This window comes from Hermetia illucens, chromosome 1 (assembly GCF_905115235.1).
Source record: "Hermetia illucens chromosome 1, iHerIll2.2.curated.20191125, whole genome shotgun sequence".
NCBI lineage: Eukaryota > Metazoa > Arthropoda > Insecta > Diptera > Stratiomyidae > Hermetia > Hermetia illucens.
Genome location: NC_051849.1, coordinates 131,858,638 through 131,930,726, shown reverse-complemented (window position 1 = coordinate 131,930,726; position 72,089 = coordinate 131,858,638). Strand labels below are relative to the sequence as shown.

Genomic DNA, 72,089 nt, shown 5'->3' with positions numbered 1-72,089 from the left:
TTACCGTCCGATCCGGTTCCTTTCCCATACCATGAAGATTTTTGAAAGCATTCTTGACAACCGTATTCGCGAAATCGTTGAAATAACCGCGAATCCAGCCGGGCTTGTCAAGAACTGTGGAACCACAGACGCAATACCCACTGCGCGGTTACTCATGGAGAAACACCGTCAGAAGCATCGCCCTCTTTACTTTGCATTTCTGGATGTAGAGAAAGCGTTTGACCGTGTGCCACACGAACTCATCGGGTATGCTTTACGACAACACTTAGCGCCAGGAGAACTCGTGCGCTGGGTTCAATTGCTCTACCACGATCCGAAAAGTAAAGTTCGAAGTATGGCGGGAGTGTCAAAACCGCTTCGTGTCTCTGTTGGTGTTCATCAAGGAAGCGCCCTCTCACCAGTCCTCTTTGTTCTTGTTATGGACACCGTCACACGGGATATCCAACGTCCAGCGCCATATACACTGCTTTATGCAGATGATGTTTTCCTAGCAAAAATGATCTCAAGCAACTTGTCCAAAAATTGAATGATCGCCTCATGCAACACGGTCTCAGATTGAATTTAAACAAAACTGAATTTTTCACGACCGATTCCCATGAAACAGGCACAATCACTGTCAGCGGTAGTGATTTGCTCAAAACTGAGTAATTCAAATACCTTGGGTCAACGCAATCAGCCAAACTGCGTTATGAAATTGCTTCACGCATTAACGCAACCTGGATGAAATGGCGTTCCATAACTGGTGTTCTTTGTGATCGACGTATCAACGAACGTCCCTAATCTAAAATTTACCACAATATCGTCCGTTATGTCGCTCTCTATGGTTCTGAGTGTTGGCCAACTATAAAAGACAATGAACGGTGTCTTGCGGTGATGGAGATGAAGATGTTACGTTGGAAAATGAGAATATCCGCGGTCGTTATAGGGTTGCACCGATCGTGGAAAAGTTGCGAGAGAGACGTCTTCGATGGTATGGTCACGCAATTCGTGCTAACGAGAATTCACTTGCTAAGATTGGTCTCAACATCGAAGTCGATGGTAAGGGACCAAAAGGCAGGCCGAAACAACGGTAGCTTGATATGATGAATGGGAATTTGAAAGCCTCGAGATTGCACGCAGATCAGGCATTCGATAGAGCCAAATGGCGAAACCGATCACGACGAGCCGACGCCGGTTGGGAACGGGACAAAGACTGAAGAAAAAGAAGAAGATTAGCGTGCATTTATTAGCTGAAAATAATTTTCTATTTGTTTACATGAACAAGTGGAATGAATTATTTTTTTTAAAGGAAATGAATTCCTACGCAAACCCTTTAATTAGGGAATATCATCTATCATAAGATGGCAGGGAAGGAAAATGAACATCTACTTAACATCATCATAATTTCAGTTCCATATTGGCATTTTTCCGTCACTTTCTCGCTTCATTGCCTATTCTACCACATTCTTTGTGTCAGGTTAAATTTCAATTGTCATCTTAGATACTGAATTTTAGGTTGCTCCTGATAAGACAAAATGAGAAATTTGATCTATATCGTCCAATATTTATTATCGTGATAAAAGTATTGTTATAAGTTACATTTGCAAAAATAAAGCTTAGAAGTTAAAAAATATCCTTTTTTTTAATTTTATTAATCGTTTCTGGCATTTCTTTTTGTTAAGCTCTGGTTTTATTTCTAGTTTTAGTGTTTATATTTGGTCATCGTTTCTTCGTTTACCTCCCTTTTCTCATTATCTCCGGAAGGATAGAACATATTTGAGAATAATTGTAAGAAATTTCATTCCGTTTTGGGCAGTCTTAAAAAGAAACACTTAATTCCTAAATAAAATCACTCTGGACAGGAAATGCAAAGAAAAATATTGAACGCAAACAGAGAAAATAAAGCATGAACTCATGATGAATTCAAAGTTGGGAAAAATAAACGAATTACAAACACATTTGTTCGTATCTGTCTTAACAGTTAAAGTTATTGTTTTTGTTCGTTTTGAAACTGACCTGTAGCGCCAGATTTTTTCTCTGAATATATTATAGATGCAGCCAGTCCTGAGTTTGATCCGGGTTAAACGTCAGCCCAGCACAATGGAGTCGCCATAACAACATTTTTCTCTATGGGTGAAACAAGTTAAACATGTCGGGAAACCGGAAGCTGTGCGCTCCAGTTATGAACGGTTTTGTTTGTTTCTTCTGTGAGTATATTTGAGTGTAGAACTACCTCATGTGTACGTAGCCCGTTATGTATATGCATTTAGCATGTCTGACTACCCACTTTAGTGTGATATTGATATTTAGTTGCAGTAAATTTACAGGGTAAAGTCAACTTTGAGCTACTGTAACTTTGTTAGTAATAGTATGATTTCGATCAAACTTGGCCATAATATGCTTCACATTATATTTTATACTATTGCCAACTTTTATAGCTTTAGGATAAACTTAAGGGGGGTTTTACTCAATTTCCCCAAAAATACGGAAATATACTATTATTAACTTAATTTGAACAAATATCGATATGGAGAGTATTTTGAGGCCTGGACACCATACAGAGGCAGCTTCATGAATTTTTCAAGATTTTTCGGTTGAGTAGTTTCTGAGATAATTTTTGACGAGGAGATTTTCGAAGAAGTTCTGCAGCAAAATACAGGGCTTGAAGAAACGCAGAAAATAAAGCTTTACAGATTGGCGAAAAGTTGCGACGAGTATATGACGCATCCATGCCAAGGTATGTTGTATCCCAGAAGCGAATTTCGAACTTTTGGTGGAATTCTGAAATCGAAGAATGCCACAAGGCCTGCTTCAAGGCCAGAAGGCGCAGTCAGCGAAATAAATACAAACCGATCTGGATGCGAGCAATTACATGAAGAATACAAAAACGCTCAGAAGAAATTACATGTGGCCATAATAAAAAGTAAAAGTGAACACTTTAAGCGACTGTGTAATGAAACTGACACGAACCTATGGAAGTGTACACTTCCACCAGTTTCCGCAATGACCTCAAGTCGAACACGCTCCCTGATAATGGCCGCGATTGTGTGGTTTATTTTATTCATATTCTATTATTTTATCTATAATTTCAGTTCTTTTTACTTAATTGTTATTTATTTTGCTGCATTTTATGCATTGTTTCAAACTGAATAGAGAGTCATGTTTTTTAGTTAATTCCTTTTAATTTGAGGACTTCCTTTTCCTTCTTCCTCTTTGTTCTACGGAACTCTTTTTAGAAAGGGGCATACTCCAATATAATGGCCTAAAGATGCCAAGGCAGAGAGAGAACCTTGAAAGCCACGCCTCACAATACATCTGAGGTAAGGAAAACATCGATCGAGGATGCAATCCATAGTGGATCCTACTTTTCGTTCGCGACACTCGGGTCCAGAGATTTACGGCTCCATACGCACGGTCGAGCCAGTATTTTTTTTGTTTTTAAATTTCCAGTTTGACTCACATGATCGATAGATCGCGTGAATTCCCTTTTTTTATTTTTCCGGATTCGGTGCGGACCTACGTATCGGAAGTGCTCAAAGGACCCACCCCCCCAGTTGTAGCCCCAACAGGCTGCTGACGAATTGTAATATCATTATTTTTAAATCATAATTTTATTGATTTGGGAGTATATTTAGATTGTTTGCTTTGCTTTAAGATAATGTCCTCCACTCCTCCACTCAAACTTTTATGAATATTCCGGGAGTTCGACTCTCAATATCAATACATGATTTTGCAGCCCTCTTTTCGAGGATTCCGTGAAGTGTCCAACGCCTTTGGACATCATACATCCCCACATCATGATGAAACTTCCGCCAAATTTAAGGCTTGGCTTTCCATACCGTGGTTCCCATTTCCCACTGGCAGTTTTCCACACCCATTCGTGACCATTCGTTGCAAACAATTGATTTTGGACGTGTCGGACAACAACACCTTACCTCAATCCTCATTAGTCCACTGCGAATACTTTCTTATGAAATCTAGAAGTGGTTTCATATGTCTTGTTTTTTGACTTTGCCCCTAAGCAAATGCCTCGCAGCGTTCCGTGATTTTCAGTTGATATGGTTCTATTTAAGGGGACGTGACGGGTTCAAATTTAGATTTTTTTACTTTTTTTCAAACGGTTTATTTTCTGAGAAAAAATAGATACTTTGATTAAATTTTGCATATATAATATCATAATATTAAAGTTTAAAAAAAGAGTTTAATGAAATTTTCCACTCGGTTTTTTGTTTGGTACAGATTTTTTAATAAAACGTCAAAAATTGACGGTGTGGTTGATTTCGGGTCATTGAGAACTCTAAAAAAAACAAACGAGTCGGAATGCCGGAAGCTGGCGGCTCGGGAATAAAGATTTTGTGTTCATCTTATGTGAGAAGTTTTCTACGCACATTTTTCCATTCGTATATGACTAAAAACCCAAAATATTCCTTCAATTTTTTTTTAAACTACAAGAAAAGAAATACGTACATATTACCGACTTAGATATTATGCTCGCCTTAAACAAACAAACACTGCTTATTATCGAATACTATGCTTATACATACATATATATAAATTGATCGTACGCCTATTTTCGGCTTCGTACATAAAAGTATACATATGTACATATAAAGTACGTATATTGAATACCGCTTCTTCAATGTACAAATATATCTATCTGAATTAGGCACTACCGCATTCATTTACATATACATATAAATATATACATCTGACCTCGTATTCACGTGAGCTCACTTTGTCGTGGTATTCACGATATATTATGATGACGTCATACGCGTTTTAAAATGCACGAAATTCATACAAAATGTAAAAGTTTCACCTTCTTTAACTTTGTTAATAATAGTTGGATTTCCTTCAAACTTCCCAAAGTTATACCTTATGTTACCACTTATGTAAGTGCCAACTTTGTAGTTCTAACATGAACTTCAGGGGGTTTTCGGCAAAATTTCTAAAATATGGTAATATACTGTTATTAACTTTATTTGTGCAGATTTCGGAACGGGATGTATTTTGGGAGCTAGATTTCGTTTAGATACACCACTATGATTTTTTTTCAGATTTTTCGGTTGGATAGTTACTGAGAACGAAATCTGTTACACTTTTTGGGGGTCATACTTTGAGCCCTCACTCCCCTACGTTTCACCGGATATAGAATATGGGACCAGTTTCAAAAAGTACTATTGTGAAAAAAAAAATCGCATCCTCATAGACTTAACAGAAAATGATGCCACTTGCTGTTTGTAAAGCGATCAACAGACCACACCCTCTCATTAATTTTCATGACAATCGGTCCAGCGGTTTCCCAATAAATTGGGTGTGACAGGCAGGTAGACCTTGAGGAGTTGCCAGATCTCCCATCAGGCGCGAGCGCAGTTGGCGGATAGGGACATACTTATTGATGTGTAAATATTTGTTCATGTACTTTTTTTGCTGACTGTGCATGTGTTTGCTAATTTCTGGAGCGTGGACGAAAATGGCAATGGGAAGGAAACCCAGAACATCAAACCACAATGGAAGACGAGAGAAGGAGGAAACTTACGGTGCAGGGGCTCGGAACCCCATTACCGGCGGCTTTTGGGAGTGACCAAGCGGGCTCCCGGTCGTCGATATCCCTCGACCGCAGTGCCTCGGTGGTAGACAACTTGGCCACCTTGGCATATAATGCTACAAGTGATTTGTATCTGGACAAAGAGGTGTTTAAGCGAAGTACCACCTTATCGAGAATACTGGTAACAATACCAAACAAAGATGAACTGAAGGCACATCGTTGGACGACAAAAACCGTGATAGCACTCACCGCATATGTTCAAGATGCGCAGGAGGTACTCCAGAACCAGAAGAGAAGGCAAAGTCAATAAACATCAAAAGTAAAGGAACGAAGCATACAGCGAATGTAGGAGAGTCGGTCAGCGTTGCGGTAGAATAGGAGACAATAAAGCGACGGGCCTGGACGAAGTACCGAATAAGGAAGGCCCTTAAGCTTGCCGTGAAATCCAGACCAGACATGTTCGCTGAGTTGTTCGAAGCGTGCATGTCCGAGGGGATATTTCCAGCGGCATGGAAGCGGCGGGTTGGTACTTCTGCCTAACCCTGGGGAACCTCCAGGTGAACGATCCTCATACAGATCCGTATGTTTTTTGGACACTGTGGGGAAAATGTTATAGATCGGCAGTATGGGCTCCGTAAAGTCAGATCAACCATTGATGCCATCAAATTGGTTATTGGCTTGGCCGACGATGGAATTCACGGAGCGCTCCGTATTGGGCTCATTACTGTGGAAATCATGTACAATGATGTACTTAACCTTCCCCTTCCGGAGGGAGCCACGGTGGTGGGTTACGCCGACGACATAGTACTAGTTGTTGTCGTATTTCGAAGATGCTGAGGTATATTAAGGCGATGCAAACAGTGCTGTAAAGGGTTGGAGAGCTCTGGCCTGACACTTGCGGAGGAAAAAACGGAAGCGATCCTTACAACAAAGCCCAGCAAGAGAAATTACGCCTATATTAGAATCGGAAATCATATCATCACTTCCAAGCGGACAATCAAATACTTGGGAGTGGTGATAGACAGAAAGCTCAGTTATAGGAAACACGTGCAGTATGTTTGCGATAAATCATCCACTGCAGGTAGGGTCTTGGCAAGGACGATGCCGAACGTGGGAGGGCCACAGTATTGTGGCGCAGCAGGGTTCATCGAAATAAATTTCGAATGTTGTTAATGCGAGCGGATAGATGACGCCGCCGCCGCTCTCCGTGGCTTATTCAAACTCGCCATGAGAGGGGAAGGCCAGCGGTAAAAAGTTCCATTGGTTGGGGACAAAGGGACCGCATGAAAAACCAAACGGTCTCTTTTGATCCAACCACGGTGAAACGAACCCGCTGTTCGATAACTTGAAAAACCAAAAAAAAAAAATAAAGTTTTTCCTTACCGTTTTACTCGAAATAGGGGATTTCTTCCGCACGTGTTTTTGTTTGTGCTTATAATAACTAAAATAAAGTAAAAATCAAAGCAGTATTTTTCTATAATTTCGATAAAAATTCGATCACATCGACCAATGCCAATTCGACATAGAAGCAGCAGAAACTGTTACTTCAGCAACGCTGCTAAGTTTCATCGACGTGAGCGCCGGCGTTGTTGTCGAGGATTATCGAGGCGACTTAGGAGCTGTCCTGTTCAATCATTCCGATAAGGGTTTCGAGTAGCGGCAATTCGCCTCCGTGAGAGATTTGCAGCGGAAACATCAAAAATATTTGTGAAAAGTTTACAGTATACCTCTAAGTTGCTTATAACTAGGTTGGTGACCTCAATCATATTCTATGCGACTCCAGTTTGGAGGGAAGCGTTGCCGATGTCAGCTGATGCTAATAAACTGAGTGTAGTCTACAGGAGGACAGCCCTGAGGGTATGGTCTGCTTTCAGGACTGTTTCAGATGACGCAGCATTCGTCATCTCTGAAATGATGCCGATTGACATCTTGGCGGATAAGATGGCGAACACATTAAATGCGAAGCCAACGTCTTACTCATGGCGGACGAAGAAGACTGAGAGGGAGAGATTGATAAATAGATGGCAAGAGCGGTAGGAACGCTCGGGAAAGGGTCAGTGGACTCACAGGCTCATTCCTGCCATCAAGGAGTGGTTGGAGAGACAACACGGTGAGATTAATTATAATTTCACCCAGTTTCTCACGGGGCATAGAGGATATCTCCAACACCTTCCCAGGTTTAAATAGGAGACCTCACCCGACTGTTCAAATTGCGATGGAGTCCGAGAGTATCCAGAGCATGTATTCTTTCACTGTCCGACGTTTGTGGAAGAAAGGAGGAATCTAGAGGAGACTCTAGCAGAGGTGCTGGTACCAGAAAATCTGGTGCCGAAAATGCTAGCACATCGGGAGAATTGGGATGCGGTCAACTGCCTGATCGCATCTATCCAAAATAAACTGCGAAAAGCAGAGGAGAAGAGAAAAACGCGGTCACGTGCGCCGCGTGTAGAAGAAAGGTGACTAGGCTAGAGTGAGCTGACTCCGCCCCGTGATATAACAGCTAATGGTGGTTCCGCGGTGCAGGGAGGGAGTTGGGGGTGGTTTTAGTGAGTAAAAATCCCACACGCTGATATGTCCAGGCCAGTGTCTTTTTAAGATTTCCACCTCCTTAAAAAAACAGACGGACTGACGGACAGATAGACATCGACTTGATTCTAATAACACAGGGTTTTAATCGGTATGAAATTCTCTTTAGAAATTTTCAATATTTGGCGGCAACAAACCTGATGTAAATCAAAATATTTAGTACCTATCTCCGTCTCCATTCAAAGCGAATGGTGTTTTTTTAATCTTCCACGCTAACTCAAAAAACTTTCTTTTGAGAAAAATCCGGTTAAAAATTTATTACAGTATTGACAGTAGTAACTTTTCAGTACACAAGCTGAATCATAACCAATAAAATCACTTTCCAAAGTGTTCCCTTCTATATATACAGAATGCTAACAATAATGGAGGGGGTAATATACCCCTCTCCAAAAAGAATTTTTGGAGAGAAAGACACGATACAAGAAGTAAGAGGCTTAAAATGGTGTTTTTAAAATCAAATATGACTTTCATATTTTTACGACCGTATTTTCAATCGGTTTTTAAACCAAAATCAAAAAAAAAAAATGTTTACAAAAATTGAACCCCCCACGTCCTCTTAAGTCTGAATTGATAGAGAGGTTTCGCAAAATTCTTCTTTCATTGCTTTCAAAAACAGTTTTTATCCGAACTACTTTATTTGTGGGTGGATGGATATGGATTATCCATATCGTCGATGAGGCACATTTCCTTAAAAGTCTTTAATTTTTCGCAGATTTTGGTGATCTATTGATTTGATTCATCATCATCATCATCAACGGCGCAACAACCCTGCCTGCCTTAATAAGGAACTCCAGACATCCCGGTTTTGCGCCGAGGTCCACCAATTCGATATTCGATTGGTTTGATTGTTCGCCCCTATTTCATCCCTAAAGAAATGTTACTTGACTTATCCATTTCAACTGTGATTTACTTTCTTTTTGTTTTCCATATAACTCTTCTTATTAATTACTCCTTTAAGTTACCAGAAATTAATATTACTCAAACTTTTTTTGTTCACTTCGCGCGAAAATCACAAAATCGATCAGGCCTGCTGTTAACACAAATCAGAAATGCAAAAACGAACTTATTGACAGAATTTCATGATGCGCTATTTGCTTAGTTCGACACCATTAAAACCCGATAACATACATTTTGAGTGATTCCAGCCATACATTTACATATAATGCAGGTAGAATTCTACACTCGGCAAAAGTGTGATCGGTTTTTAGAGTTACTGTAACTGCACTTACTTGAAAATTTCCCCTGTGATTCTAAATGATACCTCTTCCGGTGAAATCCTATATCTAATTGACGAAATTTAAGAAGTAAAATGTGGCAGTCATGAAGTTACTCAACTCAATTTTGGCGCTTTTACTTGAATTGACCTCCTCAAGAAGCAATATTGACGAAGGCTCGTGTTCCCCTTCTGGTCTTCTGCGTAAATCGAACACTTTGGATGGGAACAGTCTTTTTTGTACGTTTCCATAAAATAGTATTTTAATGGATGCTGGTTTTATTTATTTCATTTGCTCATTGCTCATGTATTGCTTTGATTAGACCCTTTTATAAAATATAAGCGTAGCCAACATAATTCAAAACATATCAACTGGAAACCTGATATATCATTTCGGCGGCGCCTGCAAACAACCCTTTTTGTGGCAATGAGTTCACGAGGCCACAACATGGGAGAAATATTACTTATACTAATTATGTAACGATTTAAACACGCCTAATGCGCCATTATCATTCACTTAGCCCTTATCACTTCTTCTTAAGTATTTTGAACGATTTTAATTGGAAAGCGGACATGCCCAGCATGGCGATAGTCTGCTGAAATAAATAACTTGATTTTCGTTTCCACTATCACAAGTTATTATCGCCAAGAAAGTAGAGACATGAAAAAATCTGTATTTTTTATGCGTCTTTTCTCGAAAAGTTATCTTCGAACGGAATTGCTGGGACGGATATGATGATAACAATTCGAATTCAATGCACTATCCACGGGTTCCAAAAGAAATGAATGCAGATGCAGTGGCCTTATCACCCACGCGCAGTGGGATTGTTGCTGATTGAGGAATGTATTGATTAGGCTTATCCTTGCTCCTAGGATGAATACCAAAGCGAACCTTCGTTCACATATTTTGGTGAAAAATAATGCAGATCCCCAATCAGAACCCATGCACTTTTGAGTTCCAGCTTGTGCAAAAAGAAAGTCTTCATTTCTCAAAAGTTGATATATATGGTAGTGCTCAATATGCAGACATGGTTGAGCAGCATGACCTAATGCTTACTACATGCATAGCGGCATAAGTAAATGTCCTTTGAATGCGTAATCGCAGTTTATCTCGTTTGCTTATCGGCAGATGGTCAGATAAAGTGTCATTACGTATTTTGTGGACTTAATAAATGAAATCGAAAGTAATGGCGAAATCCAGCAGCAAACGACACTGACAATCAATAGAACTGAATGTTTCGGATGCACTAATATCCCAAAAAGTGAATTTGAATTGCGTAATCCGGGTTTTATCTTTATTTGCATCCCCGATATTGTCTGACTCGTTGAGGTGTGTCACAAAAAACGCGTATCGCGATAATAATTGCTGTCTTGTATCAATTAATCATGAAAAATGATTGGATCAGTTGGTAACGAAATAGGTATATGAGCAGAATTGAATTATACATATAAAAAATTTTGTTTAGGAATTGAGGGATACCCAAGTCCGCCATCCACTTAATGGCACACCGGACTAGTTAGAAAGCAACATGCTTTCGCGATTATGGTCCACGGAACTCTCGTTCTTGGGCAAGCACCCAAGATGCACAATACAAGACTTGCGGATTTGTCCAGGGCAGAGAGAAACTCATCAGACACTTCCTCACCTCTGCCCTGGAAGCAGCGTGACCGAAGTGGTCACAAGATGGTGTTTGCTCCCTTTTATTAATTCAAAAACATGTTATGTGTAACGAACAGAAATCCGCCTTGTAAAATTTTTTCGGCCTAAGCCGGCCAAAATGCAAATCCATATATGAGAAGAAGAAGAAATTTAAGGTCCAGTACGGATAACCGGCGGGAGACGTCTGACTTGGTGACTGGGTCGGGCTCCCGTAATGGACAGCACGGCGTCGAAACCGCTAGTCGTGGGGCGGTTCGACGTCTAGACGCCACGACGACTAGGAGCATTGCTTCGCCTGCTGCAGCTATAATAATAATAATAATAATCGTTGGCGCAATAATCCATATTGTATCAGGGCCTTGAAGTGTGTTAGAGCACTTCATTCAAGACCGTAACGGTACACTACAGTACACTTTAGGAGACAATGTGATCAGCATTGCGCTCGCCCGAGATTATTACCCTGATTTGACTTAAGTACTCATTCACAGCTGAGTCGACTGGTAACCGACATCAAATCACGATACAAATCCCGCTGTCAACAATGAGATTTGAACCGCGACCTTCCGTACGACAGCCTTGTGCTCTAACCACTCAGCTATCCGGACACACCTGCAGCTGTTTCGCCACAATCTGTGGCGACCACTTCAGCAGGTTTGCGTAGGCAGCGGATGAAATGGACTGAAGAAATGAACATCTTCATCATCTGCCCCTACTACAAAATAACGGCGGGGTCGGGTACAACATCTTACCGCCCCTTGTTGTATCAGGGAGCGTGTTCGACTTGAGGTCATCGGGGAAACTGGTGGTCAAGAGTCGATGGGGGCAGCGGTAGCGGCATCAACAACACCACGCCGCAGTGCAGTCAACAGTTTCAGCACTCGCCGAAACACACTTCTCCACCGTCCAGCTGACGTTTCCGCTGAGGTTCGGGACGAATTCCAAAGAGCGTGTATAGAATTCTCGGATATGGATCCTTTGCATAGACCAGGTATTCCCAGGCTCTATGCATCTCCAGCAACTCCGGGAATTCTATCTCAAATCAATGATGAGCTTGCATTTCGTATATGTATTGTGCTGCAGTTGCGGCTATCAGATTGCACGGTTAAAAGATTCACTTTCGTGTTATTGGTTTGAGTGACCAAAGAGATCCACCATGGAAAATTCGTCTCAAACGTCGGCGGGACTCACTAAGGCAGGACATTGGTAGACTGATTCAGATTAGTACTGGCAATGTCAGCAGACGGATGAGAAATAAAGTGCAGACGGTTTACCGGAACTATAGCATCCCCATTGAGACACTCGTAGTTGAAATTCTGGACACACTAAAGCAGAAACTTTATGTTATATGCAGTCGGTTACGACGGTATGTCGAAAGTCATTCCAGACGTATCCAGAATGCAACATACGCTAGGAACCAGCGGAGCTTTTTCAGATCTCTCAACGAATCCCAACAGAGCGTCCAGACAGTACAGTTTTCGGTGACGGAAGCGAAAGAGCATTGTGGTAGACTTTGGGGGTTACCCGCCCAGCATGTTGAGTGGATCACCGCCAAAGGCACCCGCCATGACAATTATTATTATTCTGTTAAGGGAAAGTCGCACCACGTCCTTGAAGAACTATTGTGCCCCTTTTACTGGTTATAGTGTACCTATTGATCATAGTATCTCAAGCAGGCCTATAACCGTTAGGAACTTTAGAATGGTTCCCTACTTCCAGATGTTTCAGCTTTGCATCTGGTATTAGGTGTTCTCCCAGATGTCTCGACATACTTTGCACGAGTGCCGGAGACTGTCCCTGGACGTGTATAGAGGTTTCGTCCTCCTCCTCACAAAACCTGCAGGCAGTGTCCGTAAATATCCCTAGCTTCCCTAGGTGATAGTTCAGCCGACAATGACCAGTGAGAATTTCCACTATGATTCGGAGGTTCTTTTTGGTAAGGTTAAACAATCCTTTGTGCGCATGGGTTCGTATCCCCCAATAAGCACCTTGGACTGCTCCATCCCTGGTAGGCCCGCCCAATATAGTTCCCTCAACCGTTTCTCGTCATTTCTTATATTCATAGCCATGAAACCGTTTCCGATTCCACAGAATGGTTCTGGCCCGTGTAAAGGTGTCCCTGCTCCCTTCTTGGCTAGTTCGTCCGCCTTCCAACCCAGCATGGCCTGGAACCCAAAGTATCCAGACCTTATTGGACGAGCCGAGTGTATTCAGTCTCTCAAGGCATTCCGATACCAGTTTAGAGTTCACCTGGTTGGACCTAAGTGCCTTGATCGCCGCTTGGCTATCGGTGAGAATAGCTATGTTCTGCCTTCTGTAGTTCCTTTGCAGATTAAAGGAGGCACATTTGTCTATGGCGTATATTTCCGCCGGGAATATGCTAGTGAGGGATCCGTCAGTGTACCAAGTAATCAGTTGCTGATTTAAGCCGTATGTCGCAGCCACGCTCTCCCGGTTTGCCTTGTTACTCCAACGTGTTTCAAACTTCTTATCGAAGTGAAACCTCGTTGTCATGTTATCCCTCGGTATCAGTAATTCGGGATACCCCCTAGAAAGAATATCAATCTTCCTTCGATTTAGGCAGCTCCCCGCCTCACTCATACTACCGGCCATCCTGAATATTGATCTCCTTGCCTGCACCTGTATGTGCAGATGGAGAGGGGTTAATCCCAGATGGACCGCCAGGGGTGCCGTTGGGCATGTCCTCATTGCCCTACTGATACACACGCAAGTCAGCTTTTGGAGCTTAGGTAATTCCCTGGCTTGTGTGCTGAGTTGGGTTCTTTTTGCGCAGATTACCGCTCCATAGGTAATCATTGGCCTTACTATTGCAGTATATATCCAAAGTAGTATCTTCGGGCTGCAACCCCATTTTTTTCCTGCTATGGATCTGCAAGTCATCAGAGCCCTCGTGGCTTTCCGACATGTGTCTTCCAGAGTAATTTTGGGTCTAGCGTAATTCCCAAATATTCTTCATATTCTTTCTTCATATTTGCCCCGACAGATTAAAACAATGTCGTCCGCGTAGCCCTGGACTTGTATTCCAGTATTTGTTAACACGTCCAGGAGTTCATTCACTACCATACTCCACATCAGCGGCAATAGTACTCCACCCTGTGGACAGCCTTGAGTGGTGTTCATGATAATAGAATTTGTACCTGTTTGTACCTCTATTTGTCTGCTTTCTAGCATTTTGCCCATCCAGAGTGCCAGGGTGTTTCCCACTCCTTTGCGGCTCAGGGCATCCTGTATCTCTGTGTGCGATGTGTTGTCGAATGCTCCTTCGATATCCACCGTTTTGAGTACGAACGATGTTAAGCAGATTGGTCTGAAAGATTTAGGGTGAAAAGGATCTTTTTACCCGCTTTCGGAGTAAAGACCACTTTTGCTCGTCTCCATGCCCTTGGTATGTAACCCAGTGCTATGATCCCCCTTACGACCCTCATAAGAGACTCTAAGATAATTCCTAGGCCTCTCTGGATGAGTGCTGAGAAAATGCCATCTATTCCGGGAGATTTCATTGGTTTAAAAGTTCCCACTGCCCATCTAAGCCTAGCTTCTGGGGGGAAGGGGGTTGTCTTTGGCTACAGCCTCGTACAGCCTGGTTGCTTCTGTGATCTGTTCAATCCCTTCACAGAATTCCCTGAAGATGTTCCGTTTCGCTTCCCTGATCGCGTTACTATACGCAGTCAGTGCATTTTTATACCTCTGCCAGTCTCCGGTTAAAGAGTTTTCGTGCCTCTGTTCTCATTCTGGCTAGGTTCTTGTTCCACCATGGTACATCCCTTGATGACTTGACTGTCTTAGCCGGACAGCTGGCCTCATATGCATCAATGATGATTGTGTTGAGGTTTTCCACCACCGTTTCTAATTCCAGTTCGCTCCTCATGTCACGGCCCCCTTGAAGCTGGGCAATGTTGTTGCTCAAGTGCGTTGTGTAGGATTCCCAATCCGTTCTCTTGGGATTCCTCATTATTCTTTTTATTTCGGAGTTACCCTCAATGTCGAATCTGATTATCCTGTAATCAGACATTGAAGGTTCATCCGACACTCTCCAATTCCTGACCATTCCGTTCATTAGGGTATTTCTTAGAGTTATATCTAGTACCTCCTGTCTGGTGCTGGTCACAAATGTTGGAGTGTTCCCTACGTTTTATATTTCTAACTTTTGCTAAGAATAAATTCGAGAAGGTACTCACCTCTACGATTGGTGTCGCTGCTTCCCTAGACTTGGTGGTGGGCGTTGACATCGCAGCCGAGAAGAAATTGTAACGCCCTCTCCTCGCAATACTTCGTCAGTTTTGCGACTTGTTCCAGTGGAGTCTGGCTCTCGTCTCCTGGGAAGTATCCCGATGCTACAACTGCCTCTCGAGTGCTCCTCCTGGCTTCCAATGAGATTTGGATAGCCACAAGGTCCCCGGTTAAGAACTCTGAAAGACATATGTATTTTAAATTACGTTTAAGAATTATGCAAGGTCTTGGGTTTTCACAAGAGGAGTCCCAAATTACCTGTATGCTTCCTCCTTGCAGACCGCGAATCTGCCCCCGGTACACCCATGGCTCCTGAGACTTCTTTAGGGATCTCGGTAAGTTTTCCACCCGATGCCTCCTCCGAGGTCTCTTTCCTCGGCTTCTCCCTGTGCACATGCGCGAGTATGTTGCCAAATCGGTAGTTGATATGACAACACCGACGTTTAATTGCCTCCAGGGATCGGTCATCTACCAGGATCGTGAGGAGTTTGCCCTTGCCCTCTACCTTGCTTCTGAAGACTCTCCATGGTCGAGTATGGAGATCTTCATTCTGAGCAGTTAGGAGTCTTATAAGGTCTTCCGTTTCTATTGCCGCGGCCTTTGGCAGAAAAACTGTCATCATGTGGACTCCTGGTATATCCCCAGCACATATTGACAGTTCCACCCCTTCCCAGCCTGGCAATCTAGGAGCTATGGTTCTAACCCATTCTGCGGTGTCTTCCATCGCGCAGTCCACCAGTATAAGGCCTGGTCGAAAGCGTATCCCGGTGAACAGCAGTTTCGACGTCCAACCCTTGATCATCTGCTTGACGACAAGTTCCTCAATGATTTCCTGCTCCTCTCGAGTGAGTATTTGCTCGGGAAACCTTTTTAGCAGTATGGCCAGTCGAATGCCCTTGACCGCACTAGCATAGCTAATGGCGGGCTTCCTGGGTCCTGCCTTCACTCCTGACCTGCCCGGGTTTTCTCCCCCCTTGGGTTCAGGTTTGGATTTTTTGGGAGCATTCCCTTCATGCGGGCTGATCTCTGCTGATCCCCGCTTTCTCGGCTCCGGTAAAGATGGCTTAGGTCTGTCCTGAGCCTTCTTAAGGGCCTCTTCTGGTTTCAGGCCTTCCTTCAGATAGCGCAGGTACCATTTAACACCGGCGCCACTGAGACCTGTCTCCTTCCTGACGTCTGTTATATTTAACTCAGACGTGCTTTTGCTGGTCCCTGCTCTTTGAGCAGTGGTGTTCGTTGGCTGTTATCCACGCAGTATACTGTAAAATACTGTAAACTTATTCACTTTATCATTGCCTACTATGTAATATTTTCTCTAAAAATACTGTAAACTTATTCACTTTATCATTGCCTACTATGTAATATTTTCTCTAAAAATACTGTAAACTTATTCACTTTATCATTGCCTACTATGTAATATTTTTCCTAAAATACTGTAAATTGATATGTACCGGCCTACTAAGTATAGGTAAAAATTGTATAAAAAAGGAAATATAAATTAAAAATACGTAGTTCGTTGGAACTATCAAACTCAAGCTAAACGTGTTTTATTCTGTGGAGTCCAGGCAATTCGCTGCTCCCATAATTTACACTGCTTGATTAGGTCATTGTGGAGTTCAGGCAATTGCTGCTCCCATAGCTGGTTAGTCTGGAGTTTTGGCATTTAGCTGCTCCGACTAACCATAATCTAATCTAGAAAGAAAGAAGAGTAAGGTATTGCCAAGTGGACTGGCAACAATCACATAAGGTGGCACATCACAGGGATTGCCAAGTGGACTGGCAACAACCACATAAGGTGACACATCACATGGCGACCGTGACAGTCTAAAGACTTCATACATAAGTAACAGTCTAAAGACTTCTGCTTACTAGCGTTTCTACTTACTATCGTGAAAATTTGGAAATCAAGGTCGTGTAAATGAACGACATTGGGGAAAAGTTCGACCAGCTTTACCAGAAAATCTGGCAATTGCTCAAAAAACCAGAGCAAAACAATGGAGGCATAACACTATATAAAATTGGAGAGCAACCACCACGCTGGAAGCCGTCAGAATCAACACCGACAACTACGGTTGATGATAAACTTGCGGGACCTCGACGCCTTACGATAGAAGAATATAAGAAACGTACGAAACGACTATCCAATAACGAATCTGTCAGCGCTAAAGGAGGACGAAGAAGAGAACTCCAGCGGCAGTTCATAAAATATAAACGGTTAGAGGAAATCGCAGCTACACCAGAAGAGACCAACAAGTATAAATATTTAATAACCAAAGTTAAAAAAGAAATAAATTATTTAAAAAAAATGCAAAAAAAAAAATAATAAAGTTAATCAGTAAAATAATATAAAAAAAAAATGTTTGTTCCAAATTAGAATTATGATAGTTTAATAAATGTAATAGTAATAAATAATAAATGATTTTTTTGTTTGTTCCAAATAATGTTAGTATTTATATCACATGATTGAAAGCACGACAATATAACAATATAAAAGTAGATGTCTGAAAATGTTATTCTTTGCTTTTTCTAAATGGACAAATTAGAATCTCTAAAAGAGAAACTTCAAATTACACTAATAAATCTACGGAAAAGTGTAAATCGTCCTTACAGTGAAAAAACTATACGCGAAAAACGCGAATTAATTGAACAAACACTAATAGACGCAAAGTCGACTGAACAAAATATACGAACAGACGTTAAAACAGCAACTCTAATTAAGGGAGTTTGCAAGGAAATACAGCAACTATCTGCTGAAATACTTTCAATATTAGACAAACAACAGTTAGGGAACATGGCTTTCGACATTAAAACAGCCACAGCTTTAGTCAAATACTTTGATGGAAACCCAGAGGAAACAGAATCCTTCATTGAGTCAGTTTCACTATTGAAAGAACTCACACCAGTAGAACACAAAGGTATTCTACTTAAATTTGTGAAAACCCGGATAACCGGCAAAGCCAAATACACGGTATCCGAGGAATTAAACACAATAACTAAATTAACCGATAAACTGAGAGTAAAATTCTCTATAAAAATATCGTCTGATGCCGTTCTGGCACAACTTAAAAGTTGTAAACAGGGAAATACCAAATTAACTGATTTTACAAATAAAATAGAGGACTTGTCAAGGCAATTGACAAGAGCCTTTATATCAGAAAAAGTCGCAGAGGGCGAAACTGCAGAGAAATTAGCCGAAAAATTTGCAATGCAAACAATAGCGGAAAATGTTTCGAACAGCGAAACCTCATTAATTTTGCGTGCCGGTAATCTTACAAATCTATCCGACACAATTGCAAAGGCAATTGCAGTCGATAAACCAATTCCCAAAAATGTCTATCATTACAAAACAAACAGAAGAGGTAACAATCACAATAATAACTTCAATAACCAAAACCGACGTAATAATCAAAGTTTTAATAATACCGCAAATAGAAATTCATATGAAAATTTTAACAGAAACAATACTCCAAATAGAAACCACAATTATAACCGCAACCAAAATAACAGGTTCAGAAATAATAACAACAATTACCGAAGACCCTTCTGGAACAACAGTAACAACCGACAAAATATAAACCATTTGAGTTCGGGGGAATCCCAACCCCCTCAGTCGGTGCTAGAAACCAACCAAAATCGGTTGGGGGGAAATCAATAAGAAAGGTCACATTCCATACTATAAATCCATCGCTCACAAGCTTTGTACGAGCTTTCGTTGACATGTGCAACACAACATGTACCTTTATAATAGACACAGGAGCTGACATTTCTATATTTAAACGGGGAAAAATTGACAATAATCAAATATACTATCCAAATAACACATGCACAATACAGGGCATTACTGGGGTACAAAAAGAATCAATTGGTGCAACAAAAACCCATATAAAATTCGATAGTACTCTTTCAATTGAGCACACATTCCAAATAGTTGCTAATGACTTTCCACTAGACGCAGATGCGATTCTAGGTTTAGACTTCCTTACTAAACATAGGGCAATAATCGACTATGACACCTGGATATTGACAATTAATATCAATAATATTCTTCATGAAATTCCAATTCTAGATGGTCCTACACGGAACACAATCTTAATCCCGCCCAGATGCGAAGTAATACGCAAACTAAACAATCAATTCTTAAACGACATAGTTATACCCGGACAAGAAATACAACCCGGAATATTCTTAGCAGGATCAATTATTTCTCCTCAAAACCCACTAGTTAAAATCCTAAACACCACTTCAAGTACAGTAAAAATCAAAAACCTCAACCCTCAATGGGAACACCTTTCGGATTATTCTGTATACAACAATACCGATAAACTGCATAACACACAAAGAATGCAAAAATTGTTAAATACATTGAACGTAGAACACGTACCAGAATATGCAATAAAAGACCTTAAAACACTATGCCGAGAATTCGCGGATATTTTTAATATGGAAAATGAGCCATTAACCACCAACAACTTTTATAGCCAACATATCCAGTTGAGTGATAACTCAGCGGTATACACAAAAAATTACCGTATACCTGAAGCCCACAAAACAGAAATAAATAGTCAAGTCAAACAAATGTTGGACGACGATATCATTGAGCACTCAACATCGCATTTCAACTCACCTATACTACTAGTCCCTAAAAAGTCATCAACAGGAGATAAGAAATGGCGTTTGGTAGTTGATTTTCGTAATCTTAACAAAAAAGTGGTAGCAGATAAATTCCCACTTCCCAGAATAGATGAAATTCTTGACCAAATGGGTCGAGCCAAATATTTTTCCACTTTAGATTTACTATCTGGATTTCATCAAATACCTCTAAAACAATCATCGCGAAAATACACAGCTTTTTCTACAAACCAGGGACATTACCAATTTACCCGCCTACCCTTCGGACTAAATATTAGTCCCAATAGCTTTCAGAGAATGATGACCATAGCATTATCAGGTTTATCACCCGACACAGCTTTCTTATACATTGACGACATAATAGTCACTGGATGTTCGAAAAACCATCACTTAAAAAATCTAACGTCAGTATTTCAGTGCTTACGAGCCAAAAATTTAAAGTTAAACCCTGATAAGTGTAAATTCTTTCAATCAGAAGTAACATATCTTGGACATCAGATCTCTGCCGAAGGAATACAACCTGATCCTTCAAAATTCGAAGTCATTAAACAATTTCCAGTACCAAAAAACCCAGACGAAGTAAGACGATTCGTCGCATTCTGTAATTATTACAGACGTTTTGTCCCAAATTTCGCTGAAATTGCCCTACCTTTAAATCAATTGTTGCGTAAAAATGTGAAATTCGAATGGACACCACTGTGTAGCACTGCATTCGACATCCTTAAAACAATATTAATGTCCCCACCCATACTTCAGTACCCTGATTTTAAACAACAGTTTACAATATCCACAGATGCATCCGAAAATGCATGTGGAGCAATACTATCACAGACAATAGATGGAACTGAATTGCCAATAGCTTTCGCTAGCAAAACATTCACTAAAGGTGAAAAAAATAAATCTACCATAGAAAAAGAACTAACAGCAATTCATTGGGCAATAATGTATTTCAAACCATATGTTTATGGAAGACATTTTATAGTAAGAACAGATCATAGGCCACTTATTTACTTATTTGGGATGAAAAACCCATCATCGAAACTAACACGGATGAGGCTTGATCTAGAAGAATATCAATTTGACATACAGTACATTAAAGGTAAAGAGAACATTGGCCCAGATACATTATCTAGAATAGAACTAGATATAACAGACCTGACAAACCTGAAAAATGTCTTGCAAATACAAACAAGAGCAATGACCAAAAACACAAATCAATCAAAACTCATTCACAATACTTCAGAAAACCACATTACTAACAAAAACATGCAGCCTGATCAACTGCACGTTTTCGAGGTTTTATCACCTAATGAAGTAATGCATTTACCGGAACTGAAATTTAATATTGCGCAATATAAAAATAAAAATACTGATATAGAGATAAACATAATACATAAAAATAAAGTCCAAATAAAGCGGTATATAAATCTAAATAATAACCAATCAATTGAACCCGCATTAGTGCAGGAACTCACAGAGTTGGAAAAATATCTAAATAATAGGTTTCAGATCAAGACTCTGAAACTATCGGCCGAAAGTGAATTATTCACTATATTAAATACAACCGCATTTAAAACGCTAGCGAATCATACTTTGAAAAATATGGATATCCAAATATACAAACCACTAATTACGATAACGGACAAATCGAAAATAATAGAAATATTGCATAATAATCACTCTACTCCAACAGCAGGACACATTGGACAGAATAGAATGTATAAAAAACTTCGTGAAATATACAAATGGAAAAACATGAAAAAAACAATCGCTAATTATATTAAAAACTGTAGTTCATGTACAAAAAATAAATATCAAAAACAAAATAGGGAATTACTAGAGATAACAACAACACCAACCAAAGTATTCGATACCATGTCCATAGACACAGTTGGACCGTTTACCAAAACCAACCAAGGTAATAAATACGCTGTAACTATGCAGTGTGATCTGAGCAAATATGTGATAATAATACCTATTCCAAACAAAGAAGCGAACACTGTTGCAAGAGCAATTGTCCATGGATTCATATTAAACTACGGACCCATGAACAAAATAAAAACAGATCTCGGTACTGAATACAAAAATCAAGTATTCTCAGAGATATGTAAATTGCTAAAAATTGAACAAATATTTGCAACACCAGCTCATCCTGAAACCATAGGAGCTCTAGAACGTAACCATAAGTGTCTAAACGAATACCTACGAAGTTTCGTTAACGAAAACAAAGACGATTGGGATGATTGGGTACAATACTACTCTTTCTGTTACAACACGTCACCCAATTCCATACATAGTTACACACCATTCGAGTTAGTGTTTGGAAAAAAAGTAAATATACCCTCAGAACTCTCTAAAACAAAACCAGAACCAATATATAATTACGATTTGTACAATAATGAACTAAAATACAGATTACAAAATTCCATTAGCAAAGCCAAACAACTTCTAGAAAAAGCAAAGAAAAAGACAAAAAACCAAAATGACCCAAAATGTAACCCATTATCATTGAAAATAGGAGATCAAGTTTTGTTATCCGTCGAAAACAGACGAAAACTAGACCCATTGTATGAAGGTCCTTATAGCATAATATCAATTGACAATGTAAATTGCCTGATAAAAGACCAGGACAATAAAATATCTAAAATTCACAAAAATAGATTAAGACGAATAAATAAATAAATAAAATAAACAAAATTGCTTTGAAATTGCCTATACTGTTATAAATATAAATATACCACCTAATTAATGAATACCAATACAATATATTACAATAAGTAGACTTTAAAAATATTACTCATTATTGTTAAAAAAAAAGAAAAAAAAAAAAAACTTCTGACTATACATAATATAAACAATAAAGAAAAAACGAATTGTCTACCGTTCCTAAAGACAATTCATTTTTTTCAAAAGGGGTAAGGTGTAAAATACTGTAAACTTATTCACTTTATCATTGCCTACTATGTAATATTTTCTCTAAAAATACTGTAAACTTATTCACTTTATCATTGCCTACTATGTAATATTTTCTCTAAAAATACTGTAAACTTATTCACTTTATCATTGCCTACTATCTAATATTTTTCCTAAAATACTGTAAATTGATATGTACCGGCCTACTAAGTATAGGTAAAAATTGTATAAAAAAGGAAATATAAATTAAAAATACGTAGTTCGTTGGAACTATCAAACTCAAGCTAAACGTGTTTTATTCTGTGGAGTCCAGGCAATTCGCTGCTCCCATAATTTACACTGCTTGATTAGGTCATTGTGGAGTTCAGGCAATTGCTGCTCCCATAGCTGGTTAGTCTGGAGTTTTGGCATTTAGCTGCTCCGACTAACCATAATCTAATCTAGAAAGAAAGAAGAGTAAGGTATTGCCAAGTGGACTGGCAACAATCACATAAGGTGGCACATCACAGGGATTGCCAAGTGGACTGGCAACAACTTGACGTCCCAACTTCTCCCTTCTTGGGTGTAGTCACCAGGCTCTCAGTAATTCGGAGACGTACCTCCGCCTGATTAACCAGTTTTGGTGCGGTACGGGGCCCCGCTTGTTTGGTTTTCGTTTTCTTTTCTTGTTTTGTACTCATTTGATTTCCACGAGTATGAGGGTTAAGAGGTCCGCCGTGCCATAACCCCCCGCAGCACGGTAAGGTCTAACTTACTCACTGAGGCGACCAGGTATGAGTGAGGCTCCGTTCGAATACAGTCAGTTACCCCCGACTGCAAACTATCCAATGGGCACGGTTCGCATGACACCCTGGATTGGGGAGATGTTTTTCGACTCCCCAGTGTAGATCCGTAGCGTTTTGTTAATAGTAGGATCACCTCGTACAGGGTGTGGCTATCACCACTCACAAACGGTCTTGGTAGACGAGAGGCGTGGCCGCACGCCGTCCCAGAGGAGAGACAGCTCGTCCTCAGAGAGAGATAGGTTGGCCCCAGGGAGCTATGTTCCGCATCAGTCTATCATCCAGTGCACTGCTTAGCCCCCGCCATGCCAATGCGACTGGCATGAATTTTGCGGATGTTACCGAAGAGGAAGTTTGACGAGCCACAAATAGCTCGAAGAACTGGAGGGGCCCAAGTCTGGATTGGGTGCAGAATTTCTGGTATAAGAAATTTACTAGCGTACACAGTCAGTTGGCACGCAGTATAAATGAGGCCATGAGTCGGCCGGAAGAATTTCCACCCTTCCTCACTGCGAGGATTACTTACCTTATCCCTAAGAAGGACACGGTGCAGGACCCCGCAGACACAAGACCGATTACTTGCTTACCAACCCTCTACATTCCATAACGTCCATTATTAGTGGATGGGTCAATGAGACCAACAACATTCTGCCCGAGGAGCAGAAGGGCTGCCGAGTCGGGTCAAGGGGTTGCAAGGAGCAACTCATTATCGACTCGGTAGTTGTAAGACAAAGAACTAGAAGTCAAAGAAACCTCTTTAGTTGCTATATCGATTATGCCAAGGCTTTTGATAGCGTTCCGCATACCTGGCTAATCGACATCCTACATCTGTATCGCATTGATCCGAAACTAATAAGTTTTTGGCGACAGTCATAGAAGGGTGGCATACCACCTTATCGTTGCGTACATCTGAGGGTGCTAATACCTCAGAGCCCATCCGTATAAGGAAGGGCATCTTCCAGGGGATCCATTGAGTCCGCTTGGGTTTTGTATGGCATTGAACCCCCTTTCATGGCTTCTGAATGATGCTAGAGGGCATGGTTTTGCAATAATGATGGAATGATGATGTACTTAGATGACATCAAGTTGCATGCTGGTACCGACGACCAACTTTGTGTCTGTTGCGAATAGTTGATCTGTTCAGTCGTGATATTGGATTAGACAAATGTCAAATCCAAGCTATCCGCAAACATAGCATTGGTGACCTCCACATCAAAGCTATGACCGAGGCAGATTTCTAGTAGTACTAGGAATTCTGCAAGGAACCCATGCTCGAGTTGCTGATCTGAAGGATGCTCTGCTGTCTGAATTCCTGTGACGTGTAAAGCTACTGCTGAAATCACATCTCTCGGGGAAGAAAAAAAAGCGCGTTGAATGTATTCGCTATCCCTTCACTGGTTTCTGCATTCGAAATATTGCCGTGGACGAAAACCGATCTGGAAAACGTCCAGCGGCGGATACGGACTACTATGTTCAAATTCCGAATTCATCATCCAAAATCTGCCGTAGAGCGGATGAACCTGTCTCGTCACATCGTGGGGTGAAGTCGGACCAAGAGCGGATCGATGAATGGAAGTCGAAGGCAATGCACGGTAAACACGTTAATTGTCTGGCATCCGTTTGTCGATTTGCATTTGTCGAACACATGGCTATGTGCTGGGGAGCTCTTTGCTGAAACGGAGGGGTTCATGTGTGCCATTCAGGACGGCGTGGTCGCCACCCAAGCTTTTTATAAGCTCGGGTGGTGCTCATCATGAAAGAACGGGTGGAGAACGACCAGTGCAGAATGTGTGGTTCGCGTTAGAGACGTTGGACAATCTCATTTCTGGCTGTACTGTTATGGCACCGATGCAATACATCATCAGGCATAATGCTGTATGTAATATTATCCATCAAAACCTTGGATACAAGCATTGGCTGATCACGGGAACATGTCCGGTTTACCAATATGGGCCGCAAGCAGTACATGATAATTCTGCTTACAGCATGTATTGGCACAGGCAAGTTCTGACTGATCGCCATACTGCACATAATAAACCTGACGTACTGTTAGCTGACAAGATGGGTCGCTCCGCGTATATGATTGATGTTGCTATCTCCCATAATAGCAACATTGAACGGAAATACCTGGAGCAGAAGGTGAACTATGAACCATTGGCTCGGGAAATCAAAGAAATTTGGCGTCTCGTGCGGGTGGTTGTAGTTCCCATAATATTGTCAGCTACAGGTATTGTACCTAAATCCCTCACGGCTTCCCTTGATGTCATGGGACTTTCGCACAGCATCAAACGATGCAGAAGTACACCATTCTGCATACGTGCTCGATGTTCCGGGGAGTACTCGACGGATTCTCCCATTGTACTACCACCGGCCACCACCACCAGCGCCCCTTTAGTTTTTAAGTAGGTAGAATTGTCCGAGCCTAAATGCTTGGCACTTAATGCTAGTATTAGGTAAAATCCTGGATCTGCCGAGATTGTGATAACTCGGAAATTTTATGTTAGTCTTGGCCGACTTAGGTCAAAAAAATTTTACAAGGCGGATTTCTGTTCGTTATATTTCATACACATGACGTGTTTTTGAATTAATAAAAGGGAGCAAATATCCCCTTGTAACCACTTCGGTCACGCTGCTCCCAGGGCAGAGGTGAGGCAGCGTCTGATGAGTTGCCTCTGCCAGGGACGAAACCACAAGTCTTATACATATATCTCCATAGTTCGCTAAAGCTCCGGTACCGCTGCAAATCTTGAGAAGTGCAGCATGGTGTCCGCTGTGACAAATCTATAATTACCCTACTCAGGGAGGCAGAAAATACCTCAAATAATAATGATTTCATTACTATGCACTGCATCATGACAGAAATTGCAAGTGGTCGCACAACTTTCGATAATTTGGTCCAGGAAGTTAACGAACGCGCACTCTTTTACGATGATTAGAAACTCAAGGGATAGAGGGAATATCACGCCACGCTTTTCAACGGTATAATATCTGGTGAAGTTCTACCTCTTGAGAATTAAAAATATAATTAATCACCATACCACGCGGATACGCACTACTGCTCCGAACAAAAGAGTTGGACCCTTCCGGTACAAAAGGGTTCATGTACATCGCTGAAAAAACGTGCTCAAAGATGTAATTGACCCAATGTTTAAGGTCGCAGGTGAAATGGCTGCAGTGAAATACTGTAGTTTATTACCGGAAGCTACCTGTTACTTCATTCTCGTGATAAATTAGGCATTACGGATTTTTATGTACGACAATAATATACAGCTTTCGGCTCAAATGATTAGTTGGCTAGCCGACAACCATGTAAACATCCTTCAAGGGACTGTACAAAGTCAGGGGATTTGAATCCCATCGAACATCTCTGGGAAATGGTTGGCGAAAAAATTACGGAACATAATTCATAAAAATAACTGTCCTATACACCGCGAATGATTAAGAGTGGCTGAGACTTCCGATGGATCTGACTTTCTGTCTGGTTGACTCCATTCTTGCAGTTGTTATTGCAAAACAAAATGCTGTAAAATATTGAATTTTTAGTTCGCATATTTGTTAATTTTTTTTCCATTTTTGTTAAAGTTTTTGGTACAAAATTCAAATTTTGAACGAGTGAGTACACCAAAAATATTTGTGAAAACGGCAAGAATGAAAGTGGTTACTTTAAGATAACTTTTTTAAAAACTGAAACTACACATCTTATTCTATAATACAAAATCATATAACAAACATATAAGATTACAAGATATTCATTCTTGGACGAAAAGCGTTTTTTTTTCGGGACTGCATATGAGAAATTAATTTAATATACGTTCTTCCATTCGTTCATAGCTACAAATTCAAAATATTCCTTCAAGTATTTCGAAATTCCCAGTTATAAAGTTATGGACAAAATTCTTCGTACACTCATTATTTTCAAATCTTTAAGGTCATCATCATCATCATCAACGGCGCAACAACCGATATCCGGTTTAGGCCTGCCTTAATAAGGAACTCCAAACATCCCGGTTTTGCGCCGAGGTTCACCAATTCGATATCCCTAAAAGTTGTCTGGCCTCCTGGCCTACGCCATCGCTCCATCTTAGGCAGGGTCTGCCTCGTCTTCTTTTTCTACCATAGATATTGCCCTTATAGACTTTCCGGATGGGATCATCCTCATCCATACGGATTAAGTGACCCGCCCACCGTAACCTATTGAGCCGGATTTTATCCACAACCGGACGGTCATGGTATCGCTCATAGATTTCGCCATTGTGTAGGCTACGGAATCGTCCATCCTCATGTAGAGGGCCAAAAATTCTTCGGAGGATTCTTCTCTCGAACGCGGCCAAGAGTTCGCAATTTTTCTTGCTAAGAACCCAAGTTTCTGAGGAGTACATGAGGACTGGCAAGATCATAGTCTTGTACAGTAAGAGCTTTGACCCTATGGTGAGACGTTTCGAGCGGAACAGTTTTTGTAAGCTGAAATAGACTCTGTTGGCTGACAACAACCGTACGTGGAATTCATCATCGTAGCTGTTATCAGTTGTGATTTTCGACCCTAGATAAGAGAAATTGTCAACGGTCTCAAAGTTGTATTCTCCTATCCTTATTCTTCCTGTTTGACCAGTGCAGTTTGATGTTGTTGGTTGGTTGGTTTTATTATTATTTTGTCTTGCCTTCATTAATGTGCAGCCCAAGATCTCGCGCCGATTGCCGCCTGCTCGATCTGGATGAAGGCAGTTTATACGTCTCGGGTGGTTCTTCCCATGATGTCGATATCGTCAGCATAGTCCAGTAGTTGGGTGGACTTAAAGAGGATCGTACCTCTTGCATTTACATCAGCATCACGGATCATTTTCTCGAGGGCCAGGTTAAAGAGGACGCATGATAGGACATCCCCTTGTCGTAGACCGTTGTTGATGTCGAATGGTCATGAGAGTGATCCTGCTGCTTTTATCTGGCCTCGCACATTGGTCAGGGTCAGCCTAGTCAGTCTTATAAGTTTCGTCGGGATACCGAATTCTCTCATGACCGTGTACAGTTTTACCCTGGCTATGCTATCATAGGCGGCTTTAAAGTCGATGAATAGATGGTGCAACTGTTGTCCATATTCCAACAGTTTTTCCATCGCTTGCCGCAGAGAGAAAATCTGATCTGTTGCTGATTTGCCTGGAGTGAAGCCTCTTTGGTATGGGCAAATGATGTTCTGGGCGTATGGGGGTATCCGGCCTAGCAAGATAGTGGAGAATATCTTATAGATGGTACTCAGCAACGTGATACCTCTATAATTGCTGTACTGTGTGATATCTCCCTTTTTATGTATGAGACAGGTAATGCCTCGTTGCCAATCGTGAGGCATTGATTCGCTGTCCCATACTTTGAGCACAAATTGATGAACCACGTTTCGCCCTGGGACCTATACTACCCTTTGACCACCATATTTAAGATACATATTAATAATGTGAACCAGAAAATTCAAGTTCATTTACATTTGAAATCCGCCTTTATTAAGGAAGTATAAAAGCGAACTCATTTTTTGGCTATATTGACTCGAAAATTCAAAAATATTTCACTGAGGACGAAAGTGTTCTTACATTAGTAGTATACTCAAGAATAGTATAAATGTATTGAAAAAACATTGAACATTAATGACTGCGTGTAACTGCTTCGGCATCCACAGAACTAGATTTTTAGTTTCTTTCACAAAATTTCGGCCTATTATTCATACAAAACATCTTTTAGAGATTCATTCCGACTCACTTTTCGTTTTGCAATTTTATGCTTCAAAAGCACTAGCAATGACCAATTGGAATAAGGTCAGGCGATGCATAACATAGTAACCAGCCCTTCACAATGCGTGCATTATGACACGGATTATTGTGTTTTGGAGAATCCAGTGATCTGCAGCACCAAATCTCTCCATACACAGATGTACATTTCGTTCTAACAGGCTCTTATCTTGATGTCAATTCATTATATCTTCAATAAAAGCAAAATGAAAATCCCACAAGTTGCTATAGCCACCCAAAAAGGAAAATGACCTCGATAATGCTTTACAGTTGGAAAAAGATTTTACTTGATTATCATTTCCAAAGAAATTGGCTTTGATTTCATTCGTGAATAACACATTTTTCCAAAACTTTTCATCTTTTAGATGAAACACCTTCTAACATCTGCGCAAAGTCTATACTGAGTATCGCTTATCTTTTCACTAGTAAGTGATTTGGTGCGAGGCATTCTACTATTATAACCACCAGAATGGATAACTCTATGGACGGTTTTTGTATAAACAGATTTATCCGAAGTTTTTGCTACGTATTGTTACTGCTTAGTGCGATTTTAGTTCTTTACTCGAAATGATTTTACATTCTTCGCTTATGTTAGGTTGGTGAATGCGATAAATCAATTAAACCACCAATTTCACGGGGAGTCTCCCTATCCCTATTTTATATGGTTGATAAATGAAATCTTTAACTTCCATATTTTTTTACGAGCACTCATTTTCAAAGTTTTCAGCACAAAATTTCACAGACGACTAGATATATCCTGTTAGTAATCAGTAAACACTGACAAGATAATAGTATTTCAGCAAAAATCCTGGTTTTCCCACTAAATAAGACGCTAAGTAATACAAATTAAGTAGTGTGCGAACAATTTTGTCCATAACAAAATATTGTTATTTTCATTCTTTTTTCCTTGTGGACAGATATTGAGTTGTGTTATATATTTTATTAATAAAACACAAACACATTAAAACGTTTGGATTACTACCAGAAATTTACAACTCTTCTGAAGAAAATGTGAGGTATGAACACTTTTGTCCTTAACTATACATATACATATTGAAGACATATTACGCTCATCTAAACTAACGAATGTCACTCGCACTGGAACATACATTCATCAGAAAACCTAAACAAGCGGGAAATTCGAAAACTAGATGCTTTAGGTGTGAACGAAAATATTCCTTTATATTATATCCCAACACCAAAATTTAGAGGGTGTTCCAAAACTAAAGGAAGGGTTTCTGACTGCAAGATTCCGGTCCATATTAAGGAACATTGCAATTGTATAGTTATATGCACAAACGGAGACTTTCGATATAGTGGAAGAGGACGCTTTCTACGAGCAACCTACACGTAGCTCAGGAGAGTTCCAGACATTGGGTGATCTGGATGCCTAGGTGGACTCACCACACCCTGCTTGGGCATGTTATGGGGAAACAACGGTCTTGGTGATCGTAACGATATTGGTGGGAGGCTTGTAAATGTCTACATCTTCCACTGTCTCGTCATTGGTGGCATATTGTCCCAGCACTAAGCCTGCTATAAGGTCAGTTGAGTTTAAAGTACCTGACAATGAACGAGTAACTATTTTGCGATCCACAGTAGAGAGGTACCATATGATGGTCGCTTACGTTCGCTTGCGAGAATATCGATGAGCATTGGACCGTCGTCGACCACGGCCCGCAGTGGCGTCATAATTTTTTTCTGACTGCGGAATCATGGAAGCGGATAGACGAATGGGAGGGGTTGAAAACTCCGTTGACCGCTGCAAGAGATGGCGGGTGTGACGCGCCCGAACTCCGATTCCGAGCGAAATCGCGAGAAGTCCAGCGTAGTGTGCGCCCTGACAAGAAAAATATGCTAATGCGTTTGTCAGGGAAACGGAAGATGTCGCAAAACGAAGTGTATACTGCATCACGAAAGAGCTTGCATGTGCCTGTACAAATGCATTCAAGATTAAAAAGACTAAGCCTTTTTAAGGTTTTGTGTAAACACAAAACCTTATTAAAATCGGTGTACCGTCTGTCTGTCTGTCTGTCTGTCTGTCTATCTGTCCGTCTGTCTGTCTGTCTGTCTGTCTGTCCATCACACGCATTTTTCTCGGAAACGGTTACAGCGATTGACACCAAATTTGGTAGAAAGGTGGGAACTGTGAACGCTCACGCATACAGTGAGTTACATCCTCTTACATCGAATTTAAGGGGGGGTCCCCATACATGAAAAAGGGGGGTGTAATTTTTTTTTTCATCAAATATAGTCATGTGGGGTATCAAATTAAAGGTCCCGGTTAGTACTTTTCGAAAACGGGCTTAGTTTTGACATTTGTTGGAAAGGTGGGGAGTGCGGGGGGTTTAAAGTGACCATTCCTTTACGGGGGCCATTCTCAGAAACTACCCAACCGAAAAATCTGAAAAAAATCAAGAGGCTGCCACTATATGGTGCCTGGGCTCCGAAATACCTTTCACACTGATATCTGCACAAATAAAGTTAATAATAGTATATTACTATAATTTTTAGTAATTCGCTGCAAAACCCCCCTTAAGTTCATGCTAGGACGCGGAAATTTCGCAACAATATAGGGTGTAACATAGAGCATGACGTTACCAAGTTTGGTGGAAATCGCACTATTGCTGACCAAGTTATAATACGTCAAAGTTGTCGCTTCTTTGCAAATTCAAGGCTATAAATGTCAATATCATCCGAAAGTGGATATTCTCACATAATATTGTATATGCATATATTACGTGCTACGTACTAAGAAATGCACAAAACCTTTCGTAACTGAAGCGTCCAGCTTCCGGTTTCCCGACTTGTTATTATTTTGTAGGTGCAGTATATACTGAGTTATGGTTCATCAAACTACACTAGTAATGGTTAAAACAGAAGTGAATAATTTTAACGTCAACAATGCAAAACTAGTAACTTTTTAGTGGAAATTGAACAAAGCTTTTTTGAAGTGCTTGAGAAGACCTTTGAAATTAGGTACGATAAAAATCAGTGGGATAAATGAAACGGAGCTATGATCAAAATAATGTAATTACCTAAATTTTTAAAATAAAAATCGATAAAACCAAAGTTGGCTTTTTTTGTTTAAATAGAAAATAAGCCGAATTTTCTAATTTACTGTACTTAATTCCTCGCAATAAAATTTTAAAAATTTTGAGGATTAAAAGTACGTAGTTTCGAAAAAAAGTATAGTTTACCTGAAAAAAAATTTTCTTTCAAAAAACAATAACAACAAAAGAAAACAAGTCGGGAAAACGGAAGCTGGACGCTTCAGGTACGAAAGGTTTTGTGTATTTCTTAGTTCGTAGCACGTAATATATCTATATATTATGTGAGAGTATCCACTTTCGGGTGATATTGACATTCATAGTCTTCAATTTTCAAAGAAGCAACTAATTTGAGGAATTATAACTTTGTTAGTAATAGTGCGATTTCCACCAAACTTGGTAGGATCATGCTCTATATTATAGCCTATATCCCTGCAAAATTTCATGGTAGTAGGATGAACTTAAAGGGGGTTCCTAACCAATTACAAAAAATTGTAGTAATATACTATTATTAACTTTATTTAAACAGATATCTGCATAGAAGGTATTTCGGAGCCCAGGCACCATATAGTGGCAGCCTCCTAATTTTTTTCAGATTTTTCGGTTTGGTAGTTTCTGAGAATGGCCCCCTTAAAGAAGTGATCACTTTCAACCCCCCGCGCTCCCCACTCTTCCAACGAATGTCAAAACTAAGATCGGCTTTGAAAAGTCCTAATCGAGACCTTTAATTTGATACCCCACATGACTATATTTAATGAAAAAAAATTGTACACCCCCCTTTTGCATGTATGGGGCCCCCCCTTAAATTCGACGTAAAAGGATGTAACACACAGTTCCCACCTTTCTGCCAAATTTGGTACCAATCGCTACAACCGTCTCCGAGAAAAATGCGTGTGACGGACAGACAGACAGACAGACAGACAGGAAACCGATTTTAATAAGGTTTTGTGTTTACACAAAACACCCAATTGTGTAAACACAAAACCTTATTAAAATCGGTTTACCGTCTGTCTGTCCGTCACACGCATTTTTCTCGGAGACGGTTATAGCGATTGACACCAAATTTGGTAGAAAGGTGGGAACTGTGAACGCTCACACATACAGGGAGTTACATCCTTTTACGTTGAATTTAAGGGGGGGTCCCCATACATGCAAAAGGGGGGTGTAAAATTTTTTTTCATAAAATATAGTCATGTGGGGTCTCAAATTAAAGGTCTCGATTAGTACTTTTCGAAGCCGGTCTTACTTTTGACATTTCTTGGAAACATGGGGAGTTCGGGGGGTTGAAAGTGATTATTTCTTTAAGGGGGCCATTTTCAGAAACTACTAAACCGAAAAATCTGAAAAAAATCAGGGGGCTGCCACTATATGGTGCTTTGGCTCCGAAATACCTTTCATACCGATATCTGTTCAAAGAAAGTTAATAATAGCATATTACTATAATTTTTTGTAATTGGCTGGAGACCCCCCTTAAATTCATCCTAGCGGCACGAAATTCTGCAGTGATATAGGCTATAATGTAATATATTACGTGCTACGTACTAAGAAATACACAAAACCTTTCGTACCTGAAGCGTCCAGCTTCCGGTTTCCCGACTTGTTTTTTGTTTGTTTTAAAATAAAATTGTGTCACCTTTTTCCAAGACTACTCACTCTCAATCCACCATACTTTCAGAACTTATTGCGATAGTTTAAATACAGTAGATTTTGAAGGGATTCGGCTTACTTTCAATTTATATGAGGAAACCAGGTTTCGTTTTTATTAAGGTTTTGTGTAAACACAAAACCTTATTAAAATCGGTTTCCTGTCTGTCTGTCTGTCTGTCTGTCCGTCACACGCATTTTTCTCGGAGACGGTTGTAGCGATTGGTACCAAATTTGGCAGAAAGGTGGGAACTGTGTGTTACATCCTTTTACGTCGAATTGAAGGGAGGGGTCCCCATACATGCAAAAGGGGGGTGTACATTTTTTTTCATCAAATATAGTCATGTCGGGTATCAAATTAAAGGCCTCAGTTATTACTTTTCGATGCCGATGTTACTTTTGACATTTGTTGAGAAGGTGGGGAGTGCGAGGACTTGAAAGTGAGCATTTTTTTAACGAACCCATTCTCAGAAACTACTAAACCGAAAAATCTGAAAAAAATCAGGGGGCTGCCACTATATGGTGCCTAGGCTCCGAAATACCCTCCATACCGATACCTGTTCAAATAAAGTTAATAATAGTACTATAATTTTTAGTAATTGGCAGGAAAACCCCCCTTAAGTTCACCCTAGAATCACAAAATGCAGCAATATAGGCTATCGTATAGGGCATAATCCTGCCAAATTTAGTAAAAATCGCACTATTACTGACATAGTTATACTAGGTCAAAACTGTCGCTTTTCTGCAAATTCAAGACTGTGAATGTCAATATCACTTGAAAGTGAATATTTTCACATAATATATGCATATATTACATGCTACATACTATTGGGACAAATGCACACACAAATCTCTTTATAAAAGAAATACACAAAACCTTTCATACCTGAAGCGTCTAGCTTCCGGTTTCCCGACTTGATTTTTATATCAAAAATTCAGGTCGGGTCCAGGACTTCTCGAGACGCTTGCATTCTTCTACTGTTCTGCGCCACGTGCTCCTGGGATGACCCAGTGGACGGTCATTTTGGGATTGTTGGTTTCACTTTATGACACAGCCAGCAATGGAATTGTCATCCCTCCTTAATGCGTGGCCTATCCATTGCCACTTCCACTACCTGATCAGATCGTCTATGTGAAACTGGCCTGTGCGCCTACGAACTACTTCGTTAGAAATAGTATCATGCCAGCATACCCAGAGGATACCTCCTGTTCGCAAATGCTTGGAGCTTTTGAGTAACAATGGTGGTAACCTGTACTACCTTTTCGTGTAAAGTCACACAAAAACAAAATTAGCACAGAGCAGTTTCAATTTTATCTTGGTGTTGAGATTTCGAGATTTTAGAGAGGGCGGGGAAAGCGGATCTAGCGCTGTTCGTACTTCGAACTAGATCAAGCACGGTTTCGCGTTTTCTAGATACACACATTGATCAATGCCTCAATTTATAGATGCAGATAGAAAGATTGTGATATCTGGTCAGACTGAGAAACCTGACTTTATTGTCCGATTCTACTTGCCTCCACCTCCAAATTCAAAGCCATTTGGACAAGGTTTATGGTCCGTGAACAGAAAAAACAGACATCATCAGCTCAATGAGAAGAAGTAATATTGGTGACGAAATACAATACAAGCCTGACCGACTTCCTCTGAGATTTCACCTCGGTGCAGTACGTGATATTTTGTCTCATTATAAATCGCTTTGATAATAGCTATTAGCTTCTCCGGAATGCCCATCCTGCGTAGAGCACTCCAGATATACTATCTATTCATGCCTTCACGAAATCAATGAAGAGCAGGTGAAATGAAAATCTAACCTCCGCGTATTGATGTAGTCAATGCAGGACGATCCAGAACGGAAACGCGTTCCACGACTATTTTAGCTATTATCTTTGTTACGATAAGGACCATGCAAATACCCTTCTAATTGTTGCAATCAATCTGGATCTTAGGCACTTCCGCCCTCTGCAAAAAATCTCGAATTCCGGTATTTCCATGCGAGTGGCATTAACAGATCTGCAGAAAATGGAGGACCAGAGATGAATAGTCCAGCGAGGAAACTGTCAACCCCGGCGGCGGAACAGTCCGTACCCCCATGTTACGATCAGTAGCTATTCTTCTTCTTTTTCTTCAGCTTTTGTCCCGTTCACAAGTGGGGCCGGCTCCTCGTGATCGGTTTCGTCATTTGGCTCTATCGAATGCTTGATCTGGGAACAATCTCGAGGCCGAGGTCGTTTATCGTTGACTTCGATGTTCAGACCAATCTTGGCAAGTGAATTATCATTAGTGCGAGAAGTGGCGAACGCAACACCCAAGCGACCTTAGATAGTGATCCCTTTCGAGCCGATGGCAGTGACTCTCTTGTTGCGCACATCCAGATAAATCTATTGCTGATCGCAAACTGGTCAATCTAATTGCTCATACGATGCGGATCAATTGAAACCGAGTAGTTGCTCCGCTTAACTATTAATGTGATTTTATTTTGGATGAACTATTGTTTCATATCATTTAAACTGGTTTTCCATTTCGGAATATTGGCGATCTCCAGGGGTTCTTTCAAAGATTTGTTGGGTTGAAACAATACAACTTTTATTTTATTTGCCAGTAGCACGACGCTACTCACTTTCAATGCATTCTAAAAATTTATTATCACTTGATAACAGTTCATATTGATAACTGGAATAATTTCTGCTTAATTACTTCAAAAGCAGTTTATTTTGAGATTTCAATCTCCATTTTGAAGCAGGTCTCACCCTATTTGGAAATAAACTTATTAGGAATAACGTAAAGTTCATCTTTTTTACAAACTTACAGTGTCATGCTTGATTTTTGCACTGACGACAATGTTACCCCTGGCCACTCCCATCATGTGTTTGTATTTGCTTATATCAGCTTTAGTATTCTCGTTAGCGCATATTTTCCCCTGCAAGTTAGATGTGAACGATGCAAATAAGAACTATGTACATATCTCCTTCTGCCATTCTTTTACCTCGGCAACGGGACAGTGATCAGGGATTGCAAATACTTTCATCAAATTCTTGGCTTCACTGGATACTTCATGAGCAGCTTCGCAGAGATCAACCGTGCCTTCCTTGATAGTGATCCCATCTTTCTCCAAGCTATAAGTTGCCTGAAATAGATTGTCATCAAAATCCTCGGATACAAAAAAGGAATGAGTCTACTTACTTTAGCTGTAGAAAAACCTTTTGTGGAAATGCAACCGCTTGGAATGATCTCACATTTCTTGGAAAGCTTTACTGAAAATCCATCGTCCACTTTGACGACATTATCGGGGTTGCAAGATTCTAATTTTTTTATTTTTGCTTTGTATCCATTCTGAAATAGGACAGAAAAGGTTTCAATAGGGTTCGTTTTCCCTTTATCTTAAAAAGTAACAAAAAACCTAAAAAAGACAAAATAACTATTTCACAAAACAATTTTTTTCTGTATATTTCGTTGGCATTTGCACTTAATATTTTAGTGCATCGAAAATGATTTCATTTCCAGTTTAGTAAATTTCGCAAAGTCTTACATTTTCTGCGAGAAAATTTTCTTAGCTCTTGAGAAAATTTAGCTCTTTTAGAGTAGATTTTATAAGATTTATAAGATCTAAAGTCCTTTGCGTATATTCTTTTGTTTTCTATGTACCTATGTATATCCTCGTTTTATTTCTATTTTATATTTTTTATTTCTAATGATGTTCGAGTGCAGTCGACCGAAATAAAAATCTGGTGGCAATTCTTCATCAATTAGGTGGCTATATGAACAGATCTGAATCCTGTAACGCCATCTGGTAAGCTACGGGGGTTGGAAAGTTATCACTTATATGACGGGGCTATCCTCAAAAATCATCCAACCTGAAAAATCTGGGCTCCAAATAAATAAGGATACTTGGAGCCTAGATTTTTGCTCAAATGGAATTAATAATAATATATTATTTTATTTAATTTAGTGGAAACGCCCCTTAAGTTCATCCTACAATCATAAAGGATAAGTGATATAGGCGTGTGTCCGGATAGCTGAGTGGTTAGAGCACAAGGCTGTCGTACAGAAGGTTGCAGTCCAAATCTCACTGGTGGCAGTGGGATTTGTATCGTGATTTGATGTCGGATACCAGTCGACTCAGCAGTGAATGAGTATCTGAGTCAAATCAGGGTAATAATCTCGGGCGAAAGCAATGCTGGCCACATTGCCTCCTACAATGTATTGTAGTGTATCGTTACGGTCTTGAATGAAATGCTCTAACACTCTTCAAGACCCTGATCCAATCTATCCGAAATTTTGGATGTCATGATCACACTAAATACATAAACATTACGAGCTAGGTGGTGGGGAAATGTTCACTCCAGCTCCCGGTTTCTCGACTTAATCAGATACTAAACTTTGCTATTGAATATAAAAAATTGCATCAGTTGTAGCGCAGGGCAGTGTTCTAGTGATGAAGCCAAAATCCACAAACGCCACTGATGATACTATTATCCGACAACGTTGCAAAAAGTTATTGACCACATTATACAGAGAATTGGTCAAGGCGTGGTTTATCAAACTGAATGAAGCCAAACTGACCATGAGGAACAGTCAATTCAACAATAAAGCCAAACATGGTGCTAAATTTGCTGGATTTTTGTAGCTGACACCTAAATAAAACAAGTCAGAATACCGGAAGCTGGCGATTCGGGTATAAAGGTTTTGTGTTCATCTTATATGAGACTTTCTACGCATATTTTTCCATTCGTATATGGCTAAAACCCCAAAATATTCCTTCATATTTTTTTTCAAAGTGCACGTACGTAAGTACATATTATACATGTAGATATTATGCTCATGCCGCTTTTTGAGGGTCATATTTTTAACCCTCACTCCCCTACATTACACCTAAGATCAAATATGGGACCAGTTTCGAAGGGTACTAATTGAGCCCTTTCATTTGATACCCCACATTCTGTGAAAAAAATTTGCACCTTCCATTCACATGTATGGGGAGCCACAAAACTTTAAAATGATTTAAACTCCAACACTCGGGAAGCTTTCATTGTTGATCTAGGGTGCCAATCGCTGGCAGAATGAAACTTCCGCAAAGGAAGAAGCAGAAATTTACTACTTTCAAACCGAAATTTTGATGTCAATTTACTGTCACACTATTCATTGTTCCGCCAGTAAGGGCATACCAAGGCCACGATACGGTAATAAAATAATGCCGCCTCTATACATATAGCATTATGCCTGTTCGTGCAGCCAGAAATGAGATGGTCCAACGTCTTTAATGCCGAACAACACATTCTGTACTCTTCCGTTATGAGCACTTTATAAATTCGGGTGGCGACCACGCCGTCCTGAATGGCACATATAAATCCCTCGGTCTCAGCAAAGAGTTCCCTAGCACAGAGCCATTTGTTCGACAAATACAAATCGACAAATAGTTCTCAAAGACAATTCATGTGTTTACCGGCATTGCTTTCGACTTCCATTCATCGATCCGCTCTTGGTCCAACTTCACTCCACTTAGAGGATTGAAAGATCGATCCTTCAAATTAAGTGGATGCGCGCAGCGAGTCGATGTGGTGGTGACGTTGTGGGGCCACGTCAACCACGCCCCTTCCAGTAGAGTTTGGATGATGAATTCGGAATTTGGACATAGTAGTGCGTACCTTCGGCTGCATGTTTTCCAGATCGGTTTTCTTCCACGGCAATATTCCGAATGCATAAGCCAGTGAAGGGATAGCGAATATGTTGCGTACGCTAATCTGATTCTTCCCCGAGATATGAAATTTCAGTACCAGCTTTACACGTCACAGGAATTCGGACAGCAGAGCATTTTTCAGATCACCAACTCGGGCATGGGTTGCTTGCAGAATTCCTAGGTATTTGTGGAAACCTGTCTCGATCATAGCTCGGATGTGGAGGTCCCCAATTATAGAACTGGCCCGGCCCCTCGGAAAAATGACGACCATATTCCAGGCGGAGATATATGCCATTTCATTGGCAGCAGGAGAATGTCTGCGACAAAAATGGAGGGGTCGCACCATTCGGATCTGTTCCGACAGTCGGGCGGCATTATCAGCACTAAATGGCAACAATATATTAAGCCAGTTGGTGTGGAGTTGTCATCAGGTGCTGCTGGAACTTGGCCGACTGAACGAAACATTCCTGACGTGGGTGCCGGGGCACTCTAACATCGCCGGTAATGAGGGGGCTGATAGACTGGCTCGCCGAGGGTCTGGATCCACAATGGTGGGGCCAGAACCAGCTCTTGGAATCCGACCATCTACTGTCAAGTCTATTCTGAAGGGTGAAATTGCAAGGATTCACGCAGCCGAGTGGAGAAATTTGGACTCTTGCCGGCAAGCGAAAATCCTTGTGAAGGAGCCTAGGGCCACTAGAGCGGCATTTTTGTTGTCCCTTAAGAAGTGGGACATGAAAACCCTAGTAGGGCTAGGGACACTGCCCCTTAAACTACCATATGGAAAAGATTGGGGTAGTGGTTTCGGCTGTGTGCAGCCAATGTGAGGAGGAGGAGGAGACAGCCCTGCACTTTTTATGCAGCTGCCCGGCATCCTCAGATCTCAGACGAAGACACCTTGGCAAGGTTTTCTTCAATGAAGAATCTGCACACTCTCTGCCTCTTGAGAATGTTCTCAGATTCGCTAAAGCCTGCAAACACCGTAGACGGGAAGTCATTGAATAGGCAACTTACGGGGATAGTACAATGGGCCTAATAATGGCCCGAGTGCTCGGAGCTGCGGCTCCCCCCAGTTAACTAAACTAAACTAACCCCAATGCTATGTCCGGCATGTGGCTCGTGATGACCTTTGCGGATAGCTTGAATTTGATATTTGTCTAATCCAAACTCCATCCGAATATCACGGCTGAACATATCAACTATTCGCAACAGACACTAAGATGATCGTCAGTACCAGCATGCAACTTGATGTCATCTAAGTACATGAAGTGTGTCAGTTCGCACTTAACACGTAGGCCATATTTAATTGCAAAACTATGCTCTCTGGCATCGTTTAGTAGCCATGCACGGGTGTTCAGTGCCATGCAAAATTAAAGGGGACTCAACGAATCCCCTTAGAAGATGCCTCTTCGTATATGGATAGGCTCTGAACTATTGGCACCCTCAAATGAACGCACTGATAAGGTGGTGTGCCACCCTGCCATGACTGTTGCCAAAAACTGTATTAGTTTGGGATCAATGCAATACAGACGTAGGACATCGATTAGCTATGCATGCGGGATGTTATGAAAAGGATTGGCATATTCGATATAGCAAATAAAAACGTTTCTGTGGCCTCTAGTTTCTTATCGTACAACTACCGAGTCGATAATGAGTTGCTCTTTGCAGCAGTCCTTCTGTTCCTCGGACAGAATGTTGTTGGTCTCGAGATGCGTATTGACCCTTCCACTAATAATGGACGTTATGGAATGTAGAGGGTTGGTAAGCAAGTAATCGGTCTTGTGTCTGCCATAAGGAAGATAATCCCCGCAGTGAGGAAGGATGGAAATTCCTCCGGCCCGCTCATGATCTCATTTATCCTGTGTACTAGCCGACCAAGTATACTGGTGAATTTTGGATCCAGAAGTTCTGCACCCAATCCAGACCTGGGCCCCTGCTGTTCTTCGAGCTGTTTATGGTTCGTCGAACCTCCTCTTCGATAACATGCTCAAAATTCATGCCAGGCGCAGTGGCATAGCGGTTGCCTTCGGCGGTGATCCACTCTGCATGCTGGGCGGATAACCCTCAAAGTCCACCCCAATATTATTTCCCTTCCATTATCAAAAATTGTACTGTCTCGACGCTCTTTTGGGATCCATTGAGTGATCTGAAAAAGCTCCGCTCTATTATTATTGACTAATAGAAAACTCAAATTGATGCACTGAGAGAGTAGTTCTTCTAAGAAATGGGGTTCATGGGTTGTTTGTTGTTAGCTGTGAATATAGTGAATATTAGTCGCGGACCATGTGTGTACGCTTATTTGAGGTGGGAAAAAGGCATAGCCTCTGAGCACTTAGACCGAAGTGGTCCATTGTACTCGACTTCCCTCCTACCGAAATGAAGCAATGTAATTCATAATTCCAACCTTTCTACCAAATTTCGTTTCAGTAGGATGGATAGTATAAAAAGACCCAATTGAGCTAGTGCAGTGGCTATTGGAATGAAATGTTTTTCTACACATGCCCTATAATGAAAAGCCACTGCGCAAGATATGCTGCGGCTGGAGTTTCGGCGTTAAGTAGGCTAATGGCAAACATTGGGGGTCCTACGTCTAGTAGGCGACGTCTCCTGATGAGTTCAACGCAGTCTGTCCTGCTCTACGGTGCAGAGGTATGGCCTGGCGCTCTTAACAAGGAGGTATATCGTAAACGCGTACCGCACTGTCTCTGAACCGGCCATGATGGTGATCGCGGGAGTGATCCCCGTTGCCCTTCTTGCCAAGGAGCGTCTGGCCATATACAAGCGCAAGGGAGATGAGCCAAGGGAGGTGGTTGCTCGCGAAGAACGGCAACACACTCTAGACGAGTGGCAGCTCTCGTAACAAAATGAAACTAGAGGCAGGTGGACTGTGCCGCTCATCAGCAACTTAGGTGCGTGGGTGAATCGGAAGCATGGTGAGAATGACTGTTTCCTTACCCAATCTTTAAGTGGGCATGGAAGTTTTCAGTCTTACCTGCACAAGATTGGAAAGGCGCGTTCTCCGGACTGTGCCGCTCATCGGCAACTTAGGTGCGTGGGTGAATCGGATGCATGGTGAGACTGACTGTTTCCTTACCCAATCTTTAAGTGGGCATGGAAGTTTTCAGTCTTACCTGCACAAGATTGGAAAGGCGCGTTCTCCGGATTGTGTGTTTTGCAAGGGAGTTGTGGACGACGCCAACCACACTTTTTTTTCTTGTGGAAGGTGGGATGGGGTTCGTCAGCAGCTCTATTTAAACACAGGGGATCTCTCTCCAGACAATATTGTCGAAGAGATGCTCCCGTTGGTAAAATGAATTCCCTGATTTGAAGGCTCCGCAAGGCGGGGGAGTTCTGGTACTAGCCCCAAATAAAAAACGGTTCCAGGCTAGCTCTCTGACGATGGGGAGGTGTTTAGTTGGTAGTCCGACGACGTACCGAATCGGGAGTCCAACACTGTGTGCGTAAATGCATTCACCTACCCTACCCCCAAAAAAAAACAAAAAAACTGCGATATATATAAAATGGGTGTTTATAGTTTAAATTGGACATTTCACTGTTTTGTCCAAGTGGAGTCCCGGAGGACCCAGAGCAAGTATTCTTCCACTATACTCTAGGCAACAATAATGCACTGATGACAAGAGGTTGAATTTTGCCGGGTTTTATATGAATCAGAATCGTGGTAAGGTGTGTTTCCTACTTCAGTTACTCATCATTGTGGATGAGAACACTTTCGCTAATGTCATTCATAGGACGAAAGGGTTGCGTTCACTTGCATGCTCTATCGGTATATGATAGGGGAATCGTTTCTATTTGAGGCTGAGAGGCAACTTCTGCTTCCCTCAAGAACACAATGACGCAATTTCTTTTCTCATGGCGTACACTCAGCAGCGCGGTAATCAGGCAGGTGTTGTAAAATCCTTTTGAAAAGTGGTCGACATCCGCACCATTGATAGATGCACTTTCGATGGCGTCTCAGTGCTCATCAATATTCCCAGGTGAGGTTCAGAGTTTGTGTGCCAGTGAATGTGTCACACTTTGAGAAAGGGCAATAACTCCATTGTGGGTTAACATATGTCACTCAATGAAATCTGCTATCCGAGAATGGACGACGAGTAGGTCGATCTAGTACTATGTGAAGGAAGAGTGCAAACTACCCGGTAAATCGAGTAAATGGCAGCAATGGCTCATGGGTGTGGTTGAAACGTTATAAGTCACATGCGGGTTTATGGCAGTGCAGTCAGTGCACGTGCGCTAGATTTTAGCTGGTATTAAAAGTTGTTCTGTACTCGACACAAGTGAGGTTATTGCTCGTATCCAAATAGGGCGCCTTAAGAGTGAATTAATTACTATAAAACCTTGGGGACGAATCGATACGTGGAGGAGAGGTCTGAATCATCATCATCATCAACGGCGCAACAACCGGTATCCGGTCTAGGCCTGCCTTAATAAGGAACTCCAGACATCCCGGTTTTGCGCCGAGGTCCACCAATTCGATATCCCTAAAAGCTGTCTGGCGTCCTGGCCCACGCCATCGCTCCATCTTAGGCAGGGTCTGCCTCGTCTTCTTTTCCTACCATAGATATTGCCCTTATAGACTTTCCGGGTGGGATCATCTTCATCCATACGGATTAAGTGACCCGCCCACCGTAACCTATTGAGCCGGATTTTATCCACAACCGGACTGTCATGGTATCGCTCATAGATTTCGTCATTGTGTAGGCTACGGAATCGTCCATCCTCATGTAGGGGGCCAAAAATTCTTCGGAGGATTCTTCTCTCGAACGCGGCCAAGAGTTCGCAATTTTTCTTGCTAAGAACCCAAGTTTCCGAGGAATACATGAGGACTGGCAAGATCATAGTCTTGTACAGTAAGAGCTTTGACCCTATGGTGAGACGTTTCGAGCGGAACAGTCTTTGTAAGCTGAAGTAGGCTCTGTTGGCTGACAACAACCGTGCGCGGATTTCATCATCGTAGTTGTTATCGGTTGTAATTTTCGACCCTAGATAGGAGAAATTGTCAACGGTCTCAAAGTTGTATTCCCCTATCCTTATTCTTGTTCGTGTTTGTGTTTGACCAGTGCGGTTTGATGTTGTTGGTTGATTCGTCTTCGGTGCTGACGTTGCCACCATGTATTTTGTCTTGCCTTCATTGATGTGCAGCCCAAGATCTCGCGCCGCCTGCTCGATCTGGATGAAGGCAGTTTGAACGTCTCGGGTGGTTCTTCCCATGATGTCGATATCGTCAGCATAGGCCAGTAGTTGGGTGGACTTGAAGAGGATCGTACCTCTTGCATTCACCTCAGCATCACGGATCACCTTCTCGAGGGCCAGGTTAAAGAGGACGCATGATAGCGCATCCCCTTGTCGTAGACCGTTGTTGATGTCGAATGGTCTTGAGAGTGATCCTGCTGCTTTTATCTGGCCTCGCACATTGGTCAGGGTCAGCCTAGTCAGTCTTATTAATTTCATCGGGATACCGAATTCCCTCATGGCCGTGTACAGTTTTACCCTGGCTATGCTATCATAGGCGGCTTTAAAGTCGATGAACAGATGGTGCAACTGTTGTCCATATTCCAACAGTTTTTCCATCGCTTGCCGCAGAGAGAAAATCTGATCTGTTGCTGATTTGCCTGGAGTGAAGCCTCTTTGGTATGGGCAAATGATGTTCTGGGCGTATGGGGCTATCCGGCCTAGCAAGATAGTGGAGAATATCTTATAGATGGTACTCAGCAACGTGATACCTCTATAATTGCTGCACTGTGTGATATCTCCCTTTTTATGTATGAGACAGATTATGCCTCGCTGCCAATCGTCAGGCATTGATTCGCTGTCCCATACCTTGAGCCCAAGTTGATGAACCACTTGGTGTAACTGGTCGCCTCCATATTTAACCAATTCGGCTGTAATTCCATCGGCTCCTGGCGACTTATGATTTTTTAGCCGATGAATTGCACGGACTGTTTCTCCTAAACTTGGTGGTGGTAGTATTTGTCCGTCGTCTTCAGTTGGCGGGACCTCCAACTCGCCGATGTTGTGGTTGTTCAGTAGCTCATCAAAGTACTCTACCCATCGCTCTAATATGCCCATTCTGTCGGAAATCAGATTTCCCTCTTTGTCTCGGCAGGATGAGCATCGAGGTCTATAAGGCTCCATCCTGCTGCCTTGTTGGTAAAACTTCCGCGCCTGGTGCGGTTGCTCCCTGTACTTTTCTAGTTCACAGACTTGTTGGTTCTCCCAGGCTTCCTTTTTCCGTCTGTGAAGTCGCTTCTCCGCTCGACGGAGTTCGTGATAAGTCTCTGCGCGTGCCCGCGTCCTTTGAGAATGCAACATTACTCGGTATGCGGCATTCTTCCGTTCCGTTGCTAGCTTACATTCATCGTCAAACCAGCCGTTCCGACTCCTTTTGCGGCTGGGGCCAAGTATATTTGTGGCCGTATCCATGATAACGTTCTTCAGGTGGTTGGGAAGATCATTAGTTGATGCTTCATCTCCAGGTCCTCTATTGACTGCGGTTATTGCGGCATCCATTTCCCTCTTATAGGTGTCGCGGAGGGTTGTGTTGTGGATGGCTTCAGTGTTCACTCTCACCTGATTGTCAGAGGGGATTCTAGGTGGTATTGTTATTCGAGCTCGGAGCACCATGCCAACGAGATAGTGATCCGAGTCTATATTGGCCCCCCTATATGTTCTGACATTCATCAAGGCTGAGAGGTGGCGGCGTTCGATCAACACGTGGTCAATTTGGTTGAAAGTTGTCCCGTCTGGAGAGGCCCACGTATGTTTGTGGACCGCTTTCCGCGCAAACCAGGTACTTCCAACAACCATTTCGTGTGACCCTGATAATTGAATAGTCCGCAATCCGTTATCATTTGTTTTTTCGTGTAAGCTATGGGAGCCAACGTATCGCCTGAATACGGGCTCCTTCCCTACTTGGCTGTTAAAATCCCCAAGTATGATTTTGATATCATATCTGGGACAGGCTTCGAGGGTTCTTTCTACTGCCTCGTAGAAGGTATCCTTCTCCGACTCTGCAGTCTCCTCTGTAGGGGCGTGAACGTTTATGAGGCTTATATTTCTAAACTTGCCTCGCAAGCGCAGAGTGCATAGCCGTTCGCTTATACTTTCAAAGCCGATAACAGCAGGTTTCATTTTTTGGCTGACTAAGAAACCTACTCCGAGCACATGGTTTACTGGATGGCCGCTATAATATATGGTGTAGTGGCTCTTCTCCAGGAAACCGGTCCCTGTCCATCGCATCTCTTGCAACGCAGTTACATCAGCCCTATATTGGGACAGGGTATCGGCTAGCTGCTTATCAGCTTCATCTCTGTACAGGGAGCGCACGTTCCATGAGAAAATGCGCAAATCGTTGTTCCTTTGTCGTTGCCGGGTCCGTCGTTTTAATATCCGTCCTATCCGAGGCTCCTATTGTGGCTTCGTAACGGTTGTTTTCCGTGTAGGGTTGTCAGCCCTACCCAACCCCCAACCTGGAGGACCAGTTGGTACAATTTGTCCCGTTTTTAGGCGCGGGAGACTCGCCTTCATCCTTCTCCGTCTGCAGCTTTTCGTCAAGAAAGAGCTCCCAGCGGTCACCACGTGGAGGTGGAGATAGGGTTTGGTAGTAGAGCTGTTGGTGTTGGTTCAGCAGGCATTTCCCAGGTTTTATGCTCCATCGTGGGTACCAATCCACGTTTCGCCCCGGGACCTATACTACCCTTTGACCAGGTTTGAATGATCGTTAAAAACGGGTGTGACTGAAATATCCTCAGCCCATACTCTCGTAAAGCATGCCACACGTTTTACATAAATAAGAACGATTATTATCACTAATTTTGAAAAGATGCAATTAGAAATGTTAATGATAGATTGGAACTCCTTTATTATTGATAGTTGAGATCTCATCTGGTCTTTGGTTCCCAGCCAACCTAAATACTCATATAATATAATTAAAGTACTCGTAGATTTGTGTGCTCCTTCATCAGCATCCTTATGGCCTTGAGGCAAAGGAAATGCAGAATAATTAAAGAGGAATTTAACAAGTAGAGAGAGTGTTGAGTTGAGCGTTGAAGAATTTCGAGAATACCCAAGAATATGAAGTGTGACATGAAAAGTGAGAGACCACGTATCTCTGCTCAGGATATACCAGAATAAAGAATTGAACTATTACCTCCACTTTGAATCGTTTACTTCAAACACTTGAAATGAAAACTGATGTATTTAACTGTGGTCGAACCCTTTATGGGAGTCGTAAAAAAGGTTCCATTTATTTTTTTTTTTTAGTGAAAAATCATAATGTCCGTGGTAGTCACTTTTTTCTAGTTTTGAGCTGACTTGCTCAGGTTGAATAGTGTAATCCGTGTTTGATAGAAAAAAAGGAATACTCACGCAGGCCAAAGTTGAATCGACAAGAAGGGCGAAGATCGCTGCAATCAGGACGTTGAAGTACATGTTTTCTTTCCTAGAAAATTACTGAATCGGAGAAAATACTCGAAATCGCACTTATTCCTTGCACTAACTGGTCGAACTGGCAGAGTATTGAGCAGGTTTCGTGGTTTATATGGAACTCGTGAAAATTGTGCATGTGCTTGGGAAATTTATGATCCATTAAGCATTACGCAAAAATGAGACCGATATCTGGGGATCATCGGTGATCTTCCGGTCGAATACAACAATTAGTGTAAACAGATCGTTCTGATAGTTCCGGGAAATTGCTCGCGTATCGTGATTAGCAAAACTATAGATGTTTTTTTATATGAATTGATGGGTAGCAGAAAATTACCGCTAAATGCTGCTGATGTACACTTAGTGCGACAAATTGGTGGAAAAATTTGTTTTTTGAAGGCTTCCAATGAGTAATTAATCCAAAGGAATCCAAAGGTAGGGAAGATACAGGTACGATTGCATATCGATGGAATTGTGAGTATTGATCGAGAATTTGCTAATATAGTATGTATGCGTGTTTCCTTAAAGAATATAAAGGAATCCTGAGTTGGTCAGACTGTTATGAAATGCAGCCTTAACAGGAAGCTACTATAGTTGGAATGGTTTAAAAGCAGCTAGTTCTAAGAAACAAAATAGTGGCGAAAGCCCCTTAAATTCATCCTAGGAGACACGTACCAAAGTTCATGGAAATCTGCCGATTAACGCCAAAGTTGTGACAGTTCAAACTTAGCAATTTCGCGCGAACTTACTTCTTCAAAAGCCATGCAAATAAGATGCTGACGTCATAATTAACGAGAATAATTCACATGCGCATGAAATATTGAAGTCACATATATGAAGAATTTACTTCTCCACAGACCTTTTTAAGGTTTTGTGTAAAACACTTATGGGAAATTTAAGTCTCGAAAGATGTTCCATTCTCATATCTGCACAAATAAACTTGCTAATAGAATATTACCAACTTTTAGCAATTGACTGAAAAACCCCCCTTAAGTTCATTCTAGGAGTACTAAATTTTTCACCGGCATAGAAGACAATATTGAGCATACGCATGCCAGTGAAAATTTAACTATTAGTATCAAAGTTATAACAGGTCAAACTTATCAATTTTGTGCGAATTTACCGCATCCTAAGCCATACAAATAAGACGCTGACGTCATAATTAACGAGAATAATTGACATTCCAGTGAAATATTTAAATTCCATTCATGAAGAATCTAGATATCCCCAGCCCTTTTTAAGGTTTTGTGTGAAACAAAACCTTATTAAAATCGATTCGATGTCTGGCTGTCCGTCTGTCTGTCTGTCGGTCTGTCTGTCTGTCTGTCACAGCCGATTTATTCGGAAACGGCTGGACCGATCGTCACGAAAATTGGTAAGAGTATGTGATCTGCCGTTCCCTTTACATGCAGCAACTGACGCCATTTTCTGTTAAGTTTAAGGGAGGGCTCCCCATACATGCGAAAGGAGGGTGCAAAATTTTTTTTCACAGAATGTAGCCACGTGAGGTATCAAATGAAAGGTTTCAATTAGTACTTTTCGAAACTGGTTCAATATTTGATATTGGGTGAAACATAGGGGAGTGAGGGCTCAAAATATGACCACCAAAAAGTGTAACAGGTCTCGTTCTCAGAACCTATCCAACCGAAAAATCTGAAAAAAATCGCAGTAGTGCATCTCTACTAAATCTAGGCCTCAAAATATATCCAGTTCCGATATCTGCACAAATAAAGTTAATAATAGTATATTTCCACATTTCAGAAATTTACCCGGCACCCCCCTTATCTTCATCCCAGAAGTACAAAATTTGCATGCGTATAAAGAAGAACATAATGCACAATTTGGTCAAGTTTGAAGAAAATCCAACTATTATTAACAAAGTTATAGGGGGTAAAACTTTACAATTTTTCGTGAATTTCGTGCACTCTACAACCTGCATGACGTCATCATCACATATCAATTCGTCAATACCACAACGAAGTAAGTTCGTATGAATTGGGTGGAAAAGAATTATTTTGTTTTAGTTTTTTAATCATTTGTATATGAATATCAATTATTCCAACGTGTGTGTATGTAGGTATATAGTATATGCGTGCTAATGGACTTTGCGGGTAGTGCCTAATTCAGATAGATATAAGAAGTAAATCGGAAATATGGGTACGATCAATTCATATATGTGCATATATGTGTACAGTATTCGGAAATAGGCAGTTTGTTTGTTTAGGGTGTGCGTAATATCTACGGCTGTAATATATATGTAGGTCTCGTAGTTTTGTAGCTGTATATGGATAGAAAAATGTTAGTTGAAATTTCTCAGATAAGATGAACACAAAACCTTTATATTCGAAGCGCGAGCTTCCGGTATTCCGACTTGTTTGGATCTGTTGTAGCTTCTTCACATTTGCTTGCTTTCCATCAAATGATTCTTTTAAATCGCTTTTCAAAAGATGGAGGGCAATGGAATTTTCCACTATGAACACACGGAACTGTACTTATCGCTCCTTACATAGGGAAACACAAAATCTTTTATACCTAAAGCGTCAAGCTTCCGGGTTCCCGACTTGTTTCTTTGCTATATATACTATGCAAAATCTATATTCGTACACCATCATTTTGAGCAATAATTTGGAAAGTGCCCGTAAAACACTAGACAAAGTCAAATAAAATTGAGCAATTATTACAAGGAATAAAATTGTTTATTGAAAACACTAATATACAAACATCAAAAATATTTCAAACATAAAAAAAACCACATTTCATATTCTAATCCAAACAAAATCCGTATTCGTACAATTAATTGGATTAAAAAAACGCAACATAATTTTATTTTTAGTAATTTACTCGATGGGATTAATATTGGGACTTTGTGGAGGCGCATTTAACCGTTTTCGCCAATTAAAAAGCAACCTAGGCGCGTATTAAGTACAGTGTGTTTTGGATCATTATCCTCCTGAAATATGTACTTTCTGTGGATGTTCAAATTTCCGGCACTCTCAAGCAAATTAGCTTTACAAATTTGAATGTATTGTTTGACATCCATTATACCATCGGCAAAGTGTAAATTGCCGACACCAGAAGTAGCAAAACATCCCCAGACCATTATGGAACCGCTACCATATTTGACAGTTGGTTTCTAGTGAAGAGCATTGTAATCCTTTCTGGCCATATTCGCATACGCCTGTCAGATATTTTCACACTAAATTTACTCTCGTCTGAAACAAAAACACCCTTGTCCAAAAGCGGAAATCCTTGTCAAGATATTTATTTGCGAAATTTACTCCTTTTTCTATTGACATTACTAACAAACGGTTCGCGAGCAGCAATGCAACTGCGCAAGCCAAGTCACCGCAAGCAATTTCGAACACTTTGCCGAGTTAAGGGTGTGTCGGATTCGCGGAATCGAATTATTTTTGGTATCAACTGTATGTAGATATAGTGTAGTATATATGGGAAAAGTGATTTTTTGATATTCGGAGTCGTTCGGAAATTATAGTGATAAACACGTGATAAGCCACGTGCCAGATTTATGTCGATCGCCGTAATAAAGCTCATATTTATCTGCCCAAATGACGTTCGAATGAGTTCGCTAAAAGGACATGTGTGTACATGTGTTTCTTGAGGACACCTAAGGTTTATGGGCTAGGTATAGCAGATTAATGGTCAGTTAAGGGTTAATGACTAAAAATCGCATTCTACTTTTTAAATGCGTTTTTCTCGAAACCGCATGTCGAAAATCGGCTGCCACCGTAGCCCAAAATCTATCCAACGAAATTCTTCGAAATGTTCACGACTTATTCAGAATATATTTCTACGTTCCGCAAACTGGGATAATTTCGATTCATTCAGTAGTTTTTTTATTCATTGAAGAAGCCGTGAAAAAACACCAAAAGTAACAAAAAAAAGTTTAACACGGCACCAAAAATTTAGCTATTATTATTTTTTAATGATCCTAGTTTTAGGACTGTAGTTACGTCTCTACGTTAAAATGCCGATTACTTTTTTTCTTTAAGATGATGGCAGCACCCTCTAGTGTGGCAGCAGAAAAATACCTTTTTTTGGAGATGGGTGTATAAATTGCTCTGTATTTCAATAATGAAATATGCGATCGGGCTGGAAAAATTACTATGCATGCTCAAGATATTACTAAATCTACCGTGAAAAACTCGTATTTGTATCTTTATCCAGTTCTTCACAAAAAAATTCTAAAAAAAGCAAAAAAAAACGTCTCCACACAGGATGACCCCCTTAATTTTATTCTGAATTGATCGTCGATAAGTGCCGCTAATTTCACTCCACTAACAGTGTTATCCTGTACAATTATGCGTCGAATAAAGGATTGCTGTCGCCTTGTTAAAGCCAGTCTATTTCGGTTTCGTATTGTCTTTTTGATTCTGCCGGTCTCTTTGTAAATCGCAACGATATTTTGGATAGTAGAACGGCTTCTATAGAACATTTTTCCTATTTCCCTTAAGGATTTGCCGTCCTTGTGCAATTGCGTCACTAATTTTCGCTCACTGTTAAGCAGACTTCCTACCCATTATAATTTTTTTTTTTAAAAAGGGTTTTTTTTAACTATGCTTTGCTCGAAATTGCTTATCACACTTTACTTGAAATTTTACAGGGTAGCACAACAAGTGTTGTACTAAAAGCATATTTTAACCGATCTACAGGGTGTACGAATACGAATTTTGTTTTGACTTGAGCAAGAAATTCCACTCCTGTTAATGCAATAGTGATCACAGCACAATATTTCGCATTGTTAGACACTGTAAGCAATAAAATTTGTGTATTTCATTTGACATATTTAGTACTATTATAATTTCGAATAACATCTGAAAAATTCGTAAAATGTGTAGTGTACGAATACGGATTTTGTATAGTGTATGTTACATGTAACTTCCTTGCGAGGTTTTTGCGGTTCCACTTTCACCGTTGTAGTTAACAGCAACCACCAGGAGGAATGATGAATCAACTTAGGTATTCTAAAAAGATAAATTGTAGCTAGCAAAAATCTAAGAATTATACTGCCAAATCGCCAATCTTTCTTTAACTGATATATAAGAATCACGCATTGATGATATTCCATATGTCTATTTTCACAAAGGGTTATTATATCGATTCCTTCCAAAAGGTTTCGAGTACACAACCCCGTTCAGTTGCACACTCACTGAAACGAGCGAAAGTTAATGATAGGCTATTTGGGTTTTTAATGACCCTGATAGCTATCAAATAATACCACTTGACAGTCATTAGCGGTTGATTATGCAATATAATCGTTTTATTATAATATAGATAAGACGACAAAGTTAAAATGTCTGAAGTTGTGTATTTAACCTTTGGACTTTCCTCGTGCAAAGGACACACAGGACATTACGGGCTTTGAAATTCTTTTATGTTCTGGTTATAAATTAAAAAATTTTCATTTTATTTTAGTTGCAGTAATTGATATTATTTATTTAAGAAATTAAGAAATAGTAATATTATTTAACATTGGTAAAATTTGTGCCAGCAACCGCGGTTGATATATGGTATGAAAACACTTCTTCAAAATGCACAGTTTGATTTTCATTTTTGTGACCGTTCAATTGATTCATCAATTTTTCAGATGTGCGAATTAGTGCAACATCCTCGACATAGAACATTTTTTTATTCCTGCGCGGTCACTTTTTTATCTCATCATTCAATTGCTCCAATAAAAAAACCTAATTTTGTCCTGCAATTGTTTTATCTTTTTGAAGATAATTGATAAAAGTGTTTTCGGCCTCATCGGTCGCTTTGCGCGAGCTTCGCCTCAGATTGTTTGTTGGACTTTACAGAATCATCTCGTCCATTGTCACATACGGAACGAAATCAGGCGGGGGCGGTCATGACTGTGCCGGCTTCTTCAAACTATTGGTGATGATCTTCATACTACCTCATGGAGGAAGGACGTGGAGGGTTTCAATGAATTATCTTATCCTTCCGCAAAAATTTCGACACGTTGATGACATGTGATTACTCTCGCACCGATGCACATGAGCAACGGCTCTTGATTTATAAAAACAAGCAAGTAGAGTTTAACTGAAGATAAATATCAAAGGTGTCGATCTATCGTTCATCTAGGAAGCGGTGTTTCTGCTAATAGTGGCACCGAACATGATGCCGTTCAACGCATTGGCAGCACTGTGACCAATGAGGGAATCGGATGAAGTAGAAGAGAGGAGCAGGAGTGCCTGGGGGCTACAAAATGCAGGCCCAACAAACCTCCGACTAAAACGGAGCTGATCCTCTAATATAAAATATCTGGGTATGATCCAGGATAATAATAATAATAATCGTTGGCGCAGCAATCCATATTGGATCAGTGCCTTGAAGTGTGTTAGAGCAAGACCGTAACGGTACACTACAGTACACTGTAGGAGGCAATGTGGTCAGCATTGCTTTCGCCCGAGATTATTACCCTGATTGGACTGCACACAGCTGAGTCGACTGGTATCCGATGTCAAATCACGATACAAATCCCAATGCCACCAGTGAGATTTGAACCGCGACCTTCCGTACGACATTGTTGTGCTCTAACCACTAAGCTATCCGGACAGGTGATCCAGGATCCTAAGTTAAATTGAAGACTAAACATAGAACTGAGAGTAAAGGAGACCTTTATAAATTTCTACGCCTGCTAAAAAGACCTTCATAAGGAGATGGGTTCTCCTACCGAGTATATTCTGTTGAATGTACACAACCGTGGTTCGTCGCGCTAAACAGGAAATACAAAGGGGCTTAAGTAATTATGATTACTTAATTATTTTTATTAAAATATTTAAGCGAACTCAATGCGAATTCTATACAGCAAACTCAACGCGAATTCTATACAGCAAACTTAACTCAAATTCTATTTTTTTAATTCAAAAAGGACTTCCGTATTCTTTAGCAATTTTCAACTTAATAATTAAATTCAGTGACAGGTCTGAAAAACATAATTACTGCGATCTTCCACTCCCTTGGTGTGCCACGCAAAGTGGATAGATCCGCGCCATCTATTCGCTCGCAACATTCGAAATAAATTTCGAATGCTGCGAATCCTGCCGCGCCACATCACTCCGCCCCCAGATGAAACCTAGGGGGTTTCAGCGACTGATCCCCGAACTTCGTTCGCCGTTAATCCACAAAGCGGACACGACGTTGCTTCGGGGCGCACGCGGGTTTCAGCCTGGACAAAGAGACCGCCTTTTTGTGACCACCGATCTCGAGCTGGAAGAAATGTTCTCCCCGCTCGAGAATGCGGTACGGGCCCTCATATGGAGGCTGCAGCGGCTTCCGGACGGCATCCGTTCTGATCAGCACATGCGTGCATGTGTCCAGTTCCTTGGGCGAACAAGCAGGTATGGACGAGTGTCGAGTGGGTGGTGGCGCCTTGATGCGTCGGAGATTGTTCCTCAGCAGACGCACCAACCCCGACTCCGTGAGACCCGATCTCTTGTCGAAGACCGGATCGCTTGGGAGTCTTGGGTTCTCCCCGTAAACCAGCTCCGCGGGGCTGGCAGCAAATTCCTCTCGGCGGGTTGTACGAAGGCCGAGTAGGACGAGAGGCAAGACTTGCGTCCAGGACGGGTCGTCGCGTGCCATAATGGCGGCTTTCAGCGTCCGGTGCCAACGTTCCAACATCCCATTGGATTGTGGGTGGTATGCCGTAGTCCGCTGGCGTTTAAAACCAAGGAGTTTGCCTAACTCGGAGAAAAGGGTGGACTCAAATTGCATTCCCTGGTCAGTGATGACCACTGCAGGGACGCCAAAGCGAGGTATCCACTCTCGACAGAGGGCTTCAGCACATGATTGCGCCGTGATGTCTTTCAGAGGTATTGCCTCAGGCCACCGCGTGAACCTGTCGATGATTGTGAGGCAATACTTATAACCATGCGAGTCTCGCAAAGGCCCTATAATGTCGAGGTGTATGGTGTGGAAACGCTTGGTAGTGCGAGGGAATGAGCCCACTTCTTTCCTAACATGCCTGGAGACTTTACATTTTTGGCATGCGATGCACTCTCTGGCCCAGGAATTAATATCCTTGTTCATGGAGGGCCAGAAGTATTTTCCGGTGACTAACCGGTTTGTTGTCCTGATGCCGGGGTGCGCCAAGTCATGAACTGCGTGGAACACTTCCTTGCGAAATGTGGCCGGAATGTATGGCCGAGGTCCCTTTTCCGAGTCTTCGCAGCAGAGCGAGAGGTTTGAGCCGAAGATGGGCAACTCCCGAAATTTGTATTTGGGGTTGGACTTGAGGCTCTGAAGTGCTGCGTCATCCACTTGCGCCTTGGCAATAGCCGAGAAATCGAGTGAGGCGGGGATGTTAACTTCGGAGACACGAGACAAAGCGTCAGCAACAATGTTGTCCTTCCCGGACACGTGCTGGATGTCCGACGTAAACTGGCTTATGAAGCTCAGGTGTCGAAGCTGACGAGGGGACGCTTTGTCGGGCTTCTGTTTCAAAGCGAACGTGAGAGGCTTATGGTCCGTGAACACTGTGAACGGCCTGCCTTCTAGGGAGAAACGGAAGTATTTGATGGACAGGTATGCGGCGAGCAGTTCGCGATCGTAGGTGCTGTAGTTCCGTTGAGCGGGATTCAACTGCTTCGAGAAGAAGCTCAACGGCTGCCAAACTTGGTCCACCTTTTGGTGAAGGGCAGCACCTACTGCGATGTCAGAGGCATCAACAAAAACGGCTAGGGGTGCATCTTGCAGAGGGAATGCCAAGAGTGTAGCGTCAGCCAGTTGTTGACGAGATTTGTCAAACGCGCAGATAGCCTCTTCAGACCACACGATCTCTCGTGTGTCCTTAGTTTTGGGGCCAGACAAGTACGCGTTCAAAATGGACTGGAGATGGGCGGCCTTGGGCAGGAAACGACGGTAGAAGTTTAGCATGCCCAAGAACCTCCTCAACTCCCTCACTGTCTTTGGACGCGGGAAGCTTGTTATCGCTTGCACCTTGTCTGGGTCGGGCTGTATTCCTTCAGGGGAAATGAAATGGCCGAGGAATCTCACCTGTTGTTGAAGGAATTTGCATTTCTCAATGTTTAGGACTAAACCGGCCTCAAGGAGACGTTGAAAAATGCACTCGAGATGGGCTAAGTGCTCAGACTCAGTGGAAGAAGCGACCAAAACATCATCCAAATATACGAAACAGAATTCGAGGTTTCGCAGGACTGAGTGAATGAACCTTTGAAAGGTTTGCGCCGCATTGCACAATCCGAAAGTCATTCGGGTGAACTCGAAGAGTCCAAAGGGTGTGCATATTGCCGTCTTTGGAATGTCTTCAGGAGCTACTGGAATTTGGTGATAAGCCTTGGTTAAGTCCAAGGTCGAAAAGATGCGGCAATTCGCGAGGTGATGCGCAAAGTCGTGGATGAGTGGAATTGGATATCGGTCAGGAACAGTCTGTGCATTTAGCCTTCTGTAATCCCCACATGGGCGCCATTCGCCATTTGGCTTAGGGACCATATGCAGTGGGGAAGACCAACAGCTGTTTGAGGGCCTGCAGATACCCTGTTGAACGAGTTGTTCAAACTCTTTCCGTGCAATTGCCAGTTTCTGAGATGGTAGAGGACGCACCTTCGAGAAGATCGGGGAACCAGTAGTGATAATGTGGTGCTGCACATTGTGCTTCACTGGTTTGGAGAGACTACAGTTGGTAGTAATCTGACTGAACTTTTGGAGAAGTGCCCGAACACGAGAGTCGGTAATGTCTTCTAAAAGAACGGAAAGATTATTGCCTGGGTGAGATACCATATGTCCCGACGAATTAAGGTTGGTCGTGGAATCTATAAGAGACTTGTTTTGCAAGTCCACCAGCAATCCATAGTGACACAGGAAGTCTGCGCCTAGTATGGGGAAGCTGACATCCGCCAGGATGAAACGCCACGAAAACGTCCTACGCAAGCCAAGACTCACGTCCACTTGCCTATACCCGTACGTGTTTATGCGGGAGGAATTTGCTGCCGCAAGTTTGAGCGGTTGAGGGAAAAGTTGATGATGCTGGGGTACGGGAAGAACCGAAACCTCCGCACCCGTGTCGACGAGGTAGTTGCGCCTGCTGAGGGGGTCGAAAATAGTTAGGCGACGTGGTGCTGCGTTCTGGGTGGCCGCCGCCAAGACCCCCCGCGGACCTAGTTTTTTGCGGTAGAAGAGAATCTACACGGTAGCGTACATCTTGTCGCTTTATCCCCGAATCTGCGGTGGTACCAGCAAATCCCTGGGTCCGTGGACTGTCTTGACGACCTGCTACCTGATCGCCCTTTTCGGATGGCAGACCGCGAGCGTGCTCGCGATCTGGCGCCCGAACGCTGAGCGTCCAACGTCGCCCGCATCTCGGCCATACTGGCTGTTAAAGCAGCAATCTCGCGCCTCAATTCACCCACCTCATCCGATGGTGGTTGAACGGCCGCCAAGGTTGGGCGTACGTACACCTCCTGAACCTGGTCGGCCGTCGCTGCCAGTTCCTCCAAGGAACCGGAGACGCAAGCGAGGATCGCCTGGGTGCCCTCCGGGAGCCGACGCAGCCAGAGCGACTTGATGAGGTCGTCGCCAATCTTGCTCCCACCCAATTGCCTCATTTCACGAAGCAATTGGCTGGGAGTTCGATCACCCAATGTTAAACCTGCCAGCAAGTGGTCTAATTTTGCCGACTCGCTTGCCGACAGGCGCCTGATCAACTCACTCTTGAGCTGCACGTACGATGTCGACTTCACCACGTCGGACACCAGAAGTATGGACTCTTCGTCCAGGCCGACCACCGCGTAGTTGAAACGGGTCGCGTCCGATGTGATGCCGGACATTTGGAATTGTGCTTCCAAATGCACGAACCACAGCTCGGGGTTCCGCCGCCAAAACGGAGGAACGCGTACGGCGAGGGCGGTCACTTGCGGGTCCGATGGGCCTGCCGTGTTTTTATTGTCAAAAGACATTTTTCTTACAGAGAAGTACGAGATTGAGATGTAAACGCGGTGAGTTTATACTGAAACGCGGTGAACTTTACACCGACACGGCAGGTCGCACCCACAAATGCACGCAAGAAACGAGAAAAAACGAAGCGGACGCTATCCAGCGCAGACCAAAAACACCACCAATGAGAATGGAGGACTCGCGATGCTAAACACCTGCACGCCGTCTCTTGCAGCGATTTCAATTTTTTTATTACTATTTTTTTTAACTGAATAAATAAATAAATATTATATATAAATGAATAATAATTTCTCTTAAGTATAACTCCTCGTTGTTTGTCGGCTGTAGCTGCGGCGTTGGCGGTGTTGGGGACGTCCGTTTGTTGCCGTTGTTGATCGTTGTGGCAATGATGACTAGTCCGGTGCGTGAAAGGTGTTGTGCAGGAGGGCGTGCGTACGGGAAGTCGCGTGAAAATCCACTTCTGGTGAGGGTCCGATGTGTGTCGCGCAGTACACTGTGTAGAGAAGGTTTTCTCGCGTTTTTCTTTCTTGCCTCTGCTCCGACTCGGGATGTGGAGATGTGACACGTTTTCGTGATGTTTACAACGGCACTCCACACTCAACTGTAGATGCGAACGCGTGAAAATCGCTTGCGGTACGGTCTACTGATGTTTTGGATGGATTTCTCAGTCTTTGGAAGTTCTATTTCTGCCGTGTTGCTCGGACGAATTTTTGTCGTTAATAGAACTTCACCAATGTCGGCGATGGTGGACAATTATTCACTTTTAATATTGACTTAGAGTGAAATACAATTAACTTATAACAACTAAAACGGCGGCACCTGCTGAGGAGGCGGCGATGGTGGCGGAGCCTTCGACTCCTGCTGCGATAGCGATGGTTGCAGCGGTGATATTGGTGTCGGCTGCGACGGTAGCGGCTACGGCGGTGACGGCGGCGGCTTCGACCTCTGCGGCGATGGTGGAGTTGAGTGCGGCGGCGAAAGTGGCTGCGGCAGCGATGGCGGCTGCGGCTGCGGAACTCTTACTTATCTCCAATCGGTTGTTGCGGCTGCCTGCTGGGCGATTGTGCTTGCGCAGACTGCGATTTGTTGATGGGGATGATGATGCGCTTGAGTTTTTCAATTTTGCAGGTTCTGGGAATTCGGGATCTTAGTTGTTGATGCTGTTGGTGCGAGTTCCGGGGTCACCAATTAAGTAATTATGATTACTTAATTATTTTTATTAAAATATTTAAGCGAACTCAATGCGAATTCTATACAGCAAACTTAACTCAAATTCTATTTTTTTAATTCAAAAAGGACTTCCGTATTCTTTAGCAATTTTCAACTTAATAATTAAATTCAGTGACAGGTCTGAAAAACATAATTACTGCGATCTTCCACTCCCTTGGTGTGCCACGCAAAGTGGATAGATCCGCGCCATCTATTCGCTCGCAACATTCGAAATAAATTTCGAATGCTGCGAATCCTGCCGCGCCACAGGGCCGAGCATACTAAAATTCTGGGCAATTCTCCCTGGTGGATACCCAATGTAATTTTCCTGACCATTCATATTAGATACACTGTAGTGACAGGATTCGCCAATGTTTTCCAGGTGAAAGCGATACTCAACGCCTGGCGGATAGCGGTCATTCTGACTGATGGAGAAGATTCATCACCTGTCAAGGAGGATCTGGTATTCCTATAACAAAACCCAATCACGGAAGCTGTTGGGCCAAACGCGCGCAAATTTGTTTAGGATTACAGGGTTTTGGACGAAACATTGGCCTATAGGAGAACATATTACCAGAATCGACTCTATAATTCGTATTATCAAAGTTACGGGAAGAGGAGAAATACCCTGAGACGATTGTTTAGTTCTAGCTATGACCAGGCTGCAGACACTAAGTGAACAATTTTTTGGGGACCTCCAAGGGATCACCACTAAGACAAGGGTACCCGAATTCCACATACTGTAACTGAGTGAACAAAGATTGGTTCTTTCCTCTAATGCGAAGTATCTGGGTGTAATGATGGATCCAAAGCTAAATTGGGGATTGAACATAGAACTGGGGGTTAAGAAAGTCTGCATAGTCTTCTGTGCCTGCAAGAGAACCTTTGCAAAAAAATGGAGTGTTAGGTCGAGAATGGTTCACATAGCCGTGGTGCGTCCCATCCTAACATATTCTTCACTGACGGATCAAGGATGGTCTGGTGGGTGCGGAAGTTTTCTCGAATACATGCGGTGTATCCGATTTGTGTGGTCTCCCAGGTTTCACCAGTGTATTCCAAGCGGAATCATGGGAAGAACCACCCGAGACGTACAAACTGCCTTCATCCAGATCGAGCAGGCGGCGCGAGATCTTGGGCTGCACATCAATGAAGGCAAGACAAAATATATGGTTGCAACGTCAGCACCGAAGACCAATCAACCAACAACATCAAACCGCACTGGTCAAACACAAAGAAGAATAAGGATAGGAGAATACAACTTTGAGACCGGTGACCATTTCTCCTATCTAGGGTCGAAAATTACAACCGATAACAACTACGATGATGAAATCCGCGCACGGTTGTTGTCAGCCAACAGAGCCTATTTCAGCTTACAAAGACTATTCCGCTCGAAACGTCTCACCATAGAGTCAAAGCTTTTACTGTACAAGACTATGATCTTGCCAGTCCTCATGTATTCCTCGAAACTTGGGTTCTTAGCAAGAAAAATTGCGATCTCTTGGCCGCGTTCGAGAGAAGAATCTTCCGAAGAATGTTCGGCCCCCTACATGAGGATGGACGATTCCGTAGCCTATACAATGACGAAATCTATGAGCGATACCTTGACCATGATAAAATCCGGCTCAATAGGTTACGGTGGGCGGGTCACTTAATCCGTATAGATGAGGATGATCCCACCCGGAAAGTCTATAAGGGCAATATCCTAAGATGCCTAAGATGGAGCAATGGCGTAGGTCAGGACGCCAGACAGCTTTTAGGGATATCGAATTGGTGGACCTCGGCGCAAAACCGGGATGTCTGGAGTTCCTTATTAAGGCAGGCCTAGACCGGATACCGGTTGTTGCGCCGTTGATGATGATGATGATTCCAAGCGGAAGTAACTAGCGATACTGGAAACCTGTCGATAGCTGGAGCATTATCCAAGCAACAAACGTAACATAGCTATTCTGACCGACAGCCAAGCGGCCATTAAGGCCTTGTACTTAGCGGCTGGTGGGTTAGTGCAAAAACAAACAGCAAGCTGGGCGGCACGCCTAAGGTCACCCTCCTCTGGGTTCCAGGTCATAGGAACATAGAGGAAAATGAGCGGGCTGACGGACTGTCCATTCTGGGCTCTGTTCGTGGCAGTTCTTCGGCGGGTACAGTCTGTGTCCCACTGGCGATGGGGGCATCTGCTCGCACTACTTAGCAGCCGGGGAATCCAGATAGCAAAGATTCACCGCCTGTACCAAGTTATGGAGGATTTGGCCAGCTTATAATAACGTCCGATCGCCAGAGCCATTGCCCCGACGCGTTGAAATGCATTCAAGATTACAGGTGGACTTTGCCTCCTTGCTCTCTTGACAGCAGTTACGGTCTTAGGAGCTTGTGGCATCAAACCGGCGTACCATAGTGCTAATTGGAGCTCGGAAAGGCCACTGTTACCTGTATACCTACTCCAAGGGATTTCCGAATGAAAGGAGAAGTGTTATTCTTCGTGAGCACTACGGGTTGGCTTTGAACATCTTGGTCGGGTCGATATTGCTCCCCTTGCCTTTCTTACAATAGATACAGCCTTAGGAATTTATGGTATCAAAACAATTCACCAGAACCCTAATTGGGTTCTTCGGAGCAGCTACTTATACTTTCTTTCCACCACAAGATGCCAAGTCAGTCATCAAGACAGGCGACTTCTGTTTCCTTCAATTTTCTTTTCTCTCATTTTGTATCTAACTACCAAATTTTGTGATAGCTCTTTGTGCTTCGTGGGTAATGTGTAAGATCATCACATTCTTGAATTTTCTTCACCTACCTCGAGATATGTTCCAGTACATCCATTGACAGTTAAGCTATCTTTCTTTCATCCTCTCCCAATTGTGCCGGCTATAGCGAACCAGTAGATCGATGCGGACATGATAATTTCGAATACTCCTGAACCGGTTTAAACGAATTTTCGTGAGCTATTTATCTGCTAATAAAATGTAAAATTTCAACGTAATTTAAAAACATTAAAAAATATGATAAACTCAAACTTGTTTTTTCCTTTTCTATTGTTTCATCTTTAGCTATATTTTTCCTCAGGTAAATATAAAAAAATTAAACTGAACTTACAAAACCAAATTAGAGTATGTAACAAGCTTTTGCTCTCTTGTGGAAATCTGAGCATCTCATTATGTTTTGGTTTCAGTTTGGTGATTATTTCGGTGAAGGTTAATCACTTACGGAAAAACAGATTTTTGACATTTTCTGACTAATTCATTAATAATAATTCAAGCGGTTTAATATTCTTAACAATGCAAGTAATATCTAAAACTTTCTTCATTAATTGGTGGCCTATACCAATTTTCTAAGCAGAATTATCTGATGTGTGCTTTTTTGTACAATTACCCGCATCTACACGATATACATATGTAAAAATCAAGTCGGCGAAGAGAACGTTTGCACTTAAGATGGCTTCAACTCCTAAACTATGATATACAAGTGCAATTTAAATATACTATATATCTATGCAAAATATAGAATAAATTATTAGGCCGTTAAGTTGAAGCCCCAGAACCGATTTGCCGTATCGCAACACGGAACTAGTTGAGCTGCATAACATATGCCAAAATACAAACAAGTCGCAAAACCGCAAAACGGAAATTCACCACTTTAATTTTGAAAGAAAGGTTTCAGTTCACGATTTTCCTTCGTACATTGTAGTATATATGCACTAAGCATACCCAAAAATTCAACTCAATGTGATAATGAAATTAAATGTTTTACCAAGCAAATTTGATATATATATATATCAAAAAGCCCACGGACCCTCTTCCCGCCCAACCGGACCGAGGGGCGACCAACCTAAGGATGGGCTGAAGGCAACATCCAAAGGCCCGCATCACAGCGATGATGCGTTTTAACGCAAAGTGTGTGCGACCATACGAAAATGTATTGCTACATCCCGATTGTCGCAAACACTTCAGCCAATGACGCGGAGGTCCTACACTACAGAGACATGGATTTTATATTGAATATATATATATATATATATAGAGGGTGCGGCAGCATAACTTCCTTTTTTAAAATGCGCGCTACTCAGTTAGTTGATGTCATAGCGGAGCGCTAGTAGTTTCGTTCAAGAGGGGATACTGTAAAGTTTTGTCCCGAGACGGTTCAGTCGCCATCATGCGTTGGAATAGTGAGGAGCGTGCCTTTGCCGTTGAGGTTTACTGTTCAAGCGGATGTCCGGTTATTGCAACACGGCATGCATTTCGGAATCGCTTTAATTTAGCCCCGTTGGCTCCCGTCCCAGACCGCAAATCAATTGTTACATGGGTCACTACATTCAGACAAACTGCAAGTGCGACAAAAGGAAGAACTGGAGTCCCTCGGCCCGTTAGATCACCTGAGAACGTTGAAGCAGTGAGAGCGTCGATGTTGCGATCGCCACGGCGTTCTGCGCGCAAACACACATCTGCCCTTGGACTATCCGATCGTTCTGTGAGAAGAATTCTTCGTGATGATCTTCATTTTCCCTATAAGATGGCGATAGATGGCAGGAACTTTCAGAACGTGACTTCAATTCTCGGATGAACGCGTGTGAACTTCTTCTTGATGTCGTTCCCGAGGGTGCTATTGTTTTTTTTAGCGATGAAGCGCATTTTCATTTGTGTGGATCGGTTAACAAACAAAACATGCGCTACTGGGCTGACACCAAGCCTCGAGAATTGCATCAAAAACCTTTGCATTCACCCAAAGTCACAGGGTGGTGTGCAATTTCCTCAGCTGGAATTATTGGTCCCTGGTTTTTTGAGGAAAATGAGGTTACAGTGACAGTGAATTCGGACCAGTATGTAAACATGCTACAGAATTTTTTTTCCCACGGCTAGAAAATTTGGATTTGGGGGACACTTGGTTCCAATAAGACGGTGCAACAACACACACTTCAAGAGCATCAATGGCTGTTTTGAGGGAACACTTTCCAGAGCGCCTTATCTCAATTAGAGGCGATTTGGAATGGCCGGTATGCTTTCCCGATCTGTCCCCTTGTGATTTTTTTCTATGGGGTTTTTTGAAATCCCGTGTTTATGTGAACCGTCCAAGAACCCAACAAGATTTGAAGACCAATATCCAAGAAGAAATTGCCAACATAACACCTGCTATGCTAACAAGAGTCATGACAAACGCCAGAAGTCGGTTTACGCAATGTATGGAGAATGGGGGACGTCACCTAGCAGAGTTGATCTTCAAAACAATGTAAATAAAAACTTTAGACATGTACCTACATTATAAAAAATAAATAAATATTTTGCGATGCATACAATAGTTTTTATTGAGTTTTGAAAAAAGGAAGTTATGCTGCCGCACCCTGTATATAGCAAAAAGGTCCACGAGCACTCTTCATGCAAATCCCCGCATGACAGTGATGCCACGCTTCAAGGCAAACTGTGTACTGCATCCTCGATTGTCGCAAACATTAGTATTAACGCTGTGTTTTCAAGCAACAGGCACATGTGGATGGAAAACCCAAGATGGTGCAAATCCGGAGTAGAGCGCCGGGCGGTACCCTTCGAACTATAGCATAGGTTGCAAGGATGACAACTTTTTGCATATGTGCTTATAGTCCGGTCCTTAGTTCAAGCGCGTCGTGTAAATTTTAGGGGACTAATCTTGTGGCTGAAATTACAATCGAAACTACCTGGATCTCCATGGTCTCCATGCTGCTTCATACCATCGGCCAAGAACCGTAATTCTGGATGTATTCTTGCCGTTTGTTGCCTTCCGGTCGGACGGTATGGCTACATCGATTGTGAAGCAAGATTGTTAGTCTGAGAAGCAGGACTAAATCGTGGCGATTGAGAGCAATACTGTGGTCAGTGGCAATAGTGTAACCCCACAGTACTTATAATAAGGATGATAATTTGCCACTATTACTAATGTGTACTCCTACGCATGGCTGGTGCACGCGGTACTGCTCAATATCCTGCATGCTAATTTTATGCGCTGGGTGGTGTCTTCATAGTTGCATAAACTGCAACTGGAGCTGGTAATCGAAGACTCATAAAAGATGTACTGTTTGTATAATAGTTTTGCTCCTCTACTATTAATTGATGAATACTTCAATTTCACCACGATCCCTAACCGAATCAAATCGAATTCAATAGAAATCATCTTGGCCATCAATGCACTCAAACAGAGTAAAGCCGAGTTAGTCATCATTGCAACTGTAATTTCCATAGACATGCTACTTTGCTGCTTCCCCCCATAAGCAAATCCTAATAATTCGAGACCTTTTCAAAAGAGTGGAAGAAGAGGATGATCGTTACGATTCGAAAGAAGAACAGCCGTCTTGAGTGCGATAATTGGGTGGTATAAATGTACGTGTTTCCTGCCGTCAAAAAGTGGCTGAAATAACCCCGGAACGCATCAAAAAGCACCTCTAAAGCTTGATCGGCAGAGAGCAACACGTGGTCCAGCTCTTCGCTTTATCTGCTCACCATTGATTTTAAGGAAACTTTGCACACGTAAACCGGGAGTGTTTGGCTCTACACACCTGCTGCATCGGGGTTAAAGAGGGGAATTTGAGGTTCAACGCGGAGTTCGTTAGAGTTGCAACTGGATATCGCTCGATGCATTAACAACACTAAATCCTTTTTCAATGCCTTATCTAAAATCCGGAAATGCAGTTATTTCAACACCACTTGCTGGGGATGTCATCGGAAGGAAGATCGATAATTCCATTGTTGGTTACGCTATCCGAGGAACCCACTGACCCAAGATGGCGGACGAGTGCCCCAAGGGCGCTTGGCACAGAACAATAGAAGAATGCAGGCGTCTTGGGGGCAGTTTAACCGCATTTCAATGGACAGGGTGCGACGGCGCGTAGGCACTATTGCTCACAAAGGATATAAACTTTGTTTGAGCAGATATCGTGATAGAGAGTATTTGGACGCCTAGACGCCACGTAATCTTTTTCATATTTTTCGATATTCTAGTTTCTGAGAATGGGACCTTAGAATAAATGACTTCGCGTTACCCAAATTATTAAGGAAATCACGTTTCTAAATGCCTGTGGGGAAATACCGCTGCTTTGATCTTCCAACTAGATGATGACCTAAAATATATAATATATATTATAATAATATAATAAGGTCATGAAATGACCCGCATAGCTTTCAAACCTCAAGTAAATAGAGAATTTGTGATACGACGTGAAGGAGGTAATTTTTAGCGGTAGTCCTACAAGTAATGATCAACTTTGGGAAATGCTTCAGTGGTAGTAGCGATGCTAAATTATACGAGGATCCGCACTTTTGAATAGTTTAAACCAAACTGTGCGATATATGAAATGTATGGATTACATTCACTCTCCGAGACGTAAAATTTTGTTTTGCTTCCCGAAGATCATAGTTCATTTTCTTCTCAACGTTGCTACTGCGAGGGATACTAGCACCGATAACATATGCGGAATGACCTGCCTTGTGAACTAACAGAGTTTCGGGGTTGTCATCTGCAATGTGGCGACTTACATATGTATTTAACGTATTGAAATCAAATGTTCAAGAGAAAAGTTACGATAATAAATAGCAGGAAAATCGAGATGGATTGGTTATATCACTTTCGTAATCTAAACCAATTTAAAAACTCCATGCAAGCAATAATGCAGGAACTAATTGGCAACCAATCGCAAATGTTTCAAGATTTACTCAATAAATAAGTCTCACCACTGGAATGCAAATGATATACATCAGCTTAAATAAATTTGAATTGGATCGTTTCCTCAACAACGACGCTCATCTCTGAAACACATCTAACAGACAAATACAATTTCGGCATCAAATGATTCACGTTCACGATATGAAATATCCTGAAGGTAAGGCTCATGGAGGTACTGATATCTTTATAAACTCGGGTCTCAAACATTTTTCCTTTGAAGACTATTGTACCTATTACCCGTAAGCAACGTTTATTCGAGCAACAGAGATGTCCGATGAAATAAATTTGTTATCAATCTACTGCTTAATTAGTTAGCTCCAAGCGATTTTGAGACTTTTTGTGCTCTGGATAATAGATTCGTAGCTGCGGGAGATTACAACGCGAAACATACCCAATGGGGCTTCCAACTAGTCAATCCAAAAGGTAACTAGTTTTGGAATGTTCTGAGCGCAACAAAGGAATATGACTTCATTTCAACTGCCCTGGATTCAACTTACTGGCTGACCGACCACAGCAAAACTCCCGATTTCACCAATTTCGGAATTACGAAAAATATTCGTGGAGAAACAATTTCGTCCAAACAATGCTGCCAACTCTCAGCCCATCCTGTCATCATGCATATGTTCAGACAGCGTTGCAAAAAAGGGAACCGGAAGTTCTAACGGACAACTCTGATTGAAATATCGGAAATATATAAATTCTCACTTATTAAATATTTGAATAGGAAGCGTAACATTGACCTAGCCATTGAAATTTCATCAACAGACTGTACCTAGCTGCACGGCTATCCACAAAACCAAACCAAAGAGCCATCACTGCGTCTCCTGGAAACGATCCACAACAAACGAAATCTGAGACGTGCACCCAACACATGTACAATATTTTGAAATCCTATATAATAGGTCGGTCGTTTCGATTGAGATACAAAAGCCTCACATCCAAAGACCATCCTATCAGAGAAGGTGTCTCCCAAAAAGGGTATTAGGGCCATTATTATATCTGATATATGTTTCCGATCTACCAATTGACGATAATCTACTTATATCAACGTTTACAGAGGACACGGCGATCCTTATAATTCTGGAATTTTATCTGAAAAAACTTGAGTGGTTAATGACATGGGAAATTCGAGCGAAGGAAAGCAAACACTGTTAGGTTACGTTTATTATGAATCGGAAAACGTATTCCATAAAATGAAAATGTCAGATACCGCTTCGATCGGTGTCTTAATTGGAGCTAAACGAACGCAAGTGAAAATAATAATAATAATAATCGTTGGCGCAACAATCCATATTGGATCAGGGCCTTGAAGTGTGTTAGAGCACTTCATTCAAGACCGTAACGGTACACCACAGTACACTGTGGGAGGCAATGTGGTCAGCATTGCGCTCGCCCGAGATTATTACCCTGATTTGACTCAGGTACTCATTCACAGCTGAGTCGACTGGTGTCCGACATCCAATCACGATAACAAATTCCTCTGCCCCCAGCGAGATTTGAACCGCGACCTTCCGCTACGACAGCCCAGCGCTCTAACCACTTGAGCCATCCGGAAAATAAATAAATAAATAATAAATAAATAAATAAATAAATAAATAAAAGCAAAAAATATCTACTGGCTAATCAACCGAAATTTTAGTTTATCACTAGACAGTTACTTTTGTACAAGTCAGGAATTAAGCTATGGGGTGAAACGTAAATTTTCAATATCAAAATACTTCAGCAAACCCAGTCGAAGATACTTAATAGCAAATGCACCTTGGTTCATCAAGAATAAGTGGCAACGTGATCTAAATCCAGTCGATAAAAACTGAAAGATCACCCAAATATTATTGCAGAGAAAATTGTTGAATAACCCTCATTGGCATGTCAAAATTAATCTACCCTCCACCGTAGAATATTGCTAAACCGACTCCTTAGTAAATTCCAAAACTAGGAAGGAATTTACCTACATTAGAAACAGCCGTATGCAAGGAATTGCTCGCTGCTGCAACAGTAAGCGCGTAGCGTGTCGACTTGCCGGTTATATAGTGTTGTGTCGTCAACAAAACCCCTCCCTCCGATGTCACATGTGAGGCTCATTTAGTTCAAAGCAGGATTTGAGTTTGGACATGACAAACCATATATTCCGAAGGATGTTTTTTAAATCGATGATAAGTGAAGGAAAAGGTGCGAATTTAGAACTATTATAGCTTCAGACGCTATAGAAATTTAAACAGCAGAATCGTAGGTGTTTGTAAAAATATGTCTCGGTTATAGCTTGAATGCGTCAGTCTCCAATGCTATGTCCGGCATGCAGCTCAGGAAAACCTTTGTGGATGGCTTGGATTCGGTACTTGTCTAAACCAAATCCCGTAGGCAATAGGGACAACAGATGTATGTCTTCTACATTAAGTGTATTCGCTTGGACTTAGCAGGTAGACCATATCCGAATGCGTAACCATGCGTCCTAGTATCAAATTCACGAGCGGGATTTCAGTGCCTACAAAGCCAGATTCTACCTAACAAATATCTTTGGAAAATACCTCTCCGTATGCAAATGAGCTCTGAGATGTTGGTACTTACCGATGAGCATGATCAAATAGCCAGGTATACGGGGCACCGTCAAAGGCCTTGGAGTAAGCGATATATTAACTAAGCAAAATTTCCTTTGCCTCCAATTGCTTGCCCTGCAACCACCAAATTTACAAATCTACAAATCTCTTTGCAACTCCTTGATCCAAGTCGGCAGCCCTACTGTTCCCCCGCAGAGTGTTGTGAGTCTCGCGGTCTGCACTTCCTTCTTCTAGTAACGGATGTTATAAATTTGTGGAGAGTTCGCAAGCAAGTAATTTGCAGAGGGGCGTGCCGCCTGGACGCCAAATCGCTTTACCATTAGCGGTTTCGAAGCTGTTCTCTTTTTCCTTATTATCAGAAGTTGGTCGAATAATTGCCTAATTGTTATTTGTTGGCGTACCATTTGTAGATTATAGTTTCGTTCCTCTGATTACGGTGGAGGTAGTTCCTTGCATTTGGACTCTAGCTCTGATTGACTTTCACAGGGATTAGTGTGCATTTCTTCCTCTTCAGAAAATAAAGTCACTCATGCCCCTGGGTAGCAATATGCTCGTATATATCATTAACTCGTTAAGAAGTTAGAACATTTCCTAGATTTGGTAGTAGATACTTGAGACTTGTAGTTGACTGAAGGGAAATTAAAAATTGAAATTAAGGTTAGTATTACTGCATACATGCTAATGTTGTAAATATGAAAAAATATAAACGAATATTGTAAAAATAATATATGTAGTTCTGAAATAGAAATAAAATTTTCCATGGTAAGAGAAATTTACTTAGTAACAGGCTTTATTTGAACTCATTTTTCCATCCGTTATAAGTTTATAAAATATAAGTCTAAATCTTAAGGATATTCAGATTTGAGCGATTTAAGTGGAACATAAGATGAAAGCTTCTTTCTAATTAAGAGCGTTAAGCATTAAAATTCACCTTTTTTAGGGAAATTTTTTGACGTTTACGACTTTAGCTTCCTAATTCCTAATTCTAGCTTACAAAAATTAATAAGACTATTTTCTGATAATTTTCTGGACAGAAGAAAAGTTACTCCTTCGAGCTTTCAATTCAATTCAATTTACTTAAAATTATGATGTACCTATATATAACAAAGTATTTTACAATGAAGATACTCATTTAGAGAGGGGTCCTTTGACCGACTTTTTCATAATTGTTATGCAACTTGTTGTTCAGATCATTCATACATATGGATACTATACGTTCGAATCGCACATGCATAGTTTAGAAGTTATGGTCACTTAAAATTAAATCTAAACATTATGCAATCTCAGATTTGTTTTTCTTTTTGTTTTTATATAACAAACGAGATAAATATATGTAAAAATTAAAAATAAACAATGCAAGAAATTAGAAGCTAGAATTTCACAATAAAATATATACATCTGAATTGGGATGAAAAAATAACATTACTTACAGACTACTGTTATCTTCGTTTGGACTTTCGATTTCCTACTACTCTATATGTAGTTAGTAATATCAATTTAGCTGACAAGGAGAAATTTGGTCATTGTAAAGAGCGATATGAAATTCTTCCAGATATATCAACTAAACAAGCCC

General features: G+C 41.7%; 1 protein-coding gene across 1 annotated transcript; it reads right to left on the bottom strand.

The window, feature by feature from the left end:
- Nucleotides 1-36,585: 36,585 nt before the first annotated feature.
- On the bottom strand, nt 36,586-48,239 carry LOC119661586. The gene is made up of 5 exons (XM_038070988.1): nt 48,084-48,239; nt 37,205-37,354; nt 37,008-37,148; nt 36,831-36,941; nt 36,586-36,772 (listed from the first exon to the last, which is right to left on the bottom strand). Exons 1-5 carry the CDS (start codon nt 48,144-48,146, stop codon nt 36,731-36,733), a joined length of 507 nt encoding a protein of 168 aa, XP_037926916.1. The 5' UTR covers nt 48,147-48,239; the 3' UTR covers nt 36,586-36,730.
- Nucleotides 48,240-72,089: the final 23,850 nt, after the last annotated feature.

Bases quoted from the DNA above. Each gene is read 5' to 3' on its own strand.
- LOC119661586 (XM_038070988.1), bottom strand. From the start codon at position 48,146: ATGTACTTCAACGTCCTGATTGCAGCGATCTTCGCCCTTCTTGTCGAT. The intron at 36,942-37,007 runs GTAAAAGAATGG...TCTAACTTGCAG, and splicing joins ATCACTGTCCCGTTGCCGAG to GGGAAAATATGCGCTAACGA. The intron at 36,773-36,830 runs GTAAGTTTGTAA...ATTTCCAAATAG, and splicing joins CAAAAATCAAGCATGACACT to GGTGAGACCTGCTTCAAAAT.